The sequence below is a fragment of the Orcinus orca genome, chromosome 4 (genome assembly GCF_937001465.1).
Source record: "Orcinus orca chromosome 4, mOrcOrc1.1, whole genome shotgun sequence".
Classification (NCBI taxonomy): Eukaryota; Metazoa; Chordata; class Mammalia; order Artiodactyla; family Delphinidae; genus Orcinus; species Orcinus orca.
In genome coordinates this window covers 154,291,553-154,353,978 of record NC_064562.1, presented here as the reverse complement: position 1 = coordinate 154,353,978, position 62,426 = coordinate 154,291,553, and the positions used below count along the sequence as shown (strand labels likewise).

At 62.9% G+C, this 62,426-nt stretch overlaps 2 protein-coding genes across 11 annotated transcripts; both read right to left on the bottom strand.

Annotated features, from left to right (window-relative positions):
• Window positions 1-1,594: 1,594 nt before the first annotated feature.
• LOC101275232 (spondin-2) lies at window positions 1,595-5,781 on the bottom strand. 2 transcript variants are annotated; one of them, XM_033419646.2, is made up of 6 exons: window positions 4,955-5,781; window positions 4,288-4,513; window positions 3,710-3,933; window positions 3,440-3,472; window positions 3,167-3,338; window positions 1,595-2,006 (listed from the first exon to the last, which is right to left on the bottom strand). In XM_033419646.2, exons 2-6 carry the CDS (start codon window positions 4,508-4,510, stop codon window positions 1,822-1,824), a joined length of 837 nt encoding a protein of 278 aa, XP_033275537.1. In that variant the 5' UTR covers window positions 4,511-4,513; window positions 4,955-5,781; the 3' UTR covers window positions 1,595-1,821. The 2 variants fall into 2 exon arrangements, with proteins under 2 accessions (XP_033275537.1, XP_004265241.1); XM_004265193.3 differs by having other exon boundaries at window positions 3,440-3,631; window positions 4,955-5,262.
• Window positions 5,782-34,807: 29,026 nt separating this feature from the next.
• Window positions 34,808-58,863, bottom strand: CTBP1 (C-terminal binding protein 1). 9 transcript variants are annotated; one of them, XM_049708896.1, is made up of 11 exons: window positions 58,643-58,859; window positions 51,306-51,498; window positions 49,800-49,954; window positions 41,828-41,972; window positions 40,337-40,543; window positions 38,040-38,254; window positions 37,206-37,336; window positions 36,697-36,816; window positions 36,477-36,604; window positions 35,867-35,984; window positions 34,808-35,711 (listed from the first exon to the last, which is right to left on the bottom strand). In XM_049708896.1, exons 2-11 carry the CDS (start codon window positions 51,310-51,312, stop codon window positions 35,525-35,527), a joined length of 1,413 nt encoding a protein of 470 aa, XP_049564853.1. In that variant the 5' UTR covers window positions 51,313-51,498; window positions 58,643-58,859; the 3' UTR covers window positions 34,808-35,524. The 9 variants fall into 9 exon arrangements, with proteins under 9 accessions (XP_049564853.1, XP_049564854.1, XP_049564852.1 ...); XM_049708897.1 differs by lacking the exon at window positions 58,643-58,859 and adding an exon at window positions 57,974-57,996; XM_049708895.1 differs by lacking the exon at window positions 51,306-51,498 and having other exon boundaries at window positions 34,808-35,708; window positions 58,643-58,861.
• Between the last annotated feature and the right edge of the window lie 3,563 nt (window positions 58,864-62,426).

Here is a 62,426-nt window from a genome sequence, read left to right as displayed (position 1 = left end):
GCGCCTCAGACACTAGGCAGAGGGTTCAGAGGTCAGAGGGGCTGTTCAGGGTGGAGTCTGGCTGCTGCGCCACTGCTCACCAGTGGCCGCCCTCTGCCAAACCAGCCAGCTCCTCTGTCTGGTACTCAGTGTCAGGGCTCCTGCCAAATACATGAAGCAAATCAGGCTTCTCAATCACTTGAAGTCCCGCTGCCCCTGCCCTGCACCCCAGGGCCGCTTGCTGGGTGCCTGCGGGGCAGGAACGTCTGTGCCCCTGGATTCCCAGGGATCTGGACAGGGTGGCGCTCCAGTGACGTGCAGGGAGCCAGGGATGCGGGATGCGGGTGCGGCGCCTGGTGGGGTGCGGGCTGGCACCCCCACTGGGGAGCACTGTGCCCGTAAGTGCATGGAGCGCGTCTGCTGGGAACCTCGGGCACACGAGCCCCCTCCTAGCACCCGTGCCGTCTGTCGAGCAGGGCTCCGCTGGGCTTCCAACCCCTGACTGGGAGCGACTGCTTCCACTCCTTCCTCCCTGAGGTCAAGGGTCAAGATGACCGTGGGGGATAGAAATCTGTTGTGGAGAGGATGAGTTGGGGGGGTCCGAGGTCGAGCTCGTGGGGAGGGGTGTCAGGGAGGAGAGGGGCGCCATCAGAGGAGACAGGCCAGTGGGGGGTTGGGGCGGGAGCCTGGGGGTCAAAGGCACATGCGGGGCAAGGAACAGGAGCAAAGTCACGGGCCCCCAGGTGCAGGGATGGGCAGACAGGGCCCTGGACGGCAGGGAGAGGGGGGCGGCTGCGAGGACGGGTAGGCGCTGGTGGGAAACGCGAGAGCCCTTTCCAGGCGTGTCTGCAAGCCGGTGGGGGCGGGCCCAAGAGAACCGTGTCCTTGGGTGGAAGGGGGAGCACGTCTGCTGGGGCAGAGGGACAAGGGGCACAGAGGGGAGACTGGTGACGGAGACCCCGCGGCAGGTGCACGGAGCTCGGGGGAGGGCCTGAGGAAGCCGCTTGGACGGGACACGGAGGGTCACCTGTGCTGACTCGAGCGAGGACCGAGGCCGTGGGGAGCCCGGGGGGCCGCCCAGAGCAACCTTCAGGTGGACAGGTGACCCTAAGGGAACGGAGAGGGTGGGCAAGTGGATCTCCACGAGGGAGAGAAAGGGCCCGAGAGCCGAGAACCGGCCCCAGCAGGCTGAGGAGGGCAGAGGGCGTGGCGCTGGGCGGTGGGCGTCTAAGGAGGCCAAGCAGGAGAAAGAGTGGTCTGGGGGCGTCAAGGGAGCAGGCAGTCCCCTGAGGGACCAGCCGGGATCCACACCAGCAGGACGAGGTCGTGAACCCCGACCTCAGACAAGGGCTAGGGCAGGTCGGGAGTGAGGCCTCAGGGCCCCCCCTGCGAGGCCGGGGGCCTCGATGGTCAGAGGCCCGGGGTGGGCGGTAATGCTGGTCCTCTGAGTTCCCCATGTGCCGTGTGTGTGCGCGCCGCGTGTGTGTGCGCGTGGTGGTCCACTGGCTCCTCCCCGCAGGGTGACACCTGCTCATCAGGGAAGTCTGGTGGCCCATCTGCCGGCCCCGCCTTCACCCGGCGCCTGCCCAGGACACACGGACCACAGCACAGGGTGTCAGGTCTCCTGCTGGTCTTTATTCAAGAGCTGGGATGGGAACGCGAGGAGGCAGGTGTTGGTCTCGCGCCGGCGACCCGGCGGCCCCGGGCGGCTGCCTGGCGACCAGGTCTGAGGTATTTCACGGCCGGGGTGTGCCTCTCGTGCAGCGCGGCCGCCGGGCCAGGTGCCAGTCTCTGCGCGGAGGTCGCCGGCGGCGGGGCTCAGGGGGCTCGGAGGCCCCGGCGTCAGACGCAGTTGTCGGGGACGCACGGGGCCTCCTCCTCCAGCCCCGGGCAGGGCGCCCCGTGGTTGGCGGGCCGCGCACGGACGTAGCGCGTCCTGCTCTTGGCCCCGGGCCGCCCGCACGGGCCTGCGCACAGCCCCCAGGACGACCACAGCGACACCTCGCAGTCCAGCGGCGTCTCCGGAGCTGGGGGCGCAAGGAGGACGGTGAGCGAGGCGGGGCTGCGGGAGAGGAAGGGGGTCCTCGCCCGACACCGCCTCCGAACTTGGCCGGGAAACTCCTGATTTTATCATTGCGCTTTCCAGCCACCTCCAGGGCGACGCCACCAAGCACACCCCCGAAAAGCCACCCCCGAGCGACTGGGTGAAGGTTTCCGCCCTGAGAGCCCGATGCCGGCTGGATCCCCGCTCTCCGGGGTGCGGGGCGTGGGGCTGGGGGAGAGCGGAGATCCTGTCGTGAAACGTTCTCTGACGTGGGCACAGACCGGCAGGGTCTCCACCGCTGCGCTGCTGTTCCAGGTGCGGACCCTTCGGGAGGCTGGCCACACTGGGGCCGCGGCCCCCCTCGCTCGCCCGGCACCTGCGCACCGCTCGCCTCTCCCCCGCGGGCGGCACCGCCCCCACCGACGCGCTGCCAGGAGGGCACACAGGGGTCAGCGGGGCCACCGGGCGGGGCCTGGGGCCTCTCCGACTCACTCTGGGCTGTGGAAGTGTGAAAGGCTTTCAGTTGAAAATGCTGGGCACGAGTTAACTCTTCAGTTTGGAGTCGAATGAACCAAATCCCAAATCTCTCAGAACCAGCGCCCCAACCAAATGCTCCCATCCTGCTTTTGAAGCCGCTCGGAGACGCGGGTTCACGCAGCCCCGGCGGCGCTGCCCCGCCCTCTGAGCACCGGCAGCCTCTCCCGGTTTGACCCGTCCTCACACTCCACGCGGCCACGCAACCCAGCTCTGTGGCCTGGCGACGGGTGCTCTGCGTGGGGCGGGCCGGCGGCGCAGGGCTGAGCCCTGGACCAAGGGCCCTGGGGGCGGGGGCACGCGGGGGCGGGGCTGCCCCTGTGAAAGCAGCGGGTGTCACTTCACAGGCGTTCCCCCTGGGGCGGGCACTGGCCTTCGAGGGTTATTTAGGGTGAGAGGTAAGAGCTGGAGCGGAAGCTCAGGGCCAGGTGATGTCCGAGCAAGTCCCGACTGACCCCCAAACCCAAGTGCTGCTCCTGCTCCGGCGCAGCCCGTGGTGAATGTCGCGGCTGCCCGCCAGCCCGAGCGCCTGCAACCCAGGAGCACGCATGTGAAGCGGGGCTGGGGGGGTGGCCGTGGGCGCTACGGAGGGGTGGGAGCTGGGCTCACCTGGCAGGCTGTAGGCGAGCTCGTTGCCCCCGCCCCCGAGGCCCGGGGCGGGCGGGAAGGCCCTGGGGCTCTGCGGGAGCCGCGCCAGGGTCACCGTAGCGATGGGAGGCAAGGACTTAAGCCGCGGGTAGTAGAAGGAGTTCGCGGGGTGGCTGGGAGAGGAGGCCGTGATCTGCAGGAGGGGCCCGGCCCGGAGATGGGTCAGGAAGGGCCAGCCCCGCCCCCTCACTGTCCTCCCGGGGAGCGCCGCCCAGAGAGCTGCCATCCCCTCACCTCGGTCACCGTGTCCTGCGGGACGGTCGCGAACTTGGGGGATGAGAAGGTGAAGCCGCTGTCGGTCCCGGCATCGTAAGGGTGGAGGTCCACCACCACCTGCTCCCTCCAGCGGCCCCCGTCACACAGGTCCAGGCTGTCGACGCCCACGAACCAGTCGGGGCTGGGGACGATGCGGACCACGAAGGACACCTGGGGGCCGAGGGCTCAGCGGCAGCCCCCGCGCCCCCCTCCTGCCCGCCCGCCCACCGTCCACGCCGCCCCACTCACGAGCGAGTGCCTGGAGTGGGCCTCAAACTCCGCGGACGTCTGCCCGGTGCCGCTGGGCACGGCTGGGGCCGAGAACACGCCGTGCACACTCTGCAGCTTCTCCCCGGCAGCTTCCATCTCCCGCATCAGTGCCCAGGCCTCGCTGCGCTCCGCGAAGTCCCTCAGCCCATTGCTCACATACTGGCCCTTCCTCCACAGGCTGTAGTCGGGGCTGTGCGCTGCCCCTGCGCACCGCCCGCCCGTGTAAGCATCACCCCTGGGCACCGTCCCGCCCCTCGTGGGGCCGGGTGGGATGTCCCACAGGTGGCCTCACACTGCCCGGCACCTCGCGGGTAGGACGGGCAACCGGCCGGCCCTTCCCGTGACCCAGGCCACCCTGCCCCGCCACGTCCCCGAAGCCCAGGACACTGCTGCTGGCACACAGTAGGCACTCAGCCAGGACCTCCTGCACTGAAGCGAATTGGGTGAGGTCCCCTCCACGCTGTGAAGCGTGGGGCCACGGTCACGACCGTACCCTCCCGAGCAGTGGGGGTCACCGCCAGGCCCGCCGGGCACGGGACGGCGGGGACTGCACTCACCCAGCAGGGATGACCACTGCGCGGGTGGGCGGAACAGCGGGTACTGCTTGGGGAAGGATGCCTGGCTCCACTTGCCCGTGAAGGTGATGCTGTACTTGGCCAGGGGCTGGGCCGTGCACATGGGCTCTCCCCCCAGCGGCTGGCCGGCCGAGCAGCCAAGTGTGGCCAGGAGCAGGGCCCAGAGGGCTCTGCCCCAGGGGGCAGCCGGACTCGGGGTTCCCATCACCTACGAGAAGGGGGGCCACATGCTGCACCGCTGGTCCCCGATGCCCTGCGCACGGCCCCTGGTTACAGGTCCCCGAGGACGCCGGGCACCTCCCTCCACGTTCCCTCTCCGGGCTCCAGCTGGGCCTCACCCCGTGGCTGGAAAGCCAAGCCGTGTTGGGTTACAGGAACCCAAGGTGCCTGGCCGGTTACACCTGGCACGGAGCTCACAGCCAGCTCAGCGCCCTGCGGCTTTCCTGGGGGAAACACCTCTGGCGCTGCCGTCTGAGGGAACCCCGGGAACCAGGAGGGTCGCCGTGCCCCGGACTAGATGGGCCTCCCTCTTGGGGTGCTGCCCCTCTTGGGGTGCTGCCCCTCTTGGGGTGCTGCGGGTTTCTGGGCGGGGGCAGCGCCAGGAGGCCAGTGCGGCTGCGGGGCCGGGGCCAGCGCACGCAGTACTCACCCAGCAAGAGCGACTGGAGGCTGTGGGCAGCCGAACGTCCCAGCAAGAGCCCAGAGCTCCAATTTATGCTGCAGACGCGGCACCCGGCCGGCCAATGAGGCCCCAGGTCCGCCACCGTGGCCGCCGGAGAGGAGCGGCAGATAGGACGCGGGGAGAGGGAGAGAAAGGGACCTCAGTGCTGGAGCTGGCCTGGCCGCCCGCCTGCTCTGACGCGAGCAGATGCTGCTTCAGCGCTGAGGTCACTCCTCCCTTGGGCGCCGGCCACTCGCCGCACCCCTTCCTTTGTCTTTTCCTCCCGCCCCCCCTCTCCCCCCAGTTCTCTCCTTTCCCATCAGGCCCTCCCTGGTGTCTCCCCGGAGGGGGTGCCAAAGCCAGCAGCTGGGAAGAGAGCTGGGCCAGGGCCGCCAGCGTGCACTGCCCGCAGGGCAGGTTGGGACGTGGGGGCCACAGTCAGGCCTGACATCTGTCCGTCTGTCCGAGTGCTGGGGACGGGCGGGGAAGCAGGGGTCCTGGGTTCAGCGGACACAGCTGCCTTCTCCCCGCGTGCAGAGCTGCATGGAGGAGCCACGCTGTCCACGCCGTGGCCAGGGCATCTGGACCGTCCCCCCGAGGGGAGTCGAAGCCATGAGGCCGCCTTCCCCAAGGGCCAGGAGGTGACCCCGGGACCCCCAACTTCGCTGCATGGGGAAGAGCTCCAAGGATGCCTGGCATACGGAAGAAGATGCCAGCGGATTCTTATCTCTGCTCCCTGTCAGGAGAACATTTCCAGAACCCTCATCACGGGGCCTGGGAGCCGGGAAGGACAAGGACAGTGGGGTGGTCTGGCTTGTAAGAACCGCCCAGGGAGCTTTAAAGCTTAAAAGAAAGCATTCGGAGTTTTGAAACCGCGTTAATGTTTTACACATTCCAAAAAAGAGAGAGAAAAATAAACAGAACCCACAAGAATAGAACGCAAACAAAAACAAATGACCTAACCGTATTTCAAGTAAACAACACAACCGCGGGGAAGCGGCTGTGAGCACCGCGTTCAGACTGCGGGTCCTCAGGCTCCCGACAGAGCCCAGCGCAGTGGTTCTCAAACACTTTGATCTCGGGACCCCTTACACTCTGAACAGTCACTGAGACCCACAAGGAGCTTCTGTTTGTGTGGGTGACATCCATCGATCTCACCGTGTTTGAGATCCTAATGGAAATGCTTGGAATACTTATCAATTCACTTAGAAATAACAAAACTAAACCTACTGCACATTAACATAAATAGCAATGCTTTATGGAAAACAGCTCTTTTCAAAAGGAAAACCTTTGAAAAAAGCGGGGAGTGCAGATCTTTTTCTGTCTGGCTTCCTGGAGACGCGGGACGGTCACCGCCACCCCGCAGTCGCTCCGAGGTGCGTGTCGTGCTACTTGGCACCCGCGCAGAAAGGCCAGCTGTGCAGGGGCGCAGCTGGAGCTCGGAAGGCTCGCCACACGTGGATGTGCCACGTGGCCTCTGGGGACGCCCCCACACCCTCGCGAGCGCCAGCAGAACGGGCAGGGGTGTCTTTGCTCACACCGTGTCCTTGGAGAAGTGGCTGATCCGGGTTTGGGGAGAGAAAGTGGGAGGTGGGCCTGGGCCGTTTCGTGCCAGGAAGCGAGGACGTGCTTGCGCAGCCCTGGCCTGCCGTCCAGTGGCCGCGGGGGCCTCAGGGCTCGCCCCATTTTACAGGAGGCTCCCCTCCTACGCCTCACACCCACAGCTCTGCCCTCCCGGGGCCCCACCTCGATGTGCGGCCAGTGCGGACTGAAGGCTGGCCCTTCTGTTTGCTCAGGGCTCCCCTGGGAGGGGCCTGGGGGAGGGTGAACAGGGAGGTACTTGCTTTGGTGTTGGAGTGACCCTGAGAGCATGCCTGAGGAGTCCTTGGGACGCAGCGGGGCACGGGGTGCCCTGCTCAGAGAGGGATGCAGAGGGAGCCTTGGGAGCCGGCGGCCTGTGGCCCCTTGGCCTGGGCTGGGTCTCCGGCGGGGCAGCCTGGCCAGTCGGGGTCAGCTTACACTCTGAGCCCCGGGCTCCTCCACCAGCCAGGATGCGGTGCCCCGTCCGTCACAGCCACCAGGTGAGGCGGCATCTGAGCAGCACTTGACGGCAGGCTCCTCTGCACACAGGTGCCCCCCCGCCGGGTAAAGTCATCCCTTTGCAAACGCATGTCCGGCACCTCCCGGGTCTCAGCGCCGGGCACACGGGAGTGACCCCAACGGACAGAAGCCCTGCTCCCCGAGGCTGTGGGGCTGGGGACCTGGGTGCATCTGTGGGTGGAATTCTGTTCTTCGGCGACTGCATGGTTCTTTGGCCGACACTGAGGCCAGGGTCCCCTCCCGTAAGTCAGTCTATGGTCAGTCACCCCGAGGTGGCTTCGGGGGACCGAGGCTCAGGGCTGTGCTGTGGCCAGGCCTCTGCAGACTCCACACTCGCTGACTGCTGCCCCTCCCCGCTTGCCCCAGTGGCAGAGCCCTGTCCAAGGCCCGCTTCCCAGGCCTGCCTGCATCCCCCGCCCACCCACGACTCCGATGGCTGCACCGGGCACCCTGACCCCAGACCCCCACCCCAGGGCCACCGTAGCTCAAATGAGTGCACAGCGCAGGGCAAGCCGCTGACACTGTCCTCCCAGGGGCTGGCGGTTCTCAAAGGTGTCGTCTAGCTGACTGTTGCTTGTGGTGGACTTGGGGCGGGGTCTGGGCCGCCCCAACTGGCCCCGGTGGGGCGTGGAGTTAGCAGGAGTCCCTGTGTGAGCCGCTGAGGATGGGCCAGGCACACGGGATGCTGGGGACGCAGTGGTCATGTCCGTGCCCCGGGCTGGGGCCCTGCCACGGCCCAGAACCCAAGGGGCCTGAAGGGCATTGGGCTCCGGCGGGACCTTCCATTTGTATCCTGGCCAAGGGGCTCTTGAGGCCGGGGTAACAAGGGCTCTTTCAGGTGGGGCCCTGGGTGTGGGGACGCCCATCTCCTTGGGAGCACCCAGACCTGGCGTGGAGTCTGGCTCCTCAGGGGCCGGCTGACAGGCACGTGCTTGTTTGCTGGCCTGTCCCCTCACCAGACGTTGACCGAGGGCCAAGTTCCTGCCAGACGCCACAGCCCGCACACAGGGGCTTCCCATCCCCGAGGCTGAGCCCTCCCAGCACCCTGCTGGCCCCTTGCCCGCCCACCCTCCTGTCCCAGCACCTCCTCCCCGCGTGCCCCAGGGCCTTTGCACTGCGGCTCCCTCTATCTGGACGGCTCTTTCCAGGCCGGCCTCTTCCCGTCTCAGGTCCCAGGGAGAGCCCCTCCTGACAGGGCCCCGGAAGGCCTGGTCGGCCCTGCCTTGTTTACGGTCTTGGCTCCTCCAGAGAAGTAAGTCTGCCCGAGCAGACAGGGATTTGCCCCGAGAGTCCTGCAGCCCAGAGTCTGAGGAAGGCAGCTGTGAGCTGCTGCCCACCTGCCCGGAGACCTCGCTCCCTTCCTCCTTCTCACCTCACTCCATCCTGGGTTCAGGTCTCTTAGCACTTCTGATTGGTGGGGCCTGAGTCAGGTCAGGGAACCCTGGGTCCGGGAGGCACTAGGATGGGTGCTGGGCGAGCTGAGCCCCCCCACAGCACCCGGCTCCCCGTGCTCGTGCAGGGAGGCCCAGTGGGGGCCTCGCCGCTGTGGGTGTCACCCCTGCGAGCAAGCCTGGCTTGCAGAAGGGCCGGGGGAGCCGGGGCTCTCGCCAAGCCTCACCTGCACGGAGGAGGCCTCCACGGCCGCCGACCGCAGGCCTGGGAGGAGATATGCTTCCGTCTGGCTGTAAACATGAGCGTTCCCTCCTCTGCTCAGCAGCCGGCTTCCAGAAACACAGGACTGTCTGTGCAGCAGAATTTGCTGTGTCTCCCTCCCAGTTAAGATGCCAGGACCTCAGCAAAAATGGCAGAGTGAGGACCTCTGAAAACACTGTCCGTTGTAATAGCAAGGAGAAAATAAGCAAAAGCGGTCAGAACCGACTTTTTCTGTACTCTGGAAATTAACCAGCAGCTTGCAGCAGTCCCTGGAGAGCTGTTTTTTGTTTTCTGTTTTTCAATGGAGAAAACTAGCTGAATCTTGGTAAGAGCAGCTGTGAGGCTTTTGTTTTTTCCCATCTCAACCATTTTTCAGTGACAGCTCAGTGGCATTAAGCACATTCGCATCGTTGTGCCGCCGTCACCACCCTCCGTCCACAGAACTTTGCATCTTCTGAATCTGAAACTCTGTCCCTTTCCAGCAATGGCTCCCCGGCCCCTCCTCTCAGCCCCGGAAACCCTCACGCTACTTTTTGTCTCTGTCGTTTTGACGACTCTAGGGACATGATCTGAGTGCAGTCATACAGTGTGTGTCCTTTTCTATCTGGCTTATTTACTCAGCATAATGTTCTTGGGTTCGTCCATGTTGTAGCAGGTGTCTTTTGATGTCCCCGTAATTTTTTTTTCTTGTAAGTCAATGTTTACAAAGTGTAACGGACATAAAGAAAATTATATTTTTCCTTGACTATAGCCCAGTGGATTCTCAGAAATGGAAGGCATTCATGTAATCAGTAATTGGATCAAGGAGTAGAAATTTAAGAACACGTGAAACCCCCTCTTCTGTTACCTTCCAGTCACTACCACCCCCAAAGTGAGCACTGTCCTAATTTCCAACTTTATCAGTTATTTTTGCCTCTTGTTATGCTTGATGCAAATAGTCACATGATGGCCGGTTGGTGTTTGACTTCCTTCCTAGGATTCCCTTCCTTTTCAAGGCTGAATAATAGTCCACTGTACGTATGTCCCACACTTTGCTTATTCATTCATCTGACGATGGGCACCTCCACATCTTAGCTGCCGAACAAGCTGGCACAAATATCTCTTCAGGACCCTGCTTTCAAGTCTTTTGGGTAGAAGTAGAATTGCTGAATCATATGGAAATTCTTTTTTTTAATTTTTTTTGTTGAAGTATAGTTGGTAGCTCCGTTTTTAATGTTTTGAGGGACAGCCACATTGTTTTCCACAGCTGCTGCACCATTTCACATTCCTGTTAACAGTGCACGAGGGTTCCAGGCTCCCCGCATCCTCTCCAAGCTATTAGGTGTTTTAATTTGCCCTAGGCCCGTGCCCCACCCTCCAGCTCTGTAGTAGCGTTGAAAATTGACAGCCCAGATTCATGGTGAAAACCAACAACCCAGTGCCGCTGGAGGGATCAGAATGGAGCCGAGTGTCCCCAGAAACTTGTCATTATTTGACCTGTCCGGTGGGTTCCTGGAAGACCCCCGCTTGCAAGGCTGTCTGTATGTGACTTGGTTCGGAACCCCCCATAAAAGGATGAACCAGATGAACCAGACGGTAAGCAAAAGTGAGAGTGACCCTACCACAGGAGGCAAAAGAGGCTTCAGGACAAATACGGTTACAAGAGACAGAGAAGGGCGTTTGATAATGATGGCAGGCGACTCCGTCAGGAAGATGTAACCGTTATAAAGTATGTACGTCTCACAATAGAGTCCCACAGCGCGTGAAGCAAACCGGACAAATGAAGGGTGAAATGGGCAGTTCAACAATAATCACTGGGGACTGTCAACTTTCAACAGCCTGTTTTCAATGACGGATAAAGCAACAAGACAGCAGATCGAAAGGAAACAGAGGACGTGAGCTACTCTGCAGACCCAGGGTAGACTCGGCCCAGCAGCCGTGCTCTTCAGCGCACGGAGCATCTCCAGAGTAGACCACGTGACAAGACGTCTCAGCAAACGTAAAATGATGGACATCAGGCAAGATATGTTCTCTCACCACAACGGAATGAAATTAAAAATCAGTAACAGGAGGACATTTGGGAAATTAAAAAATACATTGAAATTAAACCTTGTACTCCTTAGTAACCAATGGGTCAAAGAAAAAAATCACATTATAATTTAGAAAATACTTTTGAGATAAATGAAAATGAAAACACAATATATGGAAACTTATGGGATGAAGCAAAGCAGTACTTAGAAGGAAATAAATAAGATCTCAAAGCAGTAACTTAACCATCCACCTAAAGAAACTAGAAAAAGGAGAGCAAACTAATTCTGAATCAAGGAGAAGGAAGTAATAAATATTAGAGCAGAAATGCATGAAACGGAGAATTTCAAAAATTGAGAAAAATCGATGAAAACAAAAGATGGTTCTTTGAAACGATCAAGAAAACTGACCAGCTAGACCGAGAAAAAAGAGGGGATTCAAATTACTAAAATCAGCAGTGAGACAGGAGACGTTATAATGACCTTACAGACATGAAAAAGAATTATAAGAGAATCCTATGAACAAAAGTACGCCAATGTAACCTACATGAAATGCATAAATTCCTAGAAAGTCACAAACTACCAATGCTGACGGAAGAAGAAATAGAAAGTCTGAATAGATCTATAATAAAGAGATTGAATTAGTAATAAAAGATAACTTACCATAAAGAAAAGTCCAGGACCATATGGCTTCACCGGTGAGTTTCACAAAATATTTAAAGGAGAATTAACACCAATCCTTCTCTAAATCTTCCGAAAAAATAGAAGAGGGAACACTTCCCAACTCATTCTACAAGGCTAGTATTACCCTGATACCAAAACTAGGTAAAGCCATTGCAAGAAAAGAAAAAGGAAAGCTTTCCCCCTAAAATTAGGAACAAGACAAGGTTGCCCCCTCCTGTTACTTCTATTCAACATTGTGTTGGAGGTTCTAGCCAGGAAAATTAGGCAAGAAAATGAAACAAAAGCCAACCGGTTGACAAAGTAGAAGTAAAACTATCTCTGTTTGCGGATGACATGATTTTGTATACAAAGTCAAAAGAAATCCGTACAAAAAATATTGGAGCTAATAAATGAGCTTAGCAAGGTTGCAGATATAAGATCAATACACAAAAATCAGTTGTATTTCTATACGCTAGCAAGAAATGATCTGAAAGTGAAATGAAGAAAACAATTCCATTCACAATAGCATCAAAAAGGATAAAAAACTTAGGAATCAAGTTAAGCAAAGAAGTATAAGAGTCGTACACTGAAAACTACAGAACATTGTTGGAAGAAATTAAAGAAGACGTACAGACATCTCACGTTCGTTGATTGGGGGAGTTAGTATTGTTGAGATGGAAACATTCCCCAAATTCATCACATATTCGTTACGATCCCTATCAAAATTCCAACCTCTCTTTTTTCCCCTCCAGAAATGGAAAGGCTGATCTTAAAACGCATATGGATTTGCATAGGGCCCCAGATAACCAAAATAACCTTATAAAAGAGGCACTAAGTGGGAGAACTCACACTTACCAATTTCAAAAATTATTACAAAGCTACAGGAATCAAGACAGTGTGTCACTGGCATGAGAATAGACATAGAAGCCAATGGAACATTATTGATAGTTCAGAAATGAACCCTCACATTTATGGTCAATTGATCTTTGTTTGACAAGGTTGCCAAAACCATGTGCTAGAGGAAAGAACAGTGTCTTCACAGATGGTGCCGAGACAAATGGACGTCCACATGCAGAAGAGAGAACTTGGTTCCCACCTCACACCGTATACAAAAATTAGGTCAAAACAGATCAAAGACCCAAACGTAAAACTAAAACTATAAAACTATAAAAGGAATCTTAGGTATAAATTTTGTGACCGTGGACTTAAGCAATGATGTCTTAGCTTTGACACCTGAAGCACAAACAAACAAAGGAAAAATAAATTATGCTTCATCAAAATGAAAAACCTTTGTTCTTCAAAAGACACCATCATCAAGAAAAGACAGTCAAGGACTTCCCTGGTGGCACAGTGGTTAAGAATCCACCTGCCAATGCAGGGGACACGGGTTTGAGCCCTGGTCCAGGAAGATCCCACATGCCGAGGAGCAACTAAGCCCGTGCGCCACAACTACTGAGCCCACATGCCACAACTACTGAAGCCCGTGCGCCTACAGCCCGTGCTGCACAACAAGAGAAGCCACTGCAATGAGAAGCCTGCACACGGCAACGAAGAGTAGCCCCCACTCACTGCAACTAGAGAAAGCCCACGCACAGCAACGAAGACCCAACGTAGCCAAAAACAAATAAATAAATTTATTTTTTAAAAAAAAGAAGAAAAGACAGTCAAAACAATCGGTGACTCCTGTGTGCCAGGCACAGTCCTCAGCACCAGATACGTCAAGGGGTAGAGCAAAGATGCCAGCCCGAGTGGAGCCTGGTATTCAAGATGAGACGCAAAGGAGAAAAAACAGAGAGGAAACCAGACATGCACACGGGTTCACAATAAACTGCTGGTATTTCCAGAGAGAAGAAGACACAGGGAAATTTGTCTCAAAGATACAGCATAGTAAGTTCCCTACGTACGAACAAGTTCTGTTCCAAGAGCGTGTTCATAAATCCAATTTATTCGTACGTCCAGCAAAGTTAGCCCAGGTACCCAACTAACACAATCGGCTATATAGTACTGCACTGTGATAGGTTTATACTTTTCACACATATAATACATAAAAACAAACGAAAAATAAAACATTTTTAACCTTACGGTACAGTACCTTGAAAAGCACAGCAGTACCAGCTACATCACTGCTGCTTTTACTCTTGCTTCCGGACATCCTGGCCCTGAAATAAAGATGCTTTACTACCGTACTCTGTACAGTACTGTACAGTAAAGTACACAAAACACAACCACTGGCAGAGACTGCACACACGACAATGTATGCAGACACATGACTAACTTGCGTGATTGGACATGGGAACACACGTTCGCATCTTTGAAAGTTCACCACTTGAAGGTCGGTATGTAGGGGACTTAGTGTAGAAGAAAACGCCCCTTCAGCGAAGGAAGTTCCGGACGGGCAGATTCACACAGTGGTACCGCCGGGAGTAACCGAGAGTCTGGACATCTCAGGGGTCGGGGGGGTTGGTGGATACGTGGACCCCGAGGAGAAGGAACCCAATAGACCCATGAGCAACAGTCCTGGGGGAAGGCCCGACTGCCTGCACCGCCCCTGCAGAGTGTTCTGGAAGACGCAGCCGTGGGGCTTTGGATTCAGGGCAGGAAGCCTTTTGGGGCTCCCGTGAGCACTCAGACCACCAGCGCTGCAGGGACCACGCACCTCAGAAGGGTCTGGAAGGAGCCCCGCGCCAGCAGGGCTGGCAGCACCCAGGGCCCCGCGTGGGGTCTGCTCTGGTTATCGGCCGGCGCTTAACCGGCCAGCTGGGGACCGAGTGACTGGAAACCACCGCCCTGTTTTGCCCACAAACCTGCACGTGGGCAGGGCTCAGTGGGCAGCTGGTCCCTGCTCCTCTTGGTGTCACTGGGTGGCTGGAAGTCCTCCAGAGGCCCTTGCGCTCACTGCCAGGGGTTTCGTGCTGGGCTGGGACTTTGGCGGGGCCTGGAGCCCCTGCACATGGCTTCTGCGTGGGCCGCGCTTCCTCTCGGCATGGTGGCTGCTTCCCGGGCAGGTGCCCTGGGCACACGAGCCAGGAGGAAGCTGCATGGCCGTTCCCGACCTGCCCTCGTGCGTCGTGGAGCCACAGCCCCGGGTCACGGGCCAGGCAGCGGACGCCCCCTCTCACGGGGAGTGGCGCCGTTCTAGAAGGCGTGTGGCCCGAGGGCTTGTGGGCATTCGGGGCTACGAGCTGCCCTTGGGTCTTGCTGTGGCCGCAGCTCTCGGGAGCTTCCAGGTCCCTGCGGGGACGCACCAGTTACAGGGTCACGCACCCAGGGGCCAAAGCATGGCGTGCTGAAGAGGATCAAGTGCCCCAGGTTTCTTGCAGACCCCGGTCCCAATGCAACCCACCCATCAGAGGTGGGCTCCAGAGGTGACACTGAGGCACCAGCTGAGCAGCGTCGAGCAGGGAAGCGGCTGCAGGGCAGCCAGAGGTCGGGCGCTCAGAGAGCAGGTGAGAGCCTTGTAGGATGGTTACCCGGGGGAGCGGGGCTGAGATACAGACGAGGGCTGGGACCCCACCCCGTGCTCCCTCCATGCCCAGGTCAGGTGCTCAGAGAGCAGGTGAAAGCCTTGTAGGACGTTTACCCGGGGGGGTGGGGCTGAGATACAGACGAGGGCTGGGACCCCGGGCTGGGACCCCACGCCATGCTCCCTCCATGCCCAGGTCAGGTGCTCAGAGAGCAGGTGAAAGCCTTGTAGGACGTTTACCCGGGGGGCGGGGCTGAGATACAGACGAGGGCTGGGACCCCACCCCGTGCTCCCTCCATGCCCAGGCCCACGACAAGGGTGCCCAGTGTGAGCTCCCACCCAGCAGGATATGGGGCGGGTTGAGGCTGTGCTTCCCCGTCTGCTCTGGGTCTCGGCCACGAGTGCAGACAGACAGTGCTGAATGGTCGCACACGGGAAGGACCCGGGGTGGGGGGGGCAGGAGGGTCCTCACTGCTCTCACCCGACACCCGGCCCGATGGCCTCTTCCCGGGCTGTGTGCTCCGCTGCCTCTTACACCCTCTCTGGGACCCTGTCTAGCAGAGCTCGGCCTTGGGAAGGGCTCTGAGATCTGCAGGGACAGCCTGGGGGTCGGGGGAGGGGTGCACTGGCTGGAGTGGGCAGCAGGGGACGGTGCTTCAATGTCTGTACAGTCCAGAGGGGATGCTGAACCCACGGGCAGGACCCCAACACACACTCCCGATGGGGTTTGGGCCAGGGCAGGTGGAGGGGGCAGGGCCCCCAGGACAGCAGCCCCTGCCTCTGGGCCTGGGCGCCCAGCACCAGGGTGGTGGCCCTGGGTTTCTGGGCTCTGACGGGGCGGCAGACGCTCCGCGCCTGGGGGTGAGCTGGGCTGAGGGATCCCCGAGCCAGAGTTGCCTCGGTGTCTCTGCGGAGTGTGGGGTGTGACCAGCTCCCTGATGGCCCTCCAGCCCCTCTGGCTCCCGGTGCTTTCCCACAGAGGCAACCCCTGTCCTCATGACCCCACAGGCCAGTGCAGTGGCCGTGCAGGAATGGAGCTCCGTGCAAGCCCTGAGTCAGAGGCCCTCCCTGGTGGCCAGGCTGGCTGTCGATCCTGGGGAGTTTTGGAATTTGGGGATTTACGCTTTATTTTTCACATTTTCTTCCTTCCCCTGGATTTTCCTCTGTTGCTCTCCATGGGGCTGTGAAGTCATCTGCTATATCTGAACCTGGAAGCTGAGTTCTGATGGGCTCAGGGAGCTGAGTCTCCACAGGAAAAGCATCTTTCCTTGGAAGGACATGTGGTGGGGAGAGGGGCAGCTTTGGAGAGAGCCAGCAGAGGGGTGCTCCCAGCAGAGGGGTGCTCCCAGCAGAGGGGTGCTCCTAGCAGAGGGGTGCTCTCAGCAGAGGGGTGCTCCCAGCAGAGGGGTGCTCCCAGCAGAGGGGTGCTCCTAGCAGAGGGGTGCTCCCAGCAGAGGGGTGCTCCCAGCAGAGGGGTGCTCCCAACAGAGGGGTGCTCCCAGCAGAGGGCTGCTCCCAGCAGAGGGGTGCTCCTAGCAGAGGGGTACTCTCAGCAGAGGGGTGCTCCCAGCAGAGGGGCGCTCCCAGCAGAGGGGTGCTCCTAGCAGAGGGGTGCTCCCAGCAGAGGGGCGCTCCCAGCAGAGGGGTGCTCCTAGCAGAGGGGTGCTCTCTGGCCAAGCAGGGGGCCCCAGGAGACGCCTCGCTCCTGGGGCAGAGAGCACCTGCATCGACGCCTCCCCCCTCGTCTGCCGGGTCACAGGACTCACAGTCGGTTACAGGCTGGGGAGGGGTGGGGCGTAGAGGGGGAGGCACAGCCTGTTGCTGCTAAACGCCTGGGCATGTCCCGCTGTCCGGGGTGCCCCAGCCCCAGGGCATTTGCCTCAGTGCTCCCTGTGCCGCAGCCTCACCTGGTCCACACCACCCCCTGATCCTGTCAGCAAGGAGACAGAGCCATGGGGAAGGGGCTGGCTGAAGCTGCAGATGGCGGGCGGGCGACAGCCGGGGCCAAACCCTCGGGCTGGGCTCTTCTGCGGAGCAGAGCCGGCCCAGCACCGGGGGAGGGAGGCGGGGGGCCGAGGTGTGCGGGTGAAGAATCCGCGGGCCGCAGGCCTCAGTGTCTGGCGGGACAGGGGCTGCCGGGGCTCTGCTTCTCTCCCCCCGCGCCGGGGCACGGGGCGGCACACGCGTACACACCCCACGCACAGCCCTGCGCCCCCGTGATCGCAGCCCGCGTCCCAGGCTGGCCCTGCAGCTGTTTTCGAGGACGCACCTGCCCCACGCCCCCTCGCCCCTGTCACTTTGCTGGGGTAGCTGTCCTGAGATGGGTCCACCCGTCTTCCAGTGGGGAGAGACCACACTGCAGCTCAGGGACCTGGCCCTTCTCCCCAGAGCCCCTGCAGTGCCAGCGGCCCTGGCCTCAGGGCCGGCAAGTGAGGCCGTGACATCCTTGGTGGACTCACTCGCTGTGGCCCTCAGCATTGCTGGGGAGTCCTGGGGGGAAGCGACAGCTAGGGCTCCCCATCGTGGGGGAGACACACCGCCTGGGCTTTGAGCACAGCAGGCGGGGCTACCAGAGGGCAAAGAACCCTTCCCAAGCCGTCCCCCGGCCTCCATCCACCCCTCCCTCAAGGTGGGGAACGGCCCCTCCGGGGGTCTGTGTTGCAGCGTCCAGACCTGTCCTGCCTAGTCAGGGTGTCAGGTTCAACCAGAGGGAGCCCGGTCAAGGGCCCGCCTTCAGACGGGGGGCATCACCGGAGGAGCCAGCCCCAGGGTGGGGGCCCCCGGACCAGCCCTGCTGGGGAGGGGTCGCCAGGGCGGAGTGCGAGAGCACCGGGCTCTGTCCCTTTCCCCCTGCCCAGGTAGCCTCCCCGCTTCGCCCCACAAGCCTGGCGAGGACCGGGGGAGGCCTCCCTCCCCCTCGGGACCCACTTCCCAGCCTAGAAATTCTGAGCCCACAGCCTTGCGGCCAGACGCCCTGGCTCCAGCCTCGCGGTGGCCTGCTTTCTGCCGGGCGCGGTGGAAATGTGGGTCAGCGTCAGCTCACGTGGCCGGGGGCCAGAGCCACTGGTAGGAAACACATGCGGCGCAGCCCTGGCTGCCGGCGGGGCCCCTGCCCCGTGCATTCCTGCTGCCGCTGCTCAGACTGGGTCAGGCTGGCCCGCTGCCAGAAGAAGGTGCTGCACCCCGCCCTGGGGCCCACTCCTCCCCCAGGGGCACCTGACAGGGCCTGCCTGCCCCGTGGGTGCCCCTACCGCCTCTGCAGGGGGTCCGCAGCACCTCCCAGAGTCCTCGGCCCCCCTGAGGGGCCCACAGGGCCCCGATCCTCCAAAGAGCTCTGCTCGCGGGGAGAGGAGCACCCCAACTGGGGAGGGCGCCCCTGGCGCGGCACCTGCTGCGGCCCCTACAGACCGCGGAGAGCAGAGCAGTGGGGGGCTCGGAGGACCCCGCGCACCTTGTGCGATGCCCCCCTCCTTCTGGGACTTCCCAGAGGACATCTTGCAAATGTGGAAAGTGGGCCTTGTTCTTAGTGATTTAAAGCATCAGCTGTCCCCCCAGCCACAGAGGAGAGGAATGGGCGGGAGACCAGCAGCCGCTCATCGGCTGGGGGTGCACAGAGCCCGCCTCGGTCGGGTGACGGGACAGGGGTGGGGACGAACGTCCAGCCTCTGCTGAGCCAGCGTGCTCCCCGGGCTTCCACAGGCAGACCACGAGCCCTTGCCCCGCGCCACCCCGACTGCAGAGACACTTGTGAAGAAAACGTTTGTTTCTGAACTGACTTTCGGCTTACAGAAAAGTTGCTGGAACAGTCGAGTTGCTTGTCCCGTCCACCGTTAAAGCTTCAAGTGCCCCAGAGAGCGGTCAGGACAGGAACACTAACGCTAACACCTGTCGCTAGCTTGTCCCGTCCACCGTTAAGGCTTCAAGTGCCCCAGAGAGCGGTCAGAACAGGAACGCTAACGCTAACACCTGTCACTAGCCAAGCCGCAGACCCGCCCAAACGGCAGCAGCCTTCTGCTGGCGTCCCTCCGTGCAGGACCCCCTCCCGGACCCTGCGCTGCCCTGTGGACCCGTGAGTCCTGGGCGGTTTGAAGGGTGTGATCAGGCGTCGGAGGCTGGCTTGGGCAGCAGTCCCGTGGGGGCGGCAGGGCGGTCGTCCCCCTCAGGGGTCAGGTCGGGATGCTAATGTGTAGGTCCCTGTGTTCAGGCCGGGGCGAGAGTCCCCAGGGGTCGGCACCTGGGCCCCAAGCTGCTAGGGTGAGGCCCCCAGCCAGGCAGAGGCCCTGCGGGTGCAGATGGGATTTGTGGGGAGACGGTGGCTCTGGCCAACCTTCCCCAGGTCCTCTGCAGAGCGACCCTGTCCTGTCTCCGCTCTCCTGGCTCCCCCTGTCCTGGGGGTCCTGCCTTCTGTGGGCGAGGGGCTGGCAACCAGACCCCTGATGTCCTGGACGTCCTGACCGCAGTGGGCCTGGGAGGGTGCCAAGCGGTGTGGGCTTTGGCTCGGCCCCTTGTCAGCTGTCTGGGGGGCAGCCCACCCTGGGGGACGCAGTGCAGGGAAGTGGGTACACCTGGGTCCCGCAGGGCCTGGCGGGGGCTGTCCACCACTCCCCTCTTAAGGCAGTAAGTTTCCCCTTTGCCGTGGTGATCTGAGCTGGGGTCCTGTGACTGATGTGAGAGGGGGCCGATTCGGGGAGTTCTTGGCACCCTGGCCTCTTAGGAGGCTTGTGGAGGCTGGAGGCTGCCCGCCCTCCCACCGACCTTTCCCCTTCACCCCCAGTGGGCCAGGAAGCTGTACCCAGAGGGAGCCCAGGGGACGTGCCCAGGGAAGGAGCGGCCTCTCCCACTTCCCTATTGGGCCACGCCCGCAGGAGGCTGTGGGGAGCCTTTACTCACCAGCCATGCACCTCCAGGGAGGTTCTGTGCCTCTCAGGGCCTTGCCTCTCCCCGTCTGAGCACAGGGTCTGCAAGGCACTGAAGGGCTGCGGGGCTCTGTCTTGATCTCTCACGTCTGCCGCTGTACTGGGCAAACCCGCAGGTGTCCAACAGGGTCGCCGACTGAAAGCATGGAGGCGGGTGTGGCAGCAGCACAGCAGGCGCCAGGCAGGGGCTCGCAGAAGCTGCTGCTGTGATCGTGGCCGCAGCAGCCCCGGCGCCCTCCTCACCCTCCCAGACCCTCGCAGGCGGGGAAGGTTTCGTGCCTGCTTTCAGAACGAACATGTTACTTCAAGAGAGAAAATACTAAGGAGGGCTGCAGTTCTCATCGGCAGCCCTGGAAGTGGAGGACAGTGAAACGTCATCCATGGGTCTCAGAGGGAGGAGGACACCCCGCAGCGTGGCACACTAGCCCAGAAGTAGTGGCTGTGAGCGTGGCATCCACACGTCCCACCCAAGGAGAATTCCAGAAACAGATCAGCACTGACCATGGATCAGAATAGAGGGTACAAGCTGCTGTCCAGACGCAGCTGAGCACAGGAAGCAGGTTGGGCACGGAGACTGACGTAAGCACTGGACGTGCTAACACACGCATTCGATGAGCAAGCAGGTGTTAGGAAGCCGTAAACATGCGCGCCAGATAACACAGGGGCTAAACAGATAAAGCCAACTGAAAGGTAAAACAAGGACTGTGGATGCAGACATGGGACTTCTCCCTGGACCTCTTCACAGTTAGGTCTCGTGGCAACTGGAAAACAAGCAGATGTGGGTGTAGATACGGATCTCCATGTTCCTCAGAGAGAAAACACTGTACTTTCTATGAGGCCATGATGTGGACTCACCCACAAAGGAAACCTCAATGAGCAAAAACTAGGTTAACAAACATGATCTTATTATAATCCAACAAAATTTAAAATAAATTTTAAAAGGTGTCACGCACATAGCCCCAATCTTGACCACTCAGAAACTAAGAAAGACATTCCTAGGTAACACTTATAAAAGTGGGAAGTCAAATCTGAACACGCAGGCTCTCTGGAAAGCTCAGGCGCTCCAAGGAAAGAATAACGGGGATTTCGCGCCCATCTTAGGAAATGAGAATGAGAGCAGTAAGGTACAGTTTAGGAAGTAGAGCGAGGAAATTATGAAGGTAAAACCAGAAATTAGTTGAGTAGACAACAAATAAGAAAAAAAGAGAAATGAGAAAAGTGTTTTTCTCTAAAAGAAAATAAAATGGAGCTGCCTGGCCCTGCCCAAAAGCCCGACGAAGGAATGGCAGTCTTGATTTAGAATTTACGTATGAAATTTAGAAACCCGCCTATAATTAGGAACGAGGAAGGAGACTCAGGGACAGAAAAGGTGGGAAGGATGACACACACCACAACTTTCAAATCTGGGACAACTGTTCCGAAACCTGAAGCAAACTGGTAATTTTCTAGTGGATGCAAATCACCAAAATGACCTAAAATAGGGAAAACATGAACAGACGAGTGCAAGAGCCTGGGAAGCTGATGTAAAATGAGCAAATAGGGAGAAGCACCCGGGACAGATGTTCCCAGCTGAGTAAGCTCTACCTCAAGTTACAAGCAAAGTTATTCCAGTGTTAGTTTCACTTTTCCGAGACACATAAAAAGATGGAAAACTCTGTAATTCACCTCATGAAACCAGGATAACTTAATACAAAAACCTTATGTAGTACAGAAAAAGAAAACTATAGACAAATATTACTTACAAATGAAGATGAGGGAAATATCTAAATAAGAGAGTAGCAAAGAGAACCCAGTAAGAAGTCTGCAGAGCTATGTACTACGACTGGTCTAGGCCAGGCTTCCAAGGGTGGCTCAGTGATTCACCTAAATAATTTAATGGACAAATTAGCACAGAAAACTCATAAAACCAAATCAATAAGTGCTGAAAAGAAATGTGACAAAATTCAGCAATTATTAATAGCAACAACGTTAATTAAAATAGAAGGAGAAAGTGAAGACTTTGCCCACAACAGAAGCAAGATCACGCTACGTGGAAAACCCAAAACTGTCTCAAATGCAGGAGAGGCAGTGGCACCCCCTTGTCTGTTGTAATTCAACATTTTCTCGGAGGTTCTAGCAATGCAACAAGAGAAGAAAAATAAATGACATCAGCCTTAGAAACAATAGATAAAATGTTTAGTGCCGATGACGTGTTTATGAATCTAAAGCCTCCCCCGTATCCCCGAGCTTAAAAAATTAAAGATGAGCAAGAGGACGACGCTAGAGAAATGCACAAAAGCCAGTGACTTCTCGAGCGACGAGCACCTGGAAGCCAAGGCAGCAGAGGTTCCGTTCAAAGCGGTAGCCGTGGTCAAGCGGCCCCAAGAGTACAGGCGACGGTAATGGCCAAAGGCATTCACAGCGCTCACCCCGATGGCCGCTCCGCTCGCGCAGGCCCAGGAACCGGCCCCTCCGCCGTGCCTCCGCACTGGCCTCCGGGGCTGCCTTCCGGGCTGCGGGAGGAAGCAGCCGCCGCCTCTTCCGAGGCCACATCTGGGAGGTCCACGTCAGCCCGTCTGCTTCGCGTGGTCACTGCTCGGCCAGGCCTCGCCGGGCTGCCAGGGGCCCGGGTGCAGCCTCGCCGTGTGCGTGGTGAGGGCACGATGCCGCGGAGGGGCACCCAGCGTGGCAAGCAGCAGTCTCCCCACGAGAGCAAAACGGCAGGAGCAGAGGCACACCTGCTGAGTGCAGAGCAAGCAAGACCTAAACAGATGGAAGAGCTCCAGGCTCTCGGAGGCCTTGAAACCCACACGCAGCAGGTGCACACGCTCCCGGTGGGATCCCAGCTTCTCCCGCGATGGACACTTACAGTCGCCGTGGAGGGCACACGTGGAACACATGGAGGGATGGAGGCCGAGGGGCAGCGGCCCTGGGCCAGATCCAGCCGAGGGACCTTGGGCGGCCACTGCGCCTCCAGAGCCCGGGCTCCAGGCTGTCGAGGGGGCTGTGGCGGTGGGCTGTTCCGCGTGAAGTGTGGGGACCCGCGAGAGCACATGGCGCCTGCCAAGCGCTGGGCGAAGGTCAGCTCGTCTTGGTGGCGGTATGTGCACGACTCAGAACATACCTACCACCACGGAAGCCCCGTCCGTGCGCTAGTGAGACGCAGAGTAAGTCGTCTGCTGCCCAGAATAGAGGCCGGAATCGGCTTCTGGAATATGTGAGTAAAACCAGATAGACAGTCGGTGCAGAAGACGGTGGTTTGATCAAGTCATAAAGAACCTCTTGGTGAAGTAGCCCGGAGCGGTCCTGCAGTGACAGGGCTGGGGCTCGGCTGGGGTGCTGAAGGGGCCCCGATGAGGGGCCCAGAAAAACCAGCCCCGGCGCGGAGGACGAGGCTCTGGGAGGGCGCGCTGTCTCAGCACCCCGGGACCCGTCCCCTCCCAAGACATCTCATTGGTCTGCGGAGAACGTGTAGCCATGAGCTAACTGCGGGGGAGTGGGCTTCCTGCTGGTCCCGGGGCTGACAGCTGCTCCCCACAGCCCCCCCAGCAGGAAACACGGGGCCCCACGGCTGCGGGCCGGGTGTGGACGCCCCTCCCGCCACTGCCCTGCTCCAGGCAGCCCTGTGGGGAGGACAGGGCCCAGGTGTGGGGGGAGCAGGCCTGGGCCCCACAGTCCAGGCAGAGTATGGGATGACCTCGCAAAACCACAAGGGAGGACGGAGGCCCTAAAAGAAAAGAGGAGGCGCCCTGACGGGCAGAAGGGCAGAGGGCTCACACAGCCTCGGGGGAAGCCACCCTCCACGCCGTCCTCACGGAAGGGGGGCCACACTCGGGACGCAGCGCGGCTTCCTGCCGGCCCATCACGGGCCCCGCCGTTGCCCCCGAAGACAGATGGAGGAAGCACGCTGGATTTTCTAAAAACGAGACCTTTCCTGAGACATAATTCACATGACATAAATTCACCCTTTTAAAGGGTGCAATTCAGTGGTTTTTAGTTTCTTCACAAGGTTGTGCAACCGTCACCTCTAATTCCAGAACATTCCGCCACTCCCCAGAGAAACCCTGTGCCCATTAGCAGTCACCCGTTCCCTCCAGCTGCCCCCGGAGTCCACCTCTGCCTCTTGGAATCTGTCTGTGCTGGGCGTCTGCACGCAAGGAACCTGCAGGTGTGGCCTTCGGGAGCCGCCCCTTGACGTCACATCACGTCTTCAAGGTTCATCCCTGTTCCTACGCGTGTGAGGACTGGCTTCCTTCTGGGGGCTGAACAGTCCTCCCTGTGTGGATGGAACACGTCTTGTTTATCGCTTCATCCATCGACGCCGCTGGGCTGTTTCCCCGTTCCAGCTGCTGTGAACACCCGTGTGAACATCTGTGTACTAGGGTGCACATCTGCTTGTGTGGACAGGTGTTCAGACTCTCTCGGGTTTGTGCCGGGGAGTGGAACTGGTGGGCTGGGTGGCGACCGTCTAACCTTCTCAAGGGCCCACCTGGGCCCCCAGAGGCCGCTTCCAGGTGGGCGTGAAGCCCTGACTCGCAGATCTGCTTTCCTCGATGACCACAGACGCTGAGCGTCTCTTCACGTGCCTGTTGGCATTCGTGTCAATGAGCAGGAACCCGTGCGCATGTGTGTTTCGCCCGCTCTCCCTCTCAGCTGTTCATCGTTTGACTGTTGACTTGTAGGAGGTTGTTAGCACGTCGGTTTATAACTGCCTCACCCTGGGGTGACAAACATTGCCTCTGTCCAGAAATAGTCACAGGACCTCTTGAGCCCAGCTCGAAGGGGGCGCAGGGCACGTTTTAGGGGTGTCGACTGGGTTAGAGCCCAGGAAGGGGGTCGCCTGCCCCCCCCCCGGGTGGAGAAGCTGCCGCGCCGCCCGAGTCCCTTGTGTATCAGGTCCACCTGCTCTCCGGGCCGGGAATGGGCGTTAACATCTGGCAGAGTCCCCACTGCCCGGTCCCTCCAGATTCTTCTCATCTCACTCTGCTTTCCAGCAACTGAGAAGTTCTTTGGTGACCTCAATGGCCCGAGTCCCGTTTCAGATGAGCTCAGGGTGAAATGTCATCTCGGGGATGCTGGGACTCCCCACCTCGGGCAGTGTGGGTGCGGGTGGAGGGTGGCCGGCCGCCTTCTGGGGCTTTTCCACGGAGACCGGGCGCGATGTTTTTTTTTTTTGCGGTACACGGGCCTCTCACTGTTGTGGTCTCTCCCGTTGCAGAGCACAGGCTCTGGACGCGCAGGCCCAGCGGCCATGGCTCACGGGCCCAGCCACTCTGCGGCATGTGGGATCCTCCTGGACCGGGGCACGAACCCATGTCCCCTGCAACGGCAGGTGGACTCTCAACCACTGGGCGCGAAGTTTGAGCTTAGACCATCGACAGCGTAAGCGCCGTGCGCTCCTTATCGTCTCTCCTAACTGGAAGCTGCCCTGCTTTCTGAGCGCTGGTTCTGTGCACAGCCGCCCTCCTGAACTCACCTGTGGCTTCTGTGGTTCCTGCTTGTTCCAGGGCCGGCACGAAGTTGCAGGGGGGCCTGTGTGCGTGCGCGTGCGCGTGGTCTGGGGGACACGCGGACGGGGCATGGTGGGCTCTGGAGGCCAGGCCCGGTGAGGCCTGGGCCCGAGCTGTCATCACTGGCGAGGGGCCGCCAGGCTGGGGCCTCGTTCTGAGGAGAACTGCGTCTGTCTGCGCGTCTGTGCGTCTGTGCCGTCTGTGCGTCTGTGCCGTCGTCCGTGCTGTCTGTGGCTGTTGCCGAGAGTGCCTGGCACTTGCAGGCACTGGGTGGGTGTCAGGATTTGGGTCACTAAGAGGAACTTGAGTCTCCCTTGGGGAAGCCAGGACACAGCCCAGCACCCACCACCCCAGGGCCCCCGCCGGCACCTGCTGGGTTCACCCTGCCCGGCCAGGCAGCCTGAGGTGTTCACCTGCAGGGATGGTGGCCTCAGAGAGGGTGGGGTGGCCGCAGTGGGGATCCTCACTCACCCAGATGCCTCCTCCGTAAGAGCCCCAGGCTGCCCACCACCCAGGCCCCCTCGAGGTGCCCCCTCCCCCTGTCACCACGGGTCCAGCGGGGCAGCTCCCACCTCTGAAGCCAGGCAGCCTTTCACAGGCTGGGGAGGCTCGGGGCTCAGCGGCCAGCAGGAGTGGGGTCCCCAGGCCCCAGGAGGCAGGGTAGCAGGAAGCAGCCTGGTCCCTGGCCCCACCTTGAGCTTTCCCGGGGCACCAGGTGGACTTGAAGGTCCGCCCCGGCCAGGGAGGGTCTGGGAGCAGCGCAGCGTGGGGACGGCCTGGGGGACGGCCTGGGGGGCGGCCAGGCCCCAGCGTGTGGTCTTGACGTCGGGTGATGGCGTCTCCCGCCAGAGTCCTCCTGCCCCAGTCCCTAGACCGGGGGCCACCAGGGCGACCCTGCTCTGCCCAGGGCCGGCACAAGGCCCTGAGTGGGAGGTGTCCCTCTCTGGCGTCCCCGTGTCCCACCACGCCAGCCGGCGGGCAGCTCCCGACCTCAGCCATCCCTCAGGGTGCCTGCCTGAGGGCCGGTCCAGCCTCTGGAACTAAAAGGGCCCAGCACAGGGTGGACTGGCACTGCCCACCCGCTTCTCCCGTGGAGGGCGCAGCCGCAGACCGCGGCATGCCCACCAACGCCAGGCCCCAGCTCCCCTGGGCCGACCATGGGCCCACGTGGAGCTGCCACAGCTCTGCCAGGGCAGAGGGGCCAGTAGCCAAGGTCACCTGGCTAGAGTGTGACCCTGGCCATTGTGTCACACAGCCACCACCCACCCCTCCGACTGCTGGGCGTCCCCATCCGTCCATTCACACTTGCCACCCAGGGTGACCTCGGTGGGGACCGCATCCCAGGGGCAGAGACCAACGATGAGGGCTCGCAGGTGACGAGAGGCCTGAGGCCTGGGACCCCCAGCAGGCACCTTGGCCCTGCACCCGGGTGGGGACCAGTCTGCCCAGCGGAGGGCCACTGGCTCAGCCAGGATGCCAGGGCCGCTGGCCTCCTGGGGGAGGGGGCACCTGTTGCCGACAGGGGTCCTGGAGTAAGAGGGGTCTCCTTCGGAGACGGACCCCAGCAGCGTTCACGGCAGCTCAGGATAGAAAGAGTCCCCCAGCAGCCCCGCCTCTGGGCTCAGTGCTTGGCCTAACTCTGCGGAGAGCAGGGGAGGGTCCCTCGACGGGGAGCAGGCCTGGCCTGGGGGGCTCTCGGCCATGGGGCAGAAGGGCTGGGGCAGCCCATGAGGTGGGTGGGTGGAGCTCTGCCAGGAGCACAGGGGGTGCGCAAACTGACGCCCAGCCCTGGGTGTGGGGGTGAGAGCAGGTGGCTGGGCCACTGGTGGAGAGCAGTGGGGGGAGGGAGGGAGGGGCACTGTTGGCCAAGGTCAGCTGGGGGAGGGCCCGAGGGAGGCCCTGAAGGCCTGTAGGGTCATCACTGCTGGCCCAGGGCAGGTGGGCCCTGAGTGTCGGGCACAGCTGAGGGAGCAGCACAGACCGGCTAACCCCAGGCTCCCTGAACGGGGCCCCGGGGGGACGGCTGCAGCAGCCCCACTCCCGGCTCCAGCTGGGGGCGCCCGGGGTCTGAGCTTGCCGGGCCCAGGGATTCCATTCCAAAGAAAACCAGTGTCCACAGCGTGGCCTGGGGTAGGGGCAAGGGCCAGCCCCGTCCTCCCCACGGCCACCCGCGTACCCCTCTTCTCCTGTGAGTCCAAGGGGCCCAGGGCGGCTACTCCTCCGTGGTCGTCCCAGCCAAGCCAGATGGGCCCAAGGACTGGTTTTTTCCTCAGCAACTTCCAGGACCTTCCATCTGTCAAAACACTCACTGCTTTTATTGGAAAGCTGGTCCCCAGCCCTGAGCTCGGGCTGCCACCCCTGCCCTGCCCCCACCCGGGTACCAGGCCCCCAGGGGACGGTGCACTGGGCAGCCTGCCACAGCCCTGAGGCAGCAGTGACCATCCATTGCTCAGATGGGGACACCGAGACTCGCGGGAGGCGGGGGTGGACGTGGGCGGGTCTGGCTCCTGGAAATCCACGTGTCCCGAGAGCAGGACGGAGGTGGCCTCTCTCCCCAGCCTCGCGTCCCCAAGGGCCCAGCCTGGCCCTCACCAGAGGGACCTCCGCTGCCTGCCCTCTGCCCGCCCAGCCCCAGGCCTCCTGCCTGTGCCTGGGTGGGAGGGGACAGGACTAACTCCGGGCCCGCCCCCCCACCCAGCTGCAGCTCCACACCCAGGGGACAGGCCCAGCTCACACCGGATGGGACGCACCGGGGTCAGCTGTGGGCCAGGGGCAGGCGAGGGAGAGTGGCTGGGAAGAGCTACTTCCTGGAGCAGGGCCACGGGGCAGGGGCAGGCTGCTCTCGAACGATCAGGGGCTGTGGGTGTGGGTTTGGAGGAAATGCCCTGGGACAGCCAGGAGATACAAGGCAGGTGGGGACCTCCAGTGTCCTGTGAGACTGGACATTTGCCGAAAACCATGCATTTCCTCCTCAAGGACAGGAAGGAGGGGGTCTGCCCCGTCCCCACCTCCAGGTCCGAGGGCTCTGTGCTCTGGGCACCACACACCAGCTCTGACCCTGCTGTCGATTTGGGGCTGTTCTCCTCCGTGGGACATCTTAGTTTCTGGACCCAGTTAGGACCATCAGACACCAGCTGCCCTGGACCGAAGGCCTTTATCAGAGTGAGGAGGGAGTCTGTCCTCCCGAGTGGGGGCCTCCTGGGGGTGCACTTCTCTCCTGACCCCCGAGGGGCCCACCAGCCTCTTGATCTGGGCCCTGCCCTGGCCTCCACCCCTGGCAAAGTCCAGGGCACCGGGCAAGGAGAGTCTCACCTGAGCCAGGTCTGGGTAGGGCAGGCTTCCAGGTGAAGAGGACATGGTGCCGGGGCAGCCAAGACACTCCCCCCGGGGCTGACCTTCCCAAGGAAAGTCAGTAAACGTGTATGCAAACAAACAACAAGTGAGGAAAGTATTTACAACTCATGTTGTAGATAAGTCTAATTCCTTAATATATAAAGAGCTCTTACAATATAAGAAAAAGACCAGCCATAATTTCCCAAATAGAAAACGAACAAAGACACGTCCCAGGACACTGTGCAACTTCACTAGTACCAGCAGACAGGCACACACAGAAGCGCCGTTTCTCACTGTGACATTGACGTGAATTGGGAAGTCTGATAACCAGTGTCTGGGTGGCTGTGGGGAAACAGCTCTCGTAGACGCAGTTGGGAGTGTAAATTGGCCAGTTGGGGAATATCTCCCCAGATTACACAGAGGCTATTCCACTCCTAGGAAGCACCCAGGACAATGACCGAGGACAACCCCAGGCTGAGCTGCTGTTTGTAAGAGCAAAAGAGGGGAAGGCACGTGGATGGGGAATAAACAGTGACTCATCCCCACGCTGGAGTCCCATACAGACATCACCAGACCCCTGGCCGTGTGAGAGGGACGCAGGAAGCACGGGTGCCCCGGTGGGGGGGCGGCTGCCGGGCTGGGGGTCTGTGCCCCCCCTTCTGTCTCTCTGCGCCTCTCGGAGATGGTTCCAGGCCGTCTGGGATGCCCGCCAGAGACATCCCTTGATTCTATGACGAAGCCCCTCTGGCTTCTGTTGGAGTAGCCTGCGGGGGCCGGGAGCCTGGAGCAGAGGTGGACTCGTGCTTGGGCCCCGGTGCTTCAGGTCTGAGGCCAGAGGGTCAGGAACACAGATGGGGGCAGGGTGTCCCTGCCAGGGCCACTGGGCGAGGCGGACTGGGCTCCGTGCCATGACCAGGGCAGGCCTGGATGCCGTGCGCCAGAGGAGAGGCCGGCAGGGCAGCCCGGGGAGCAGGGATGGTCACGGGGGCCCGAGGTCCTCCTCCGGGTGCCGGGCGCTGGCCCAGAGGACCAGATGGTTCTCTTTACGAGGGGAGCGCTGGCGGCCAGGGGCAGAGAGCCCGGAAAAGCCTGCAGCTGGCCCTCGTCTCCATGCTTCTCCCTGATGTTGTTTTTTGCTGGAAAATCAATTCTGCAAATCCAGCTGGGCCCTGGCCCGGAGCAGCTGGGGGCGGAGCAGCTGGTTCTCTGGCAGATGCGGACCCAGTGCCTCTTCCTGCCTCCTCTGGGCCCTTTCTGGGCCCAAAGCGGGGAGGCGGGGCAGAAGGGGGCCAGCCGGGCAGAGACTCAGAGGGCGCAGGGAGAGAGCCTGCCCCCCGCCCCGTGTCCTACTCAGGCCACCCCCAGGACAACTGTCCCAAGCTCCGGCCCAGGGCCCGGCGCATTCACAGACCCTGGCAATGGGCACCCACTCACGGTCCCCATGGCCCTGAGCCCCAGATCCAGGGCAGAGGCCGGAGGGCAGCCACCACTGGGTTCCTCGAAGGACCACGGCGGGGGCAGCCCTGATGGAGGGGAGGCCAGATGGCCGGGCCTGCAGATGGGCGGGCAGTCTGACCTCGGCCCCCACTCCTGCGCCAGGTTCTGCTTTGCTCTGCAGATCACAGGACCGCCAGCGGGGTGTGCCCTGACCCCCCTGTTGTCCCGGCCCCTCCTTGGATGGAGCCCATGACGGGGACACGCAGATCCAGCCATTTTCTCCCTCGTGGGCTGCGCTTTTGCAGTCCAGATGTTTAAGGAGCCGTTCCACCCCGATTCCGGCCACAGGGAGATGCCGTCCACAGAAGGGTGTCCTTTCCCATTGACTCGTGTCCCCGTGGCATCTCAAGGTTCCACGCACAGATACACAAGTGCACACAAGCACACACACCCCGAGCCAGCTCTCTCCGGGTTCTCTTCCGTTTGGCCCCATCTCTGTCTCTGTTGCTATGTCTACTTTTTAACGTGCCTTCGAGTTTTATAAGCCCAAATTCACAGACCCGTTAGTCCATATACACTTGGAGATAAGAATCTGCTGACGATAAACAGCTGGCGTTTTGACCAGGCTGCAGTGAACCTCAGTGCTCCTGTGCAGAGAAGGTGTATTTCAGTGCTACCCCCCCGACGCCACCCACCGACAGAGACCAGTGGTCGCGTCCTGATGGGTCAGCGCCTCCCCAGAGGCCGGTGGCCTTTGCTAATCGCTCGTCAAGCTTCTTTCTTCTGGAGTCGGCGCAGTGTGTCGCACACTGGATCTTAAGATCGGGGAGGGTGTTGAAGGACGTTTGCTCACATGTCTTTCCGTGGGTTCATCAAAGCCATTTGTGAGCCGCCGGCAGAGCTCTTGGTGTGAAACGGCCCTGCCGTCTTCTGACGGGTCCTGGTGGAGCCAGGATTTCTGTGCCGATGCCTATTGGCACACGTCGGCAGGCTTGTCTCTTCCTTTCCCATAGCCCGACCCCTTCCGTCATGCTCCCGCCTCGTAGCTGTGGCTGTGACTCCCAGCCTCAGCCCTGCGACCTCCATTCCCAGAGGGAAACCCTGGCTGCCAGGGTGGGACCCGCTGAGGTCACAGGGTGTGCGGAGGGGCTGCCCTGGGCGCTGAGGGGCACCTGGGGCCCACGGGGGCCCGAGGTCAGAGGGAAGCTCCTTGCCTCCCCGCCGCCCTCCCTGCAGCCCCCAGCCCCTTCCAGCCTGTGCCCGAGACCCTGGAGTCACCCGGACCGCCCCCTTCGCTAGCCCACACCCCGAACCGGCAAGGCCGGCGGCTGTTTTCTCCAAGCACGTCTGGAAGCCACCCCCTTTCCCACGAGGTCAGCCACCTTCGGGCTCTCGGGTCCCTCAGCAGCCTGGGCGTCCAGGCAGGGCCGGACGGGCTCCTGGGGCTGCTGGTGATGAGGTGAGGGACCCCCGCTCCAGATGCAGGCCTGTGGGAGGGGATCCCAGGACGCGGTGCAGGGCCTGAGGACATGGGGCCTGGCGGCTCTTGGGCTCCTGACTTAGGCCCTGGAGCCGATGGGGGCTGCTCCACGAGGCAGTGACGTGTCACAGGGGCCACCTGCGGGGTCGGCCTCGAGACCACAGGCACTGGCCACACCTGCCAGTGACCTCCAAGGAGTTGGGGACAGGAGCTCCGGGTGGGGTGCTGTCCCCTGAGGCCAGGCACCAGGTCAGGAGGGGGCAGGAGAGGTTTCTCCTTAAAGATGGGGGTGATCAGAGGCCCCAGGGTGAGTGCTGAGAAGCCTCCAGGCCCGGAACCAGCCACTGGACAGAGCAGGTGCAGGCCAGGCCCAGAGGGGCAGCGCCATCCTATCTGTCACCCTCGCAAGATGGTCTGCGGTGGGCACTGGCCCAGGGTCTCGCCCAGTGGGGTTGGGCTGGGGCCCAGAACTTTGCCCTCCCTGCCGCAGAGCGGCCGTGTCTGCAAGGCCTCCTCCCCGCCAGGTGCTGCCCCACCCGGCTGGGAAGGGTGCCCGGCGAGGGGTCCCGGAGCCCCTGGAGCAGCACGCTGGGCCTGACCCCCGCCTCCCCACCAGTCAGCGTGCGGTGACAGGAGGGTGTCTCAGACACGTGAGGTTTTACGAAATCAGCTCCCCTGAGCCCACTGTCAGGAAGCTACTGAGGGATGTGCTTCAGCAAAATGAGTGTGAAAACCCAAAAAGAGGGAGTCGCGGGCTCGGGAAATAGGGCCGCCAACACGGGGAGTTCTGAGGGTGGCCCGCGCCTCCAGTCTGAGGAAAGGCCCAGACTCACTGATTCATTCCCACCCTCACACGCTGGGCACGGGGCAGAGAACAAAACGGACGAAGGGCCGGCCTCCGGAAGCTCACACTTCTGCAAAGGCAGTTAGACCAAAAAAGGGCTCAAATTAAAATATCAAGTTTCAGCTCTGACGTGGAAAGAGCTCAGAAGCGTCAGCCCTGTCCTTACAACAAGGACAAATCAACAGGGTTTCCTGGACCCATTCCAGAACCGAGGTCACAGGGCAAAGCGCCACCCTGAAATCTGGGGGGACAGCTGACAACAGCATCCCAGCTGAGAGCAGATCCCCGGAGCTGAGGCCATGGGAGCAGAAGCTGGTAGGAAGCGTCCCAGGGGGCAGGGCGGCCCCGAGAGAGGACGCCTCCAGGACAGAGGCCTCGCCGCCCCCAGTCACCGGACCCCCGACCAACACGTGCGCTGTGAGCAGCTGTCCCGCCGAGCTCCGTGCGCACACCCGACATCTGGCTCCGACCCGCTGGGCGAGGCCCACGCTGACCTGCCCAGGCCGGGGCTGACAGATGATGTGATGAAGTGATGAAGCCACTGTCAGATTCCTGGATGCGTCTCCCAGCCTCTGCACGTCGCAATTCTGTGGCCATACCAAGAGTAGAGATGCAGGGACTGGGTGATAACTGGGCCCAGGGAAGGGACGAAGGGCGTGTGTCCACACACAGCAGACGTACACCTAGTGCGCTCAGCAGCCCCTACAAGGCCCGGAGGGGACATGCCCGGGCAGAGGGCTGGTGTCTCTACGGGAGCTCGGGGCTGGGCCAACCATCGACACTGTCCTCTATGGGGGACACCTGGGGGCCCTGTCCCTATACGGCCACCCTTCAGCCTGGGGGACGCCTGGGGGCCCTGTCCCTATATGGCCACCCTTCAGCCTGGGGGACACCTGGGGGCCCTGTCCCTATACGGCCACCCTTCAGCCTGGGGGACACCTGGGGGCCCTGGTCCCCGTAGGCGGCCCCGTGCACCTCCTGGGCTGACGGTGTAGGAGTCGCCCCACCTGCACTCACTCCTGGAGATGAGGCTGGAGTGTCTTTTTCTCCTAGGAGATTTGAATCAGAGTTAATCTCATAAAATGACTGGAAGGTGCACCTCCTTTCTTTCTGTCCTGTGGAATCAGTTGGTAATTCGTGTATTTTCTACTTTAAATATTTTTTAGAACTAACCATTGATGCCACTTGCAATTTTCTTTCAGGAAGTTGTTTTTTTAGTTCGATTTCTTAAGTCATAGAGCAATTCAGATCTTTTACTCTTTGCCTGTTTTAGCAAAAGTGTGTTTTCCTTTTTTTCTAAATTCTCATCAGAAAGTTGTCATCACATTCTCTGTCATTTATTGACATCGCCAACTGTTGTAACAGGCTCCTTTTCAGTCCTGTTCTGGTGGTAAATTCCTTTATCTGAATTTAGTCATTTTACTAATTTAGAGAACCAACCAGCGAACTTGACACTCTTCTATATATTTGCGTTCTATTCGATTAATTCCAATCTTATATTTATCACGTACATCCATCTATAATTTAAAAGTTGATTTTTTCAGTGTTTTTCCTAGTTGCCAAGATACATATAAATACGTCCTTATTCCGGCCTTTATATTCTTTTCTCAAATTCGTACCGCCTCTCACTTTTCTTCTAAGTTACTGCTCCGCCCGCTCCCAGGTACGTTAGCTGCTGCCCCGTTTGTGCAAGTTGTTCTTTCACTGCTATTCAGGACTCCCGAGGGGGCCGCTGAAGACGGAACAGCTGAGAATCTTCCACAGTCAAGTTAACAACTCGAGGGTAAGCGGCTCCAGAAGCAGAGATGAACCCTAACCCGGCGTGGACGCGAGTGGCGGGGACGGTGGCCGCGGGGAGCGTGGCAGGTGGCGAGTGTGGAGTGCGACACGGCTCCCGCCCCGGGCTCCGTGCCCACACCCAGGCGGGGACGTGGGCAAAACCGAGGCGCTTTTCCCAGAAGTTTCCCGTAAGCGAGTGTTTGCCCTTGCAGGACCCAGGGAGGAGTCCAGGGGCGAGAGGCCGAGGGGCCGGAGCTGGCGGGCCCGGGACCTGCTGCGGCAGGTGGCAGGAGGGACGCGCCCCGTCCCCGCCCTCAGGCCCCCGTCTAAGTGCAGCCACGCATCCCAGCCACGCGGTGCGGCCGGACCCACGGGCGCGGCGGGGCTTCCGGAGGCGGCGGCGTGACGAGGACAAAGTGGTGTCGCTGAGCACGTCCCTGTGAGCCCGGAGCCAGCGGTCTCTGCCGCCCCCAGGGGCCCGGGTCCAAGGCTGCCCGAGGGCGGAGGGCGGGGGTGGCAGAGGCCAGCACTCAGGCCGCAGCGCCCCTCCTGTGGTGACAGCGGGGCTCACTGGGCCGTCCATCCAGCCCCAAGGCCACCAGCGCTAGGAGAGGAAGACTGACCCCGCCTGTGTCCCGGTGAGACGCAGCCGATGAAACAGATGCTAGGCGTGCCGGCTCTTTCTGGGACTTTTATTTCTTTAAAATAATTCATACAAATGGTTACGGTCACAAACATGATTTTAACCAAAATATTGCTAGCCTACCACATCAGCAGGACGGCACCGCGCGGCCAGGCGCCGCAGCCCCGCCGCCCGGGACGGAGGCCCGCGCGCTCCTCTGCACCGCTAGCGACGCCGTCTTCGTTTGGAACAGGGGGGGTTCATGCCAAAGTTAGGAAAGACAGCCTTTGTTTTGTTTTTCTAAATTATTCTAAAAATAAGACAAGCAGGTAGAAAAAACAATGCACTGAGTGGCGTAAAAAGAAAACGGGGAGGATTCATTGTCCTGAGAAGTTTGCCAACTGCTTGGTTCGGGATGCGATCCACACACAAAAGGGAGAACGTCTGAAGCAGACCCGCGGAGCCCTGCCTCGGGCTTCTCCTGCCGACAGCTAAGCAAACAAATCCTTTGCGACGTTCTAAAGACTGTACACAGACGGGGACACTCATGATAGAATTAACTACTGACTCTTCCGCTGCTGAGCAGGGACGCAAAGGACACGGCAGCGGCCGGCCCTCGGGACGGGACAACTACAGCTGATGCGGGGAGAGGGCGTCACCTCTCACCCCTGGCGCCCGGACCGTCCCGGAGGCCGTGGCCGCCTGCGGCGCCGCCCCTGCACACACCTGTCCGAGGGCTTGGCCGGTGCCCAGGCTGCGGAGCTCTGCCCGGGCTACAACTGGTCGCTCGCATGGTCTCTATCTGCCTCGGGCTTGACGGTTTGGCCGGGAGAAGGCGCGTGGGGTGGGTGGGACACGGGGGGCAGGCCGTGGGACAGGGACATGGCGCTGGGGACGATGCCTTCGACTGCGGCGGGGATGCCGCTGGGGGCCACGCCCACGACGCCTGGGGGGTACCTGCTGGGAGAGGAAGGAGGCAGGTGAGGCCAGCGGGGCAGGACCCCAGGCTGCGCCTGAAGGCCGCCTGCTGGGGGACGCCGTCCCACTCCCTGTGTGGCCACCACCCAGACAGATGGTCTCACGTCCACCGGGCCCTGAAGGTCGCCCCCGCTCACCTGTAGGCGGCCCCGTTGAGCTCGGGGTGCACCACGGCCGGGTCCACACTGGCCCAGTGGGTGGCGGCTGCCAGGTGGTCTTTGTTCACGCAGTTCTTCAGACTGTCAGGGATCCGGCCTGGGGGACGTCGGGGAGAACGGGAGGGACGGCGCCCGCGTCAGGCGGCTGCCAAGGGGACCCCAGAGGCAGGGTCTCCACCGGGACACGGGCAGTCTCCACAGACTCGCTCCCCTTAGGCACAGCGGGGGCCTGTCTGGGCAGTGTTGCCCTCAAAGCTCGGGGACCCCCAACCCCAAGCAACCGATCTCAGCTCAGCAGTGCCCCCCACCCCATCTGCTTGGCCCGGGGTTTCAGTCAGAAGCTGACAGGGCCCGGCCTGGAAGGCTTACACGTGTAAGTGACTTTTTACAAGGTGGGGGAAACACCCCACGAGCTGGCACCCTGAGCAGGACAGCCAGCGAGCGCCACACACGCGACGCGAGGGCCTGGGCTGCGCTCGGCCCCTCCGTGCTTGGGGTCTGCCACGCCCGGCCCCGGGCGGCCGTCTCCCTAGCCACCCCCCCCCCACCCCGCAGAAGGCGCCGCGGCCTCGGGCCCCCGCCGGCGCACCTGTGACGGCTCTCCGGATCTCCCGGGCCGCCTCCTCACGCATCTCGATGGAGGCCTGCTCGCTGTACCAGGCCGCGTGTGGGGTGCAGATCAGGTTGGGCGCGTCCTTCAGGGGACCCTGGCTAAAACTGCACGGCACACAGGAGGTCAGAGGCCCTGCGCCTGCCCGGAGCCACACCCCACCCTCCGCCAGACTCGGTGGCTCCCCCGAAAGACAAACCTGCCCACGGGCTCCTGACCGCAGTGGGGAGGGGCCTTCACGGGGGGTGGGGATGCTGCCCGCCCCTCCCGCAAGTGGCTGTGAGCTGCAGACCCCAGGCCCTCCGGACACTGCTCCGTCCTGGAAGGGTGAAGACCCGCCTGGAGCTGCCCGGCCGCCCCCGACGGGCGTTTCAGCCGGGAGGCGTCTGACGAGGCCACGTGGGGGCAGCCGCCTCGTGCCCCCGGGCACTCAACAGGACGCCTGGTCTGAGCCCTTCCCACCACGTGCAGGGGACTGGGTCGTCCTGGCCTACAGTGGTGGCCTCCCCCCGCTCTGAGACTCGGCCAGGGAGGAAGGTCTGCCCCACGTGGGATCTCAGTGCCCGAGGCCGGGGCCTGGAGGCTGTGGTGGGCGTCGGGGCCCCACTCCCTCGCGGTGCTGTGGCCGCCGGGTCGGATGCAGGCGAGCGCGGGCCGTAAGCTGGGAGAGCGCCGGCCCGGGGACCCCAGGGCACCCCCGGCAGGCACCTGAATGGCTCTGACTCGTGCACGTCCAGGGCCGCACCGCGGATCCGCCCCTCCTTCAGGGCCTGGGCCAGCGCCTTCTCGTCCACGAGGCCGCCCCGGGCCGTGTTCACCAGGAAGGCCCCTTGTCTCATCTGGAAGACACGACACTGCGGCCTGAAGACACTCCCCCGCCGGTTCAGGGAAGTGGCTTCCCTGCTCCCCGGCGAGGGATTCCTTGTGACCCCTATCTCACCCCAACTAAGCCCAACCCGTCGTGGGGCTCCGGTGGCCGTCCACCAGCTCGGGGCAGCTCGTGCCTGTCCGGGCCCCACTGAGTCCTCGGGCACCGCACAGCCCCCGGCCACACCCTGTCCCCCAGAGACCCAGACCCACTGGGTGAGAACCAACGAAGGTGCCCGGCCTCACCCTCTCCAGGGCTTCAGGAGCCTGGGGTGGACAGCAGGTGAGGCCCCAGGCGGGCACACTGAACGTACACACACACCCACCCACACGTACACGTGCACACGCGGACGCGCATGGAACCACACATGCACGTGTGCGCGCACACCTCCGTGCACACATCAATGTAAGTGGCCACCCCACACTTAAATACATGTACACACACGTGTGTACAAGCCCACGTGCGCACATACACGTGGGGTGGGCACCGTCGTCGAAGCTGACCCGCCCCCACGTGCATACACTGTGCATGCCTGCAACACAGGTCTCTGCGCACGCGGGCACTTGAAAGGCCCTGTGCCGCGGTTCGGGGAAGACAAGGCCCCGTGGCAGGGCCCGCGCGGTGGCCGGTGGCCGGCAGGCGTGGCGGGCAGGCGGGGGCCCCGGGCCGCACACCTGTTTGACGGTGAAGTCGTTGATGAGGTGGTGGTTGTGCTCGTTGAGGCCGCAGTGCAGGGTCACGCAGTCGCTGTGGAAGAGCAGGTCCTGCAGCGTGCTGACCCGCTGCAGCCCCAGCGCCCGCTCCGTGCCATCCGCCAAATAGGGGTCGTAGAACAGCACGTTGAAGCCAAAGGCCTTGGCCCGCAGCGCCACCGCCTGCCCCACGCGACCTGGGGGGCGACAGGGTGTCACCGCGGCACCTCTCTGGCCACCCCGCCTCGGTTCCCCGTCTGCCCAGGGTGAGCCTGAGGCGTCTGCCCCCAGAGGCCCAGTGGCAGGACGTGCGCAAGACGAGGCTTTGCAGAGAAGGGGCGGGGCTCCGGGGGGCTGGGGAGCGCCGACGGGGGCCCCGCGGATGCACGGGGCGGCGAGGCAGGGGCTGCAGTGTCAGGATAGGCCCCAGTGCCCCGGGGGCTGAAGCCCTCTGTCCTCGGCTCCCGAGAAGAGAAAGCAGGGGAGCAGCGCAGGCCAGGAGCTGGCGGGGGGGGGGGGGGGCAGGCACGCCAGGGCCCTGCGCTTGGGGCCACGGGACACCGTGGAGGCTGGTAAGGTGCCAGCGCAGACGGCCCGGGGAGGACGGGCACCCAGCGGTCCTGCCGACCCGCCACGGTGCCAGCGCCTCGGAGCAGTCACTCACACTGCCCGGTGGGCGACGCTGGCACGGGAGCCCCCGCTCGGCTGGCCTCGCCTGAAGCCACCTCCCCTACGACGTCAGTCCCCAGTTCCAGGAACCAAAAGAAACCCGAGGAGGACTTTCACTTTTATGAAAAAAGGCAGAAGCGAAATTGCGCTCAGTGTGTCTGGCAGGTGCCGTCACAGAGCCCCTCCTGTCCCCGGGAACCGCGCTCCGTGTCTCAGTGTGGAGCTGCTGTGGCCTTGGCCTCCACGAGCAACACGGGTCCAAAGGCTGCTGCTTCTTCCCTTTACGCCACTTGGGCCACAGGTTTCAGGGGACCACTCTGCTTTGGGGCGGTGGGGAACCAGAACAGAGACTCTCGGAGTCCCGAGGGGCGCAGGGAGGGCCGGAGCAGGTGCCCAGGGCCGTGGTCCCCAGGGCCACCGGGCGCTTGTTGAGATGCAGCCTCTGGGGCGTCCCCACCGCACTATCTTGACCGACACTGCCTGGAGGTGGTCGCCCCAAGCCGACTGGCCAGGCACAGCAGCTCCCCATCCTGGCTCCTTCCTCCCGGCCTGCATCACACCGCGTGGGCCGGGCCATCCCTGCCCTCAGATAGGCCGAGGGCACTGGGGGCCTAGGTGCTGGGTGCAGGGCACTCACAGGGCTACGGGGCTCTGGCCAGCCCTGGCGTCTGTGTGTGCACATCCAGCAGGACAGCAAGTTGTGTCGGGGAGGGACACCCCTGTGCCCCACGGACGCCCGTGACCCTGACCCCCGGCACTAATGCAGGCGCGTCTCTGCCCTGCAGTCCCCCCACAGCTGCACGAGGCGGCGCCTTTGCCGTGGAGAACCTGTGAAGCAGCTGACGGGGCCGCAAGGGGCTACGGTCCCGCCCATGCTGGGTGGCCCAGGTGGACGGGCAGGCCCCTCCCGCCACACTGCCCTCCCCTGCTCCCCCAACCCCTAAGGCCCGCACCACCCCGGCACCTCTGCCCCCGGATCCTGCCTGCCCCCCCCGCCCACGTCTCCGTTCCCTGGTTTGCTGTCTGAGCGCAAGGGGCCCAGGTGGACGGGCAGGCCCCTCCCGCCACACTGCCCTCCCCTGCTCCCCCAACCCCTAAGGCCCGCCCCACCCCGGCACCTCTGCCCCCCGGATCCCGCCTGCCCGCCCCCCCCCCCCCCGCCCACGTCTCCGTTCCCTGGTTTGCTGTCTGAGCGCAAGGGGCCCAGGGCTGGCCCAGGACACCGGCCTGCAGGGCATGCGACTGAGCGGGTGAGTGGAGGGAGCAGCCTCCGTCCACCCAGAGCAGGGCTCAGGGCAGCCTGCCCGGCCACCACCCGAAGGCCTCGTGTGTTCAGTCGCGGGGCAGGGGAACGGCAGAGCGAGCGTGCGTGAGTGTGCGTGAGCACACGAGCACGTGTGACCCCAAGAGCACCTGTTTCACATCTGTTGTGTGCGTGGGCCCCACTAGGTGTTCCCGGGGTGGAGAAGGACCAGCACAGTCTCTGGGGCAGAGACCCCTCAACCCCACGCTGTCCCCGGGCTGGGCGACCATGTGCTAGCAGCGCAGCACAGCGCAGCCCCAGCCTCAGGGTCCACAGAGCCTGTGCACGGGGGCGAAAGCCATCGCACCTAGCCCGATGATGCCCAAGGTCTCCCCGCGGATCCTGGCGGCTCCGGAAGCCACCTCTCGGATCTGCTCGACGCTCTGGACCCGCGTGCCTTCCCGGAGCGCCTGGTGCAGCCACGTGGTCCTGCGGTAGAGGTTGAGGATGTGGCACAGGGTGGAGTCGGCGGTCTCCTCCACGGACGCGGCCGGCACGTTGCAGACGGCGATGCCTGCAGACACGAGATACGCGGGGCAGTCGCTAGCACGGTCCTGGGCCTCACGTCCCTGCCCCAGGATGCTAGGAGACAGATGCAGGTTACCTGCCCCGTGCCGCGTGGGAAAGCCACCCATGGGTCCAGTGGGCAGACAGGGTGGGGGACAGGAAGAGAGAGGCCACCTGGGCGGATGCCCACGCCTGCTTCTGCTCCTCCTGGACCACTTGCCACTGAACCTTCTGGAAAGGGGTCTTGGCCAGGACACACCTCCCCGGGCCCTGCCCTCCCCACCCCCCACCCCCCCAACGCCCCCCCAGCTCGGCTTGCGACAAAACGTTAAGACAGGGTCAAGAGGTCATGCAGGGGAGACCGAGCGACAACAGAGCTGGAGGCCCCGTCACACTCGGGAACAAGGCTGCCGCCTGACAGAGGACCAGGCCCTGCGGAGGTCTGGCAGGGATGACCGCACAGCACGCCCCAGACTGTCCCTGGACGAAGGATGGAGCCCCAGCCCGTGAAATCGCGAGGCAACGAGGACCCGCTCCGCGAACGGGGACGAGGCCCGGAGGGCGGCCCAGCTCGAAAAGTGCCCAGACCGCAGCCTGACACTGCGGTGCCTTCCTGGGGACAGGTGATAGCGGGGTGAGAGAGCTGGGCTGGCAGAGCAGAATGAACCCTGGGACGCGTGGCAGCCGACAGCGGGAGCCGTTTTCACGCTGCAGGTCTGAGGCCGCCGTCGGTGACCGCGGGCCGTGGCAGGGCGCATCCTGACCTGCCCTTAAGCCGTGACCAACACAGAGGATAAGGAGAGACTAGACCAGAACATCACAAGACGCTGAACACTGCACCCGGAGAAGCATGCTGCAATGTTTCCGTGAGTGTGTCACACACCTGTGTGTACACGCTCCCACGTGTCCTAAATCACAACACAAACCTCCTTTCCCAGCAAGTCTCGTGCACAGAGCCGCGCAAACCCTGACACAGATGTGCTGGCCGCCGCCCCCCCCCCCGGCTGATGTCCCTTCCCCGCGGTCCCCAGGAGGCAGTGCAGGAGGGCAGCGGACACGCCACCCACAACGCCCGGGGGCTTTCTGAGGGACGCTGCTGCCACCCTGCACCTGCCTGAGGGGAGCTGGCGTGGGGCCCACACGCTGCCGGCCTCCAGGCCACCTCCAACCAGGCAGTCGGCTGCAACGGGACTCTCCTCTTCCCAGTAAAACCAACAGACAAAACGTGATGAGGTCACACCAAGGGAGCAGTGCGCAAAGTTGCAAAGAGAAGAATCCAAGCCCGTCCTACCTAAGTCCCCAGCTGACTTGATGTCGATGTTGTCAAAGCCGCTGCCGATTCGGACGATTATCCGCAGCGCCTTGAACTTCTCCAGGTCCTCCCTGGTCAGCGTGATGGTGTGATACATCAGCGCCCCAACGGCCTCGTTCAGCACCTGCAGTGAAGGGGGCACGTGAGCCGGTGCCGCTGCGGGAGAAGCCACGCGGGCACTCCCCCCAAGTGCGGCCCCCGGTAGGCAAGTCCCAGGGCTCCAGCAGGCTCCCACCCGAGCGGCCTTCCCTCCGGTGCGCGTGGCAGGCCCTCTCAGGGGAAGGTGCCCGATCCCCATGTGAGCGGCCTGCAGCGACCCGAATGTGACGGATCAGCAAACGCGTGAAGCACACCGAAGGTCCCTGCCCCGGTCGACACAGGGGACGGCGCTCTGCCTGCCTGACGCAGGGGGGTGGGCGGGGGCTGCCTTCTCCTTGGGCACCAGGCGCTACGACACACGACAAACACCGGGCGCCGGGAGGACCCGGCGCACCCGAGACCTCCAGGCCTCGCCGAGAGGATGAGAAGCCAGCGGCCACTTTGACATACTGTTCCTAGAACAGGAGCGGCCGCAAGGCCGCAATAAGCTCGGAGCGTCGGGTAAGTCCCTGGGGACAGTGAACGCGCCGCAGTGAGCAGGGCACCCCTTTCAAATGGGGAGAGGGCTGATGTGCCGACCCCGCCGCCACCGTGCACAGGGCCCGGCCTCCAGGTCGGCCCTGCATGGCCCAGGCTTGGAGGCTTACCCCCCAAGAAAGGAGCAGGGAGCAGCCGCAGCCCCTGCGCACTATCCACCGCGCCGCGGACCTGGGGGGCCACCTCCCCCCAGCCCCTGCCCACCACTGGGAGGGGCGTCAAGGTCGGGTACGCGCTCCGGGCGCGCCTGCGCCTAAGGTGGGCCTAGCCAGCTGCAGCCCGCACGAGGGGCCCGCCAGCTCTGTCTCTGCACCCGTCGGAGCGTGGCCGGGGCCGTCGCCCCGAAGTGCGGGGCTCCAGGACACCTGGGGGCGGCCCGCGTGTCTCGGTGAGTCTGTTCCAGGCGAGGCCCACGCGGGCAGGTTGGTGCCAAGCGCACAGACCTCCTCGTGGGCGACGTCCGTCCACCATCGCGCCCCGTGCAGAGCCCCGCCCACGACCCCCCTCAAGGAGACCCCCCACCCACCTGCCAGCTTAAGTCCATGAGCTCTGACAGGGCCGGGCCCACCAACATGTGACGCACCTCGCTCCTGGGGGGTGGGGGTGGGGAGTGCGGGTCGAGGAGGGCGGGGCCACAGCCCAGGACCGTGAGCCCGGTCCGCAGCGGGACGCAGTCTGGCCAAGGCCAGGGACGCATGGTCTGCCATCTCTGGGCCCAAAGGCAGGGTCTGCGGAGCGGGCCCACCCCGTTCCAACGCATCATGTAATCCAAATCCTGCCGTACTTGGGAACGAGGTTTACTCCTCCCTCACGGGACGTTATAATCGATGACGTCTCAAATTCAGTGAAACAGAGTCCGCTGGGAACCCGTGGTGATGTGTCTGCGGGCCCCCCTCTGGACCGAGCTTCCAGTGCTCACCCTGGGTCCCCCGGGGCGACAGAGGCTGCTGGACCACAAGGGGCCACATGTGAGCTGAGGCAGCAGCTGGCCCGCGGCTGACGCAGTAAGCGGGGTGGAGCGGGCTCTGAGCGTGGGACGCAGGGCAGGGGACTGCAGCCCCGGGGAGACTGCCAACGGCCCCGGCTCACCCCTTCTACGATGACTGAGCCCTGGTCCCAGCCAGACACGTGACCACCCGGAACTCAAGTTTCCTCTGAGGCTGGCCTGGCCTCCGTTCCCCTCCTGCTGCCTGCGGTGGCCTGGAGGACACGGCCACAGGGGACCTCACAGAAAGGACCAAGGTAAGGGCAGCTGGGAAGCAGGGCAGGGGGTCCTGGGCCCCTGACCCTGCAAGGAGGCGACGGGGCGCTGCCAGCCCCGCTCTGGCCCCAGCTCGGAAGATCTAGGAAGCTCAGCTCCGGGAGCAGGGGGCTGCCAGCGGGCGTGTGAATGGACCGGCTGGATCATGCCCGAGTCCTGACAGCTTCCCCGGCCTCCTGGGAGGGCCACAGACGCAGGCGCAGACTTCCGGTGCCGTGACTCGACGGGACCCGGTGTGGACGGGGTGAGGCCCGACGTGTGACAACAGAGCAGCAGCAGAGGACATTAAGCAGGGGCACGTGGGGAGGGTGGGCAGGAAGATACAGGGCAGTGGACATGGCTAAGGCCACGGGCAGGTGCAGGGGAGAGGGGAGGGCTCGGCTGGCGGTTCCCCCCGAAGGCCCCTCTGTGCTGTGTGGACAAGAGCTGGTGAGGAGGGCCCCCTTGGGGCAGGTGGGCAGGAGCTGGGGGGCAGGCTGCATGCAGACAGAGATCTGTCGGTGCCCGCGTTGTCCGGCACGGCTGGATGCTAGAACCAGAGAGACGGACACGTCCCTGCTGGCACTGGGAGGGGCTGCCCCGGACGCAGGGGCAGATGCATCAGCTGGACGCCCGCGGGGCCCTCGGCTACAACGGGCAGGCGTGCGGATGGGCTGTGGGCAGGCGGGGCAGGGCAGGTGGGTCTCGCGGCTCAGGCGCGTGCGCAGGGCCAGCTTTTCCTGAGCATTGCACCCAGCTGTGGTCCTTAAGTGTCCTGGGCTGCACTTTTTTTGTTTTTTTTTTTTTTGCGGTACGCGGGCCTCTCACCACTGCGGCCTCTCCCGCTGCGGAGCACAGGCTCTGGACGCGCAGGCTCAGCGGCCATGGCTCACGGGCCCAGCCGCTCTGCGCCACGCGGGATCCTCCTGGGCCGGAGCACGAGCCCGTGTCCCCCGCATCGGCAGGTGGACTCCCAGCCACTGTGCCACCAGGGAAGCCCCCGGGCTGCACTTTTAAGCAGGGACGGTCCACGACGGTCTGAACACGTTTGCTTGTTTCCTTGAGGTGAGAAGTGAGTGGATCCCTGCAGACCCTCTTCAGGCTCCAGTCTTGCTGCCGCTGCCCCCGGGGCACAGTCTGCCCATCAGCACCGACCGCCCAGTACCAGGCATTCCCAACGTCCAAATACTCCGTGTGACGCATGCCAACTGGAACTGTTATTTCAGCTTTCACTTGCATTTCTGGGTGTGACTCAGTCACCCAGGTACGTTTCTGGGTAAATTATTTTTTTCACGCCTGGTCCTTCTACTGAGCGTCTCTCGAATCCCAGGGTACCCGGAGAAGTGTTCTCAGAGGGGAGCCCGGGCTCCCTCAGAGCAGCGCCCACCCTGTACCAGCTACAGGAAGAGAGCACTGCAGGGGCACCACGCTGCCCCGTCCAGACTCCAGGTCCACGCTCCTGCTGGCTCCTGACCCCTTTCCTGGCTGCAAAGTGGCCATGACACCCCCGGTATGGCACTGACCTCCCAGCGTCCACTGCTGCCAGCCTCTACCTGCTGTGTCACCAGCTAGTCAATGACCTGGCGTCCTCAGGTCCACAGGAGGAAACGCAGCCCACCTGGCCAGGTGCTCAGAGCAGAGGGCCTGAGGGGTACTCACTGGGCACCACACCAGAGGCAGGCCACCGGTCAGGGCGCCTCCTCGGCCCGAGTCTCCCCTCCCAGCATCACACACACACACACACACACACACACACCCTCAGCGACTTCTTATCTTTCCAGATGGGCACGTTCTGTGAGAGGCCACGCAGATGGCTCGAGGGCTTTCCCGATGACAGGAGGCCCAGGTGGAGGGACAGCGGGCTGAAGATGCTGGAGCGCCACCCAGACCTGCAAGCTGACAGGCCGGCTGCCCCTGGGGGGCGGGGGGGCAGTGTCACCTGCTCTGTCCACACCCCCCTCCCGTGCCCACTTCCCACTGGGATCTTTCTCCTGTGGGTTGGGGAGTCTGAGTACTTCAGCTCTTCCCCCCGACTGTTACACGCACTGCAGACGCGTCTCCTTCGCCCCCGCACTTCCTGTTGTGTGTGATTGCTCTTGCAGGGAGGCTGTTGTGACCGCCTTGTACGCGGATGCCCCTCCTTCCCACGCCGTGCTTTCTGCAGAACTGCCCACGTTTGGTCCTGTCCTGACCAGGGGAAACACGCTCCCGAGATGCCCCTCTCACTCTTGGTGACGGTGGCCGTGCACGAAGGCGCCGGCCAGCATCCCCAGGGCTGGTGGGCTGACCAGTCCTCTCTGCCTCCAGGGTCCTCAGGTCCCACCGACCGGGAGCCACCCCCCCGCTGGCTGCAATGCCTGTTTCTGCGTTTCCCCTGGATTTTACTTCATGTCTTACCCGGCCTCGGCGCCTCCCTCCTGGGACTGGGCGCTTCACTCCAATGAGGCCCCCGCTGGTGCCCCTGGAACCCCAGGCGCGTCCCCGTGTCACTCCCACCCTGGCCCGGCCCCTCAATGGGACCCCAGGTCTTCCTTTTCCACGGCCCCCCCCACCTCACGGGCACCTGACCTCTGAGGAGCTTCGGAGAGAGCGGCGGAGGGGAGAAACGCCTCCGCCGGCCCCGCGTGTGGGCGGGCGAGCGAGCTTGGCTAAAACCCTCCTCTGAGGGGCTTTGACGCGCCCAGCTGGGGCCGCTCTGGTTCTTGTCCCCCACCCCTGGCGCTGGTGAAATCTGGATCCTGAATGGCAGGGCCTCTCGGGCCCCCGACACTCATGCTGGGTTCGTGGCAGGAGCACGGGAGCCTCTGTTCAGCTTTGGTAGTTTTCCTCGTGTTGTGGCGAAAACGTCAGCCTCTCCTTAACGCTCAAATAACGTCGGACGGACGTCCAACCAGCTGTGAGGAGGTAGAAACCCCTGATCAGACGTGACGCGTAAGACAGGCTGATACTTCCCTTCTAGGCCAAAGCCTGCAGCCAGGTGGTCCACGGACCCCGTGTCAGCTCCAGAGCCACCAGGGTCCTGGGCTCCTGTCTTGCTGCCCCGCCATTCCCAGGCTCCCCTGGCTCCACACGGCTTCCTTTTGTGGTCTGGGTGGCTGCCCAGGCTCCAGCCATCACATCTGGTTTCCAGCCAGCAAAAAGAGGGAAGGTGGCTCTGCACACAAAGGCTGCTGTCCTCTCCCTGGCTGCACTTAGTCATCTGGCCACCCCTGGCAGCAAAGAGGGGGAAGGAAGTGCTTGCCCAGGATGGGGAACGGGAAGCTCCCGAGAGCGGCTGCACTGGCCAGCTGGGCCCGGCACCCCCGCGGAGTCTGTGAATCTCTCCTCGCTCCTCATCGCTTCCGTCTTTCCTCTGGGCTTCCCCTGACTGTGTCTTCTGAGCTTCCTATTGAGGTTTAAACCTTCCTCTCCCATTTTAGTTTCCAGGAGCTCCCTCTAGTTCTCCTGTGGTTCCTTTCTCGCTGCGTCCTGCTTGGTGTACAATCGGGCGTTACCTCAGGCCTAAGGACCCCAATTACACAGTCCTAACGTCTCTTCTGTCAGGAGCAAAAAATTCTGTCCTCAGGACACTTTTTCTGCCTGTTCTTCTCTGGCAGGCAAGGCCAAGGCTTCCCGTGGGTGTCAGGAGGCATAGGGCTCGGGGGGACGCCGCCTGCCCGTTGGGGGGGCTCTGAGGGCCCTATGCCCCTCCCCAGGGGTCTGTCAACATTCATTCATTCATTCATTCCTCTATTTATTTATTTCTGGCTGTGTCGAGTCTTTGTTTCTGTGCGAGGCTTTCTCCAGTTGCGGCGAGCGGGGGCCCCTCTCCATCGCGGTGCGCGGGCCTCTCACCGTCGCGGCCTCTCTTGTTGCGGAGCACGGGCTCCAGACGCGCAGGCTCAGTAGTTGTGGCTCACGGGCCCAGTTGCTCCGCAGCATGTGGGATTCTCCCGGACCAGGGCTCGAACCTGGGTCCCCTGCATTGGCAGGCAGACTCTCAACCACTGCGCCACCAGGGAAGCCCTGGGTTTTATATTAACTTGTTGAAATAGTTTTGGTAAGTTACAGTTCTGGAAAAAAACACGTTTTGTCTTAGTTTTCAAATTTACTGGCAAAACTTGTTTTAGTACTGCTTACAATTTTTAAAACTTTCTCTCCGTATATCTCTTTCTCATTCCACTACTGTTTTTTTAAAAAGTATCTTTTTAGTTTGAAACGGTGTAAGATTCACAAGATGCTGCCAACGAGGGGGATCCCGTGTCCCCTGGCCCGGCCCGTGGTGGGCAGCGAGCCTGCGCCCGGGAGGTAATCTGTGCACCCAGGTGCCCTTGGCCGTCTTGTCCTTGCTTGTGTGCTGTTCTGTGGAACTTCACTGTGGGTCTGTTCAAGCAGCCGCCTCACAACAGGACACAGAAAGCAGGACTGCCGTCGCCACAGAGAGACACCCCCGTGTTAGCGGCACCTGAACCCGGCACCTCGGTCCCCTTTGCCGGCCCCGTCACGGTGGCTGGCCAGAGTGACGAGGCCCGTGACCCTGAAGAGCTGGCTGCTCTGGCCCGGCCGACGCCGGTGCCCGTGGCTCACCCTTCCTGCTCTGCCCAGTGGGGCTCCTTGGTACCCGTGCCCTGGCGGAAGGCCACTTGGTTCCCTCTGGTTCCGGCCACGAGGAATGAAGCTGCTGGGGGGCTTGCGGGAGGTGTCTGAGTGGACGTGTGCTCTGCTTCTTGGGGGGAAATGCCGGCACTGGGGTGGCCAGGCAGGTGGCCTGCACCTGCTCAGCTTTGGGCAGCCGCCGGCCCGAGTTCCCGGAGGGGCCGCCCGGGCGCGCACGCCGCCGCACTTCTCTCACCCGCTTACTGCTGCCTCCCCTCGGCTCTGGGCCTTCGTCAGCCTTTTTCTCATCCAATTCTGCCCGCGGCCCATCCCCTCCCCTCGGTCCCTGAGACTCCTGTCGGAGGCTGGCTCCCCACCGGGCCCCGCACCCCAAGCCTCCGTCCTGCCACTGACCCAGGTAGCTGTCGAGTCTGCCCAGTGAGCTCTCACTTTCAGCTTTGCTGTTTCTGCTCCTAGATCTTCTAAAAACTCCCCCGAAGCCTCTGCCGTCGTCACGTCTTCTGCTCTCGGCTCCTTTGAAGTGCTCAGGCTTGGTTTTCACGCTGTGGTTGTAGCAGCAGACACCCCACCGGCCCCGTGGGTCCCTCTAGTCCTTTGTCTCTGCTGGTTTTCGCTCAGTTCTTTCTTCTCCTACTATCTTGTTATCTTCGACTGTGCGATGAACATTGTGCTAGGAGGTGATCTGCAGAGACAACTGGCGGCCCAGGCCTACGGGCTCTTCCCGTAAAGAGTGCCGTTCTCCCTTGTCTCTGCCAGCCACCTGAGCAGAGGGCACAGGGGCGCCTGTGATCCAAGTTCAAGGCTTGATGTGGACGTTGCGGGGCCGGTGGGGGGACGTGTGAGGGTGCATCTGGCCCCAGCTCGTCCTTTCTCCAAGGGTCCAGCCCAGAGCCAGGGTCCAGCGGGGCTCCAACCTCACCAGCCCATGAGGCTGCCAGAGCCGCCCTGGCCTCTCAGCCGCCTCTTCCGGCACAGCTGACGCCCCGGCCCGGCGGGCACGACCTGTCCACCCCTGCGCCATCGGGGCCTCTCCTGACCCTGTCGGCTCTCCAAAGCACCTTGGTTTTATAAACCTTGGTCCAGCTTCCTCACTGACTCAGGGGAAAGGTGCTTCTGAAGTACCCGGTTGGCTGTGACTACAAACAGAAACCAGGTTAACATACTTCCTGTCCCAGGGAAGCTGAGAGCTGCAAACCGCGTGGCACAGGCTCAGGGCGTCCCGGCGACTGCCGCGGCCTGAGTCGTCAGGTGATGGAGGTGCAGCATGCCCGCCCCCAGCACCGTCCACTGCAGCCACGTCCCCAGATGCCACTTTCTGGGAAAGAACTGGTTATGATGGAGACATCCCACCGCCGCCTCCCGACAGGCCAGGTGGTGAGGGCAGCGCCACACCTGCCCACTCCGGCAGGAACCCTGGGACACCTGCCTCAGCGCTGGCGAGGCCACGGCTCCCCACCTCCCCGCCCCTGCCCGTGGTACCTTCTCGTGGATCTCCTGTGTGGACTGTGCGTCACAGAAGGCCACCGTGGCCACGTCCTTCAGGATGGGCATCTCCACCGTGCAGTCCCGGCCGTCCAGCAGTGCCACCAGGGGCCGGGGGTGCAGGGGCCCGTTCATGATCGGAGGTCGGACGCCTGCAACGACAGGGCCGGACGCTCAGCTTCCCGCAGCAGCACACCCCCGCTGAAACCTCAGCCCACCCCAAGGACTTCCAATTCTACGTGTCCAGCCACCAGGATCTTTGTCAAAAATAAATTAAAAATCAGGAAGGAAAACACACTGATGTTTGCCACAGCTCAGTGCCACCTGAGTGGACACCGACGGTGGCGACTGCCCCCCTCCACGGATCAGGGCCTCAGGGATGCAGAGCCCCTGGCAGCCCCGCGCTCCAGCTGGCGTCCAGACACGCAGGTTGGAACGACGGGCTCGGGGACGCACCCGACGTTTCTCTTCCACTCGACGCTGTGGTGTTGCCACCCAAAAACCCGGCAGGGACCCACCCAGCACCAGCATCGCCTCTGCTTGTAGGTTTGAGGAGCAAGAAAGAGTGTAAGGGTAGAACAGGGTTAGGACACCGGAAGAAGGCCAGAACCCCTCACCTCCCCAAAATGAGACAGCGAAGAACGATTAAAAACTCCCTCCCTCCACACGAGGCCCAGGTGCAGACGGGAGGGCTTCACAGGTGACACGCGAGACACTGGGGGCCGCACCAGGCTGCCCCCTCACCACGGCCCCGCAAGGCTCGCCCTGGGACGTGGCAGCCGGCGCGTGCGGTGCAGGACGAGAACCGGGTGCGGGTTCCGCGGCGGCCCGCCAGCACCCACCACCCCCGAGAGCGCACGGCCGTCAGGACCGGCGGCAAAGGCGCCAAGACCGCTGGGAGGGCTCCTGGCGTGGGGTCCAAAGGCCAGGACCTCCCTGGTCACCTCCCCCCGCGTCACGAGCAGAGCGTCCAGGCCCCCTCTGTCTGTGGTGCGACGGCGGGAGTCCTGTGCAGACAGTGCCCTGGTCTCTCCAGCTCACTTAAAGATGTTACTCATTTTAGCGCGTGACGAACACCCGCTCCCAGCCTCACTCAGCTGGAACTTTGCCCAACACCGATCCACGCGACCGCAAGAAACCGAGCCCTCCGGGTCTGCGAAGGTGTCTTAGCTGAAAGGCGCCTGCAGAGCCTCGTCTGAAGCGCCCAGCGGTCAGAGAGGACGGGAAGCCCCAACGGAGGGCACTGCGACCGGGAGGGCTGCCAACCGCAGCGTGTCCACGGGAACACCCCGAGAAACCCTGCGCCGACCTGCAGCCTGGCCGGGTGCCCCTCCCTCGACGCCCTCGACAGAAGCAAACCCCGGTCGCTGGCCCGGGCGACTCGCCCCCTTGGGACGCCCCTGTCCTAACCCCAGCACACGCAGGGGGCCCCGGAGCAGCGCCTCCTCCACGGCCGTGGGGACACCGGCCTCGGCGGTCTCACTCTCCCGAGCCCCGACCAACCTGACATCTCTTAATATGGGCTCGGCTTCCACGACCATGAATTCGACTGTTCAAAGCGTCTATCTTCAGAAGCCCCCTGCAGAACCGCGTCCTGTCACTGGATCCTCATCCCACGTCTTTAATTGTCTCGAACCAAAGCTCCTAGGCTCCCGTCCACGGCGACCACTGAAGCCCACGCCGGGTCAAAGTCTGACTAAAAATTAAACACAAGAGACACGTTAAACACCACTGAGGGTCAACTAGACTCACGAACCTCAGGTCCATGGAGGAGGGGCTTCCCTGCACCTTGACCCCAAGCCCGTGGCTGCCGGGCTGGGACCTACCTGGAACCAGGCCCGGCCCTGCGTGGAAGTGACCGGCGGGGCCACGGCTCGGACGCAGAGGCAAGAGGCTCACCCCGAAGGTCGCCGCCACGTACCCGGGAGCCCGCCCGGATGCCACCATGTGCGCTAGCTGGGAGGCCTGGGGACAGGACGGCCCAGAAAGCGGGTCTGTGGCCAGTTCTGCAAGCTCCTATCTCACGGGGCCCATCGCTTCCTGGGTCCGTGACGGGGCACAGGCCACTGGGGGAAAGGGCCCCGGGACACAGACCCTGACCTGGACGCTTCCTGTACCGCACCCCCGAGCCCCCCAGGCGGTGTCCCGGGACCGGGGCCAGATTCAGGTGCAGTCCTCCCCAGAGAGCTGCCCAGCCCTTCCCGGCGGGCAGGACAACCTGGTCGTGACCCACACCTCGGGCGCACCCGAGCCCTCCCTGACCCGGCTCAGCTGCGGGGACTGGCCAGCCGCTCCTGAAAAGCTCCAGCCGGCCAGCCAGACACAGCCCACGACCGCAGGACACGGGCGGCAGGGCCAGGGGGCAGCCTGCAGCCACGGGCCAGCGGCGGCCCTCAGTGCCTGCCACCCAGTGGGTGTCTAGCACCCGAACTGACCTCACCACCGGCTCCCAGGCGGCCTCGGCCCCTCTCAGCCCCGTGCGGCCACATGCGCCAAGGCCCCCCGCGCTCCCACAGGCGGGGGTCATGACGCCCCGGCCCAGGTCCCCGTCCCACCGCACCCGCTCTGCCTCCCGGGCCACGCAGCGTGGACAGCAGCCCCGCCGCGAAGGGACTCGTGCCCGAGGGGTCGCGCTACCAGAGCTCCCGCAACTCACGCCGGCCCCCCCCCCCCCCATGCAGCCACGCTCCTCTCCGGAATCACCAAACATGAGGAATCGGAACGCTTCCACCTGCAAACAGCAGAGGCTCCTTTGATCTAACTTCCTCCGGTAGAAACCGTACTCAGCGAGCCGTAAGGCAGCAGGTGTCACCCCACACCCCAGACACGGCCCAGGACAGGACGACACCCCCAGCACCTCAGGGACCCTCAGTGCCAGTCCTCAGGCCCTCCTCACCTTCCTACCCTGATTCTCACAGGAGGGGATCGGGAACGGCGACGGGGGTGGGGTGCCGGGCCGGGCGGCAAGGACGCTGCCTCGCTTGCGGTCTCGCTGGCTCTGGGGCCCCAGCCTCGCCCCCGCTGACCGACCACACCGCCGCCGGGGTGGATGCCGCCGACTGCGAGTGGGCACCCCCGCTGCAGAGGCAGGAGAGCGAGCTCCAGGACCTCAAACACCTGTAGCCCAGGCCCCACTGATCCCATCGTCTCTTCCAAAGTCGGCCCCAAACTCATTCTAAACTGCAGGGGCAGCACAGCAAAGCACCGCGGCAGTCAGCTCCGCACAGCCGAGTCAGGCCGACCTAGGCGCCTTGCCCTCCTACCCGAGGGTCCCCGGGAACCACACGGGAGACAGTGTGTGCAGGTGATGGAAACCCCAGAGAAGTCACAGCCGGCCGTCTGGTCACGAGGACTTCTTCAGTCCCCTCCCTAAACCCTGGAGGAACCAGGGCCAGCTGCACTGGGAAGCAGGACAGTGCCCAGCCGGGCCTTCCCTGGCTCACTCGCGCTCCCACCAGCCAGCAGCGTCCCTACACGCCCGCTACATGCCAACGGCCAAGACGGTTCCCTGTCCCCCGAGGGCCCGGGGCTCACAGGCCTCAAGTGCGGCCCAGCACTGCGTCTTCCCAGCCCTGGTGGAACCACCTGGACCCATGGGCTCTCCCATGTCCACCGCCCACCAATCCTTCTGTGAAAATGGTCTCAAAAGGAAGCTTTGCTTTGGCACTGCTGAGCAGCTAGAAGGAGTCAGATGCATCCCTGCTACCCCATGGGTAGCAGGGATGCATCTGGCGGGAGCAGCTGGCGGGCCTCAGAGGCCAGCCTGCACAGACGGAGGGCCCTGGGCAGGTCTCAGGCCCAACGTGCAGACAGGAGGCGACCTCTGGTGGGCACTGCAGACAGACAGGGTGAGTCTGGCTCTCCCCTCCCCGGCCCCAGTGCCCTGTGGGCAGGACGGCAGCGCCCAGCAGTGGCTGAGACACAGGGATTCAACCGTCCAATTGTGCTTGAAATAACAGCAAGACCATAGTCGCAAGAAGCTTCTGGGCTAGTGCTGGGGACGCTCATGGGTAAAAATGCTAAGCTGCACCTCGTTTCTACAAATAAGCCAAACAAAAGCCCCGTAAGTGACTTCACTGCTCAAGACACCGACGGGAGAGCCCCTGGACGCACAGGGCAGCAGGGGGTGCGCCGGAGGGTGGACAAAGTCAGGCCAGGGGAGGGGAGGGTCACGGTTAAGCCCAGAGCAGGCCAGCAGGTAGCCCCAGGGACCTCAGGGCCACCAAGCCACCTCCTACAGCCACCGCTGCACAGGAACCTACAGGAGGCCTTCTGCCCTCCGGGGGAACAGCCCCACGTTTAAGGAGAGAGTGAAGGATGGCTAGAGAGAGCAAGGCCCGTGGCCAACAGGCGTGGACCCTGGGGGTGGCACGCAGGCCACGTCCCACGCATCCGGTGGGAGCAGTGCCGCCAGCCTGGCCCCCCCGCCCTGTGCTGACTGGACGAGTCTCAGGGGCTCCTGCCCTCTACTCACCCGCCTGTCTCTCGGGAGCCACAAGGGTCTGCACCCCTCCCCCACCAGGTGAGCCAGGGGCTCGGTTCGTGGCCGGGGGCGTGGCAGGGACGGGGTTCTGGCCGGAAGCCCCCCGGCCAGATTCCAGACACACCTGCCCCTCCCCCTTACTAGAAACTGGACCCCATCTGGGAGGGTGGGACGCAGGGCCGGCTCCTTGCAAAGAAACTCTGGGGACCAGATACGACAGGAACAGCCCCAGCCCCTTGGTGACCTCAGTGACTGTGAGGGGCCACCCTGGGGAGCGGGTGGCTGGCAGCCAGGACACCTGTCAGGACAGAGACTCTGTCCCCTCAGCGATGGGACAGCCGAGGAGCAGACGGGTCATCTCCCGAGGGCGTGAGGCTGGCCCCAGGTTCCCGGGTGTCCAAACGCCCTCCCTGGTCAGCCCCAGACCCGGGGCTCTGGGCGCAGGAGGGCCCATCCCGTCCTCACTTGGACCCTCTCCAGCACCCCCCGCTCTCCCCGCACCTGCTCACCAACCACGCAGAGGTGCTGTCAGGGTGACACCTGCTGCCGGGAGCACCTGCCGGGGGCCACGGCCCCGCACTTCCAACACGTGACACTCCCGGGCCTCACCTCCTCCCACCACCCCCAGCTTCCCTGGTCCCCTCCCGCCCGCCCAGTTTCTGCTCAAGGATGGACGTGGGTGCCGGCTGACCACTGGGGCCATACGGCCAGAACACGAGCTCTGCCAGGACAGGCTTCCGGGGGCACCCAACGAGCACGTGGGAAGGGAGGGATTTCTGATGACCAGCCTGACGCACAGACGGCTCTATCCCACGTTAGAGGCGCCAGGTGCCCGCCACGGGGAGAGGCAGTGCATGCCCGTAACCCAGCGGCTCAGTAAAGGGGGGAGGGGAACGCAGGGGCCAGCGCGGCTGCGGAGAGAGGAAGCCCGTGCCCAGAGCTGGCAGCGCCGCGGCCCTGGGCTGTGCCGGCTCCCGGGCAAATGCCGGGAGCGGGCGGTGGCCAGACCTGCGGGGCCGAAGAGGACGTCCGTGCCAGCCGCCACCCAGCTCGGGCCGACAGGAGGGCGCTTGCTGAAGGCCTGGCAGGCGGCTGCCCTAACACCCCACCCAGACCCCAGGACTGGTCGACACTTCCCTTGAGCCTCACCACGCAGCAGCAAGAGGGGACAGGAAAGGACGAAAGGGGACTTGGGCTGCGACTTGCATTCCACGCCAAGGGAAGACGCCAACGACGGGGAGCCGCATGGGGGGACGTGGACACTCGGGCACCGTCTTCGCGCTCCCTCCTGCCCAGCTCTACACACTGGCCGCGCGGCCCTCCCCCCCCCCCCAACGCACCTAAGACGCGTCCTCGGCCACGGCTCCCCAGTGTGGGGCTACCCTCGGAGGGTCCAGGGGCTGCAGCTGGCACGTTCTGGGGTCACCCGAGTCGCTGAGCCCCCCAGACCCATCACGGCGCAACCCTGGCACCAGGGCCTGCAGGAAGCCCAGGCTTCCCGAGAACCCGGCCCTCGGCCACACCACGCCCTGAGCACCGGGTCAGGGTCCCGGGCCAGCTCCCGCCTCCTTCCGCAGCACCGATGAGCATCTTAAGCTCAGCGCACCCAGAACTCACCCCCAGAACGGCCTCTGCTCCTCTCCAGCCCCAGTAACTGCCCCGCCCAACCCAGGCCCCAAACGCGGCAGCCACGGACAGGGTCTCTGGCCCCACGGCCCGTCCAACGGCCAGGCCGGTCTCCCTGGGGCCCACGGCGAGGGTGTGCTCTCCTTACTCCACCAGGCCTCTGGCCCGCGCGCCGCAGAGCCCCAGTCACCGCAGCCGGGGCCTGTCACGCGCACCGCTCAGCAGCAGGAAAGGCAAACTCCTCGGCACCGCTGGCGGCCGCTGCCCCTGCCACCTCCCCACCCTCCTGTGTGAAGCCAGCCCCTCTGCCAGCACCGGTCCTCCAGCTTGACCAGCAGGCACGCCCTCTGGAAAGCCACCTCCCGAGACAGGAACCTGAGGACCCAAGGGCAGCCCCGCGCCTGCCCCCGCGTCACTCTGCCTGAAGAGCCAGCAGCAGCCCGCCGTCTCCAGCTCGCCCCGCTGCCCACAGCCCAGCCGTCTGGCCGGGGTCCGCCGTGTGCCCTGGGCAGAGTCTGGCTGGGGTGGGCGCTGAGCCCCTGCAGCCAAGGCCGAGGCGCTCCCGCAGGCAACGCGTGGCCACATAAAACCTCCAGCATGACCTCCAGCCAGAGTCAGCCTCAACTTCTCAACTCCTCGGAAACCAAAAGATGCCCCACACACGTGCTAGATAAAAACTGTGACAAGAGGCGAGGATGCGTCACCAAGACTGCCCCACGCGCGTTCACCTCTTTCACCATCTTCATTTACGCCCACGTGTGTGCGTGTTCTGCTACCTTCGTGATGCTCAGAATCCCGGAAGCGAGAACGTCATCCACGTCGAAAGAACGCAGGTTGGGGCGGATTCATCATGATGCCACCGTAACTTAGGGAATGTCACCTTCCTACCTTCCAGAGTGAGGTTTCACAGCTGCTGTGTGGAGACCCTGTCCCTCAGCCCCGACCCCGGCCCTGTCCCTCCATCCCCAACACCTGGCACACGCTCACTCATGTGATCCCACCTCTTCACACGCTCCATCCCCACTTTACAGACATGACACAGAGAAGTCACGTAAGGGGCCCATGACCATGCGTTGGTCAGGGGCTCAGCTGGGATTCCCCCAGGGACAATTCTGTGCTCTTGGCTGCTGTGGCCACTCCCCCAGAGGCTGAAAGATGCTGCCCCATTCAGGAGTAGACAGGCTACACTGACCCACAGGGCATCCCAGACGTCCACACTGCTGGGAACTGGCTTTCTCCTTAGTATTTGCCTGTGTATACTTTTATAGAAATAAAGTTGTTTCTCTTGAAAAGTGGGGGGTCCTGGACAGGTGGAGGACGCCCCCATGGGATACGACCGGCAGTCCCGGCTCTGGACCCCCTTTGTGCAAGCCAACTGTCCAGCCACCCAGAGAAGTGGGAGCTGGGTGAGGGGCTTACCCTCGCGACTACTCAACTCAGAGCACCCGCAAGAAAGCCATCCCACTTCCCGAGAGCAACCTGTCCTAACCAACCACGAAGAAGAGCATCACGAGAAAGGGGCTGCCCCGGCCAGGTTCCCGGCTTAAGAGGCTGCCAGCTAAAGGCCGTCCTCCCGGCAAGCCCAGGGCCGCTGCACCCTTCCGGGACAAGCAGGCACCAGCCAGAGGAAGCTCCGTCCATAACCGCGGCTGAGGTGCCGCGGCAGCTCCTCCCTCCACAGGCCTCGCAGCCTGGGGCCCCGACCTGCAGGCCCCAGCGGCAGGGTGGTGGCGCTGGAAGCTGAGGGTGGGGGCTCTCCCCTGCCGACAGGATGCACCCCTACCATGAGGAGGCCCCAGCCCGGTGGCTGGAAGCCCGGAGAAGCTGGGGCTGTGCAAGGGTGGAAAGACAGGTGGGCATGACACGGACGTGGCCTGACGGGGGCGTAGGGCAGCGGCCGGCAAACCAACACCACCCGTGGCGCCCCCCGCCCGGCCTGCGCCCCCCAGCCCCAGGCTCAGGGCCCCCAGAGCTACCCAGGGCACGGAGAACGCCTGTTCCTGACACCTTTCAAAACAGGAAGGGCACAAGGTGCCTGGGGACAAACGGAAGCGGGTCACACCTGTCCCGTTACTCAGGTGGAAACGGACTCATAAAGAAAAGGGCGCCCTGCCGCCACCTCTGCCGGGTGAGCGGGAACGGCGCGCCTCCCAGCTGACGCATCACTTCTGTCATTTCAAAACGAGTAAAGATCTCAAAACGGTCATTTCATTTCAAAAACGTCACTTCAAAAACGAGTAAAGATCGCCTGCGGGAAGACCCGGCGCCGCGGCCCCGCAGAGAGGCCGGTTCGGGTCCGAGGCTGCGGCCCCGCACGTCCCCCGGCTGCGGTCCGAGGTCCGGCCCCGAAGGACGCGGGGTCACCGGCGCGCCCGTCCTCCCTGCGGGGCCCCGTCAGCGGGGACCCAGCCAGCCCGGCCCGCAGGACGGACGGGCCGGCGGGACTTGCGCACCGACTGCGAGGTCCCGGCTGCGGGGGTCCCGAGGCCCCCGCTCCCCTTTGTGCCACCTGCGCGGGCGGGGCGACGGCGCACGCGCACGCAGCAGCACGCGCACGCGCACGGCGCTCCCTCGGTCCCGCCCCCCGGCCCCGCCCCCGGGCGCCGGCGCGCGGACGCCGGCGCGCACGCGCACTCGCACACAAAAGCCGGGGCCCGCGCCCGCCCCGCCCGCCCCCGCGGCCCCGCCCCGCCCCGCCCCCGCGGCCGGAAATGCGCGCGCGCGGCCTTACCGAGCGGCAGGCCCTTGTTGAGCAAGTGCGAGCTGCCCATTGAAAGGCGCGGGCGGCCGCGGGCCCCGACGAGTCCGGAGCGCTCCGCCGCGAGCCCGGCGCGTGGGGCGGCCTGGGCGCCGTCCGCTGCTCCGCCCGCTCGCCTGCGCCCGGGCGCCGCCGTGCCGAGCCGCCGCGCCGCGCCAGCAGCCGCTCCACCGGGCGGGGACAGGGCGCGCGCGCGGGCGGGGCTTCCGGCGCGGCGGTCTCCTGTTTCCAGGCGCGGGCGCCGCGCAGGACCACGCGGGCGGCTGCAAGCCGCGCCCGCCCGCCCCGCCCGGCCGCCAGGCTCCCCCGCCCCCGCTGGCTGCGCCTTCCCGGCAACCGCACAGGCACCTACCCGCACACACCAGGCCCCTCCTGCCCGAATGAGCACACGCACTTGCTGAGAACCCCCAAGGCCCCACTTGCCCTACACATGCACACGCACCTGCTCTGAACCTGCCAGGCCCCACCTGCCTGGATCCCACTGGGCCTTGACTGCTGGGCTGAACGGGCCCCTCATCCTCACCTTCCGGCCGCACCCATTCCGCACCTACCCGCCGGCCGCCGAGCGGGCTCCTGGGCACCGGTGGTTTAAGTGTCCGGGCGGCCGCAAGGTCAAGGTCGGGGGAGGCAGCGGCGCAAACCCCGGAGGGTTTTTCTGGGAAAACCCGCCCTTATGCTGTGCGGGGAGGCCTACACAGGAGCCCCCAGGACAGCTTCCCGAAGCCAGCAGCGGGGACTTCCCTGGGCCTGGGGCGGTGCAGGTGGTTCCTGGGAGGTGGCCAGGTGTGGCTGAAGTGGGTGTCAGTCTGATCACCGCCGCAGCCCCAAAGACAGCACCTGTGCTTAGTTCCAGAAGTCCAGAGGGGACCTGGCACCCGAGGGTCAGGAGGGCTCTCCAGGGTGGGAGCTCGCCAGGCCTCAAGGGCAAGGTGATCCGGTTATGGGGAAGGGCCAAGGCCAGCCCTGGGAGAACCTGATCCCCAGAGCAGGGATGTCCTGGGAGTCGGAACGCTGTCAGGTGACCCTGAGGATGGGCGATGTAACTGTCCTCTTAGGTAAAAAGCACATCATTAAACACGACAGCAGTGGGTACCAGTAAGCTGTCGGTACGGTTTGATGAAACATGATGGACCATCCTGAAATCAACTGTGTTATCTATATATCCTTAAAATCCATGATCAGTGAGAAAGTGTGGGTGGGTTCAATAAAGGATGATAGGGAACTGGGTGTTTACTGCAAAACAAATGCTTTTAAATTCTCACTTGGTACTCACCTGTGAAAATACCTCCCAAATTGGATTAATTAAAACGTATGGAGAAAATGGGTTGTAAATGAGCATTCAGCAAATCTCTTAGAGAACTTTCCTAAACACAGATGCAAAAGCAATCACAAGGGAAAGATGAAACTTCCGGCCCCGGGCGCGTGTCTTGCCCACACACCCCTCTCATTTTCTTAGTTAACGCTGTCCGGGAACAGAGCCCCTGACATGGCCTGGACCAGCTCCTCCAGCCCTTCCTGTCCCCTCTTGGCATCTCGATCACTGAGACCCAAGGTGCCCCTTGATACCTGCTCCCTCCCCCACGCAGCCCCTAGCCCAGGGTCACCTGCCTCGCTCCATCCCCGTGAGCGGCACAGTGAATGGTAGAACAGAAATCAGATTCCACTGAGTCCTGCTCAAAGCCTGCAGGCTTGGCATCGCACTGAGCCAGTCAGAGAGCCCTGGGCCCAGGCCAGCTGCATCTCCCCCAGCCTCCCTTCCACTCCCTGGCCAGGCGCCCCTGCCTCCCCCACCCCCCATGCTCCAGCAGCGTGCCTGTCTCCCCACCTGCCACAGGACTCTGCACTGCCGTTTCTGCTGCCTTCCCCAGCTCTTCCCCTGGCCACTTTTTCCTCCTTACCCTGTGCCTGCCCTAGGATTTACCTTTCTGTCTGGGCGTCCTTCCCGCTGTGCTGTCAGCTCCCTGAGGACAGGGCATCTGTTCCCCCGCCCTCGTGCATCTGAGGTGGGAACCGAGGCGGAGGTGTGGGAGGACTGACCTGCCTTCCGAATGTGCCTGTCTCACGCTTGCAGTGCTCAGAGGCACCCAGGCCACAGGCCCCCCGCCTCTGCTGCCCTCCACGCCCCTCCGCCACCCCCGCCTTCGCACATGGCTCTGAAGACCCTGAATCACCCTCGGGGAACTACTGGCCTGCAGACCAGGGCTGGGCGGGCAGACGAGAGGCCCAGAGAAGCTCATCCCCGTCTCCCCACAGCCCGGGGGAGGCGGGGGCCTGGACTAGGACAGAGCTGCCCACCCCGCCCGGCCAGCTGTGCTGCCACCTCCCGGCGAAGCCCCCTCCCAGGAGGACTCGCCACCCAGAAGGAAGGACTGGAGGAACCCCAGCCCTTCGCTCTTGGGCTGGACCCGCGTTTGTACCCAAAGTATGTCCTGGGAACTTAGCCTAACTCTGCGGATGGCAGAAAGTGGCCCTGAGCCCAGGAAGACCGGAATATGCTGCTCCAGAGACCAGGCCGCCCGCCAGGTCACCAGAGGTGCTGCCCCCAAGCACAGGCTTCTTGAGGAATGCGAGACGTTTCTCTAACGCCAGAGGTTAATGTTTTACTTTTCTCTCCGTGGACAAGAAAAGAGCCTTTGTCTTTATGCTGAAACGTGTTCAGATACCTGCATAATTTATGAAACAATCAGTTCGGCATCCAGCCATGTTCCCTGGTCTCATCAGTTGCTGTGGGACATTCACTCTCCCTGTGTTTGGCGGTCCCTGAGGGCGCAACGTGGGCGCCCCCAGGAAAGCTGTCTCTCCTACTGGCATTGAGAGGTGGCTTCGGGATCCAGCTTCCGGTTGAACAAAGGGGCTCTGAGGCTCTCCTCGGCATCGGGGAGCACTGGCTGCTCCCCACTTTCACACCACTGGGGCCGCTGTGCTGAGGGTCTCCTGGCTGCCCCGTGCCAGTGGGCTGCACAGAGGGGAGAACCTGGGGGCCGATGGGCCCACGGTGGGCTCAGTGGGGTCCCGGAGAAGGGGAAAGGCGCAGTGTCCTGATGTGGGGAAGGGGCAGCCCTGCAGAGATCTGGGAAAAGAGCATTCCAGAAAAGGGAGAAGCAAACTCTAAGGCTTGGAGGAGCTAGGGGGACAGAGGGCCGAGGCCAGGAGAGGTGGAAGACCGTGGGCTCACAAGGGCAGGGGCAGGGGCTTCTATTCCCACTGCTGGACGGTGGGGTGCACAGGGCAGGGACCCCATGTGGCAATCCAGGAGAAGGCCTGGACAGCTCTCACACTCTGAGTCGGACTTTGGACTCCACCAGGGACCACCCAGAAGCGGGCCATCCCAGGCAGAGTTCAAGTTTCTTTCTAGGCTCCCTTTCACCCGTAGGTTCATTTTGTAGCAAAAGCAAGCACCAGGTACTTCACAGGTGCAGCTGAGACTGAGTGAAGTTCCCCCAGCCCAGCGCTGCAGCCACATGGCTGCTTTCCCGGGGCTCCTCTTTGGCCCTGACCCCTGTCCCGGTGTCCCCGAGCACCGTCTTCTGGCACTGGGGCTCCAGCCACAAAGTTCTGTGTCTCCCCGCACGTGCTCCCAGATGTGACCGCGTGGCCCGCAAGTGTGTCCCTGCTTCCTGCAGTGCGGCTCTGCTCCGGCTCTCCCGCTGCGTCCTTCCCTCCTTCCCCCCTCCTGGCCTGGGACCAGCAGGTGCCGTGTGTGTGTGTGTGTGTGTGTGTGTGTGTGTGTGCGCGCGCGTGCGCGCACGGGGCATGC

Bases quoted from the DNA above. Each gene is read 5' to 3' on its own strand.
- CTBP1 (XM_049708894.1), bottom strand. From the start codon at position 58,682: ATGGGCAGCTCGCACTTGCTCAACAAGGGCCTGCCGCTCG. The intron at 41,973-49,799 runs GTACCACGGGCA...CCTTCACTGCAG, and splicing joins CACAGGAGATCCACGAGAAG to GTGCTGAACGAGGCCGTTGG. The intron at 36,817-37,205 runs GTGCCTGCCGGG...TCACCCTTCCAG, and splicing joins CACGAGTCAGAGCCATTCAG to GACGGAGCAGTGTCCGGAGG.
- LOC101275232 (XM_004265193.3), bottom strand. From the start codon at position 4,510: ATGGGAACCCCGAGTCCGGCTGCCCCCTGGGGCAGAGCCCTCTGGGCC. The intron at 3,934-4,287 runs GTGAGTGCAGTC...GGCGGTGCGCAG, and splicing joins GCAGTGGTCATCCCTGCTGG to GGGCAGCGCACAGCCCCGAC. The intron at 3,632-3,709 runs GTGAGTGGGGCG...CTCGGCCCCCAG, and splicing joins CCCACTCCAGGCACTCGCTC to GTGTCCTTCGTGGTCCGCAT.